We start from the raw sequence: 67,152 nt of genomic DNA, 5'->3' as shown, positions 1-67,152 counted from the left end.
GTCACGGCATGCAACCCATAACGGTTATTAAGTTATGCACTTCATTATGATATGTAAGTTTGGAGTAGCGTTTACATGGTGCTTAAGGTTTTATGGTGAAGTAATGTTCGGTTAGTTTAAACAAAATTTTGTTTATAGGTATTCTTTCGGACTGAGAACCTCTTTCTTTTTGGGGAAAGTGGTTAAAAATGTACACGCAAAACTGTATTTGGGTATGTGGATTAAATGTCAAAATAATATGCATACCGCATCAAAGGAAAGTAAAATAAGGTTTCCTTAGTTAGTTCACCAACTAGTAATTTAATAATAAAACAATAATGTTTCTCCAATAAGTGAAGACTCGACATTGGCTCCTTGTTAACTAATCTTGTGTTGTTCCCAGTTATTTTGGCTGTAAGTCTTTCATGTTACATAAATAAATAAATATAATTTCGAGGCCTTTATTCAGGCCATGTTACATGGGCATGTAAACTCTAAAGCTTCTAGATTTATGCCGACATTATCCTTCATTAGGCAGATTTTTTCAAACGTAATCAAGGCTTGATGAGTTTAGAAATCAGGGCGCGGGTAGGCGTAACATCAATGATGAAAATACCTAAGTTAATTAAAATAAAACTACCCGCAAAGATTAATGATCCCTGTCACGCGGACTTTAATACCATTGTGCATAAATATTATAATCTTAATTAAGAGTAAGATCATAAATAATTGTGATTATTTTCCTTTCTCGCTATTCTGCTGACGCTAAGTGCCATCTGAATTATGCACGGAAATTAAGGCTGGTTTTAAATCAATTGGTAATGAAGGAAAGAATGAATATTCAAGTGCATTTTCTGTTGTATTTCAATTTGTTATCAATGGATTCTGGTGAGGGGTTGTAGGAAAATATCGTAATTGAGTGAAGATACTTAAATGTATGCTTTGGGGCGGTAACAAGCTAGTATATATTGGGGTTGGTCAGCGGTAATTAAATAAATAACTTTTAAATCTAAGCTAACATTCCGCTTATTTATAGAGATGACCAATACGCAATTTTCACACAATTTCTAACAGTGCACCTAGAATATTTAAAAAATACATATTTTTTCAAAGACTTTGTTGTTCTTGAGTTCTAAGCGAAAATATTCAATGTCCTAAGAACCACGAAATCATGGACAACACACCGCAACGAGAGTGTAACGTCTTGTCCCGGATGGATATGTTTGTTCTTTGTGAAGAATAATGCTTTTGTACCGACTAGAGTCACTTTCTAGAAATGACTACACAACTGTTTTTATAAAACAGACTGCTTTGAACTAGATTGTGCAGCGTGCATGTCTGAGTTCTAACCCTTTGAATAGTACGCTAAGAAAAGAAAATGTCCACACCCATACTAAGCTAGCATGTATAAAAACTTGCTCTATTTAGGTACAATTTTGTAGAAAAATAACCTTCAATGCTATCACAACAATTTGAGTGTACTACAATCCTTTTAAGCAAATGGTGCATAAGTTTCTCAGTTATGTATAAACTTATACTTTCAGAAAAATAAACGTAGATTTCTCGAAGGGTCGATAATAAGTTTACTTATTAGAAGAAGGCGAAACTAAAACTTAGTCACATTTTCTAGGCATTGATACAATCTAAATTGCAATCAAACACCTTTCGGTAACTCGTTATAACAAAACCAACACCAACTTGTCAGAATCAATAAACAAGACTTTTGCAATGCAAATGTACAATGTTTACTTTTACATAAACCGTCCAACTTAACTGAGAAACCTATATTCATAATTCATATCGAGCTACTGAACTAAGACCAACGAATCTATTAAGTTTATTACAACTAGCCTTATTCGTGTATCTATTTATCGTATCGGAGTAATAGCAGTCAATTTTACAAGTCAATCGTATTTAATAGATAAGCTGTATATGGGGCTTGTATACAATTTTAGTGATACAGGCTTTGGTTAATTTGCATACAGATTTGCTTAGCTTAACTGTGCCTTACTACTGGCACTCCATTTCTGCAACATAGTGTAGGAAGAACGATCTTTGTGAAAACATCACACCTCTTTAACGTTCTCGAATACGATTATCTGCCGAGCTATTGTAAATTATTGACTTGGATTAAGTGGTGATGGAAAATATAAAGTTTCTAAGGCTTGGGGATTTTTATCTGCTCCTCCGGCGCCACAATCATTTTTACTCTCTTATGTGATGTGATTAAAATAAGTAATCCTTTGGAATAATCTAAACGAAGGCTTTTTATACGAACGTTTAGATAACCAGACTTATTAGTGCAGTTTATAAGGTTTTTCATATATGTACTTCTAAATGTGAAGAGGAGATTGAAGTATCCATACTAGACCTAAAAATGGAAGACCTACCCTAGGTTTTATTTAAATTTTCTAAGCGAGTTTACATATTGAAAATATACTTACCGCAAATTATATAGCAGCTGGGTATATTTAGACACAACGAGCATTAAAGATAACTCCTTAAAGTTTTGGAGTAACTCCTCGTAAACAAGATGCTTATAATAGTTACTCGCGAAGAGACGGTATGTTGTGTGGTCTAAATGGAATGTAATTAGCTGCTTACATCATTTGTTAAAATTATGTCAGTGTATGATACTTTATGTGCACATTAAAACATTTTTGCTGGCAGGTTTAAATAAGCTTTAGGAGCATTATGCCTATTTCATGTGTAATTTAAGTGGGCTTAATAGAATACATTCCCTGTTTTAGCTTTACAGTCTGAAATTACAATTTTACAGGTTTTGATACAGTCCAGGTTTTGATGTGTAGGTCCAGAAGACCTACACAGTAGCATGAATAACTGTGATAGTACTAAAACTTAAACTGTTTATCAAAGCCAAGCAAAAAAATCCTAAATAGAGTAAATATCGTCGTCTACAAACATCAATAACGTTACCACTACAAGTAAACCATTATCCTCCTATGATATCTTGTAACTTGAACCACAGCATAGCTGTGATCCTATTGTACCACTATCCGCAGAGGTCTGAGGCTGAGACGAGACGCTAAAAGCATGTTGTCGCCTCCAATTTGGTTCCACTGTCACATACCACTCTAGGCGCCTCGCCGTTGATACAATTTGCCCTTTTGCCGTCCTATGAAATATTAGAACGGCAACCGGTGACGTGACGGGAAACTCTATGTGTGCTCGATTGTGGAAAGTGGGTATGGTACTCGTACATGACTGTTTTTGGAATCAATGTTTTCTCTTCTTTTTTGCTTTCACCTTTGTTGAGAATGTATTGGGAAATGGTTGAGTATTTTATGTACTTACATTCATAAATACACGTGTGCCCACGCATTTTGATACAGATACAGAAATGTAGAATAGTTTTGAGAAATTATTTACTATCGACCGTTCATCACGTTTATTATTTTTAAGCCACTACATTTTTCTTTAGGCTTTAGCTAACTAGTGATACCTACCTATTTACTTTTGAAATATGTCACATATTCAGTAGTTCACACTTTACTCCAGCGACTATTATACAAAATACCGTAAAAAAACGATAACAACATAACAATAAATAACAGCTATGCAAGTAAAACGACTACAAACCGTTGCACACTTTGCGGTTTCTGTGTCATACCCATGTAAGTGGATAGCGGCAATGTTACTGCACATTAAATCATACCATAGTTCGCTTGTACGTTTTACCACTTGCATTATTTCCGTACTGTCTTGTAAACGGGCCATTTGTTACTACCCTTATGCTTTAAAATGACAGTATATCGCGAAGATTTACGTAGCTACGGAAATTTTTATTCGCGTATTTATGTTAGCTTTTAAATTCGTGTTTGTTGAAATTTATAAATGGGGGTCTATAATAGCCAAAGAAAAGACAAGTAATTCACGAATCTAGTTCTACAACAAAAACAATTGCTGATCGTTTAAAACGATGCCAAAATCGACTTCACTGCCAGAATCGCCATAGTACGTTATTTTCAACATAAAATTCGGGGTTCTTAAATATGTTATGAAAGACCTATATCAAAAGTTCTTGAGAGCTCTCTTCTTACTATCCGTATAATATTTCCCAAGTACCTACCATAACTCAGACCTTTCCTAACCTCACTTATCATCATCCTAATAAAGACGTAAATTCATCCTGATCCCTTCATCATTAGGTACGGTTCCACCATCCATGGTTATGGTTTAATCTTAGTTCAGCGCACTGTGGGAATTAATGCATGAGCGCTGTCCTTAAATTAACAATGCATGACATACATACGCTTGATGTGGATACTAATTACATTGTGAAATCATCCTTGGTTGACTTGGGGATACGTGAACTGTAACTATGTCATCTGTAATTGTAAGTGTAAGGTGGAAGATAGTATCTAATAGATACTATATCAGCTGTTTTATCCACGTTCCGTGGTAACTACCCTGCGCACCCGGGTAAGAAGAAGGCTAGAGCCTATAGTCATTGATAAATGAGCTATCTAACAGTGAAATATTTTTCTAATCGGACCCATGGTTAGAGCCTTCAAAGAAATGATTATAATTATTAATCATGATATTCATCATGACTTTCTAACATTGTTTAGTTACACCCCTTACCAAAGTAGCTACCTCATATTACACGATCCATACGTCAATCCAAGCCACCTAATCGATTTACCTTACCTGTCATAAATACATAGCCAGCCTCCCAGTGTTGATGTCCAGGGTTTAGAACATAATGAACTAGCTGCGTTGAGAAGGGATAACAACTTGGAGGATGATGGATGAGCGGGTCAATAGGGACAGCCGTTGTAACTGCCACTGAAGTAAAATATACGGGCTGAGAAACTACTGGCGATTTATTATAATTGAAGGTCCGAAAATGAATGGTGGTCATGATAATGATTTGTGATTCAATTTACTGAGCATATCAATTTTAGCTATATTTTTAGGTTTAGCGAAAAGGTTTCTTACGAGAAAAAGAAAATCGATCATAAATTACGTTTTTGTGGAAACAAGTTTGTAAGATTCTTTCATTGTCTGGAATAGTTTTTAACTGAGTTAAGTGAGTTATTTGTCAAATTTTTATGTGTTTCATACATGTGTGTAGCAAATTGTTACAGTTACAGCCTTTTTATCGTCCCACTGCTGGGCACAGGCCTCCTCTCACAAGGAGAAGGTTTGAGCATTAATCACCAAATTGATCGTCTAGATAAAAGGTTTTGGTATTTTATTTTTCCATCGATTTATAGACTAGCAAAAAATAGAAAAACAATACCAAACAATTTCGCAAACCAGTGACCGATTAATATTTTCTGTTCACGCTAACAAAATTCTATTGTTCTATCTAACGCAAACATTTTGGGCCCGGCTTTAGTTTGGTAAAACATTTTGAGCATAAATAAAGTCTCGTTCAGCGTTGCAGGCGACATTGCGGTCATAGGGATATACTCGCACGTACGTACCTATAGGTTTGGTATACATAAGAGAAATGTAACGCAAGGGCGTCTGCCGTACGCTCGTACGTTTTGTGACCGCACTCCCGCCGCACAGCCGATGTGTTCCAGACTTTATAAATAATTGGTTTATTTTGTCGTGAATTTTGAAGGTTATAAAGATGTTTTTTGTTGCAGTATAAGTTGTTGAAAACGGCTTTTCCCTTGGTAGTGCTTTATTGACACTACACAGCTTTATAGTTGGTCGTATGTTACGGCAAAACTGACTTACCAAATTAACGGGTCTCCCTAAAATAAAAAGCAGAAAAATAAGTTATTTATTATATTATGACAAACATTCTATTATGACAAAGCCCATGTTAATCTTTCGGACATCAAATGAGTAACAGTTTCAGGATCTACAATACTTTAAATTAAGTCAAGTTTTTCTCATCAAAATAAAAAATCTTCACACCTACTATACGTTAAGAGTCTATTAGTTATTATTATGTAGCTTAGATTAATAACACAGCACACGGGGCGCGGTTAGGCGAACGGAACGTCGAATCCCTCTCGACGTTGGATGTTAGAAGTCCCGGCTGTATAAGGCTTTAGGCGTAAATCCCTATGTCATAATCTAGTTCCTTTCCCCTCTCGCTCTTCAGTCTAAGATTGACGTACGTGTAGCCGATGCCACCAGCTGTTACCGCCGCTGTAGCATTCGTGTGTTTGTTGTCGTATGCCATGATACTCTGAAACAATTGATGGCGGATTACTTATCAAGAATTCATGAGATGTGTAGGGTGAATATGCGATGGAGGCGTCTTAAAATGTTGCACGTCTTGCGTAGTGATTCATGGGATAAGCTGGTAAAACACTACCGGTTATCGTGTGCTTTTCCAACACCATTTTCTTCCATGGTGTGCTGCCTTGTTAAAGTGTAAGGCAGTTCAGAATGAAAACTGCAAGGAGTATTAGAGTTTATGTACAAAACACTAACGGCATTGGTAATTGTTTTCTCATAATAAATCTCTCAATTTTAAAACGTGATGTTCTATCAACACACCAAACCATGTTTACACTCGAAGGAATTCAACCCAGACAATTGAATGAAGTAATGTTTTGATGCACAGAGGAGAAAGCTATATTATTTACAAAGACGGGATCAATAGTGAATGAATAAGTTATTTACAAACATCGCTGGTTAGGTAATTGGTAACACATACATCGGTGGCATGCCTGACTTCCTTGAAGCATCCTGAATTTTTGATGATCCTACAAATTGTGTTGACTGAATCGATAGAAAAAAGGGTATCGAAAGAAAATTGAAGGAAATCCTTCGAATCAACATGTATGTACGCATGATTTATTCAGCTTATTTAGCTAACATATATCATAAATTGAGACGTGATAGTTGGAGGCAGGAAATACTCATATCTGATGGTGTGGTTGACAATGCTTGGTTCGATTTGCTCTCTTCTAAACGGGATCTACATCACCAACGATTGGCACAACCTCCAACTTCACGGGGAACACAATTCGTTTGCAGACGTTGTGGTCAGCGTTTTCGCTCCCGTATAATCCCTGTTAGCCATAAGCGCAAGTGCCATAACCAAATATCTTAACAGAAATGTAGTTCTAATCAACTTTTATAGATGCTAACAGGTCATAGTAGTATATCATAAAATTTTCCAGTATTTACCGATTTTTATACATATATTTTTTACTACTTATTTATCAAAGCGCTTTTAGCATGCACGAATGAGAGATTTGACGCATCCAAACAAAATATTAAATCAAGCCTGTTACTATTTATTCCCTTACCGTATTGCATCAAACTTGTTCGTCCACAGGGAACAGAGACAAAGCTTGTATTCGCATTTACAGAAATATTAGTTCAAATATGTACATATGACTGCTTTAATACAATTTAGTTAGATTTAGAAAAAAAAAAATAGGAACTACGATAGCTAGTTCCTATCAAAATATTTTAATGCAATATTATTTGGTATATGCATGTAAAAGCTTGACCTGGTTACAGGAAAATCCCGAAAACAACGACCTCAAACTACTTCCCTCTGTTCCAAGGGAACAAAAGTTGTTTACCTTCATTCCTGTCACTTAAATTTCGTAAAGTTTTATTCGTTTTTCTCTAGGATTACGTGGCTTGGAAACAAACAGTCTTATTTTTCCTAATTATATTGACATAATGTAGTACTCACGTTTATAACAGAATGTCCACTGTAGAACACATTTTTAACTCTCTTTATAAATGGTATCGCTGTATAATGAGCTGTCGTATGATGAATCATGTTCTGATTGTTATTTGTATTCCCAAGAATTAAATGGTCGCAAGTTGCTGCCACGAATAAACAGACGACAAACACTAACACTTGGATCTTCATTATTTTTCACAATAAAAAAATAAAAAATCAGTTAAAGGACGCGACAATGATGCACTGTGACTCAGGGCGGAATGAGCGAATTGAATTGATTCAATAACTGAGATGTATCTTACGATAAAGTTCGAGCAGGCACTACAATATTCGCACTAATAGGTCAGTGTGACTGTCACTGGTAATTTCTCGAAAATATACAATTCTTACTGCGCAAAGTTTGATTTCATGTGTCAATCTTAGAGCGTAGCTAAGACAATACTGATGTCAAATATTTGTGTGGTAGGACGAAGAAAGGTACGTGCCTAAATTATGTTTAGGAACTAATCATTTGTTTATGTTTTGATTGAACATACAATAACATCAGCAGCCCAATCAATTGTGACTCATATTGTTAAAGTATGTGTAGGCAAAAGAATAGGTAAAGCAAACACAAAAGCGATAAAATGAATTCTTCGCGAATTCTATCGCAGTAAAGATTGTCTACAGAAATTGGAATTCGTGAAACCCAATGATTTGTGAAATAAAGACGTCATTTTTATTTCCTCTCGAGTTTTTCCGGATTGTCCCAAACAGATATGCGTATTTGGAAATTGCTTGTACATTTTAGACAATGTCAACCCAAAGAAAGGAAAGAATAAATGTGTTGGGGATTTTCGTTCACGTAATTTAACAATTTATTCAAAAAGGTTTTAAAAATGTTATGTGCACATTTAACCACGTTTTCACAAGCTGTATTAAATAATAGCTTCCCAAATAAACGCTAATGAAACTAAACAAATTAAATAGTGAATTTAACCCGACCAAACAAATTACGTAGGCAAATGTTTTAACTCGCCTTAAAATATTGTGTTACGAACAAAATTTAATCAAACAAACCCACACCTACGGAATAAAACTTTCGTTTAATAAGGAAGGGTTGCACGCACAGACAGACAATAGGAATCGGACGGTATCCCGTATTTTATGCGAGGGTTCGTCAGGAAGGGTACGTATTAGTCCGAATCATGGAGAACAAAATGACTAGCGGAGATGACATAAAGGAAAATCTCCTAAGAACGTAACGTGCCAAAATGCGGATGTTAGGGAGACGAGGAACGTTACTATCTCCGCCCTTATACTTACGCCTTTTTCATAACCCGCCTTTTTTTAAACCAAGTCACCAATCAAGACCAATCTTTGACAGATTGGTTTTGATTTAACAAGGAGCCCGAACTCCTCGTTAGTTTTACTAACTGATCACGTCTACCGTCTACCTGACCTACAAGAAGGCACCTGACCTACCTGCATCATAGCATCTCCGCTTAGCTTTCCTTCCTCCGTAGTCCGAATCCATTCCCCGTCTTCCGGCAATGTTGGAAACAATCTACTCACACTTTTATATGAAAGCCGTTGTCTGTTTCACGTGGCTACCAATCGATATTTCGGTGAACAATGGTTCCGTTTACGGAGTTGAACGTCTCTATTAGAAAGTTTTATTTGAACCCTATTGATTGTTGTGCTTTGAAAGCGTTCATTAGCTCTAACAAATTAGTTGGTTTTGTTAATTTGGTTAGATGGAACGGTCTAGGTTCAGAACTATTGAATAGGGTTAACTTTTATTAGATCCATTATAAATTTTCTACGACAAATTGTAATAATACTTGAGATATAAGAATTAAGTAATTCATTTAAAATATGTAAGTAAGTCTGACAAGTAGCACCATTTTGTTTTATATGAGCTCAATTGTATCAACTCAACTCAGATGATCTGATAAATCTTTGATTGTAACTAATGACGGTATCAGGCGCTCCAATTCGTCCCATTATTGTTTATTTCATATCCTGTTATTACATCTCAGTTGTCTGTTGACAATCAGTTATTTTCTTTTACTGATCTGTTTCTTCCTTTCTTTTTACGTGTGTAAGTATAAATACGCCATTAATTGTATACTATATTGTATATAATTAATTACCTTAAACAGTCATAACTTAAAACGTGTAAACTACATACGAGACTTTGGTGTAATACATGACTCAAAACTTACGTATGAGAAGCATATCGATTACATAGCCAATAAGGCCTATAAAGCCATGGGCTTTTTAAAAAGAACCTGTTCTCAGTTCTCTAGTGTCAAAATTATTAAAATTTTATACTGTTCGTTTGTCCGTAGCTCACTCGAATACTGTTCGCAGGTTTGGAATCCTCGGTACGATATTTATAACTCAAGAATTGAATCAATTCAGAAAAATTTTACCAGATATCTCCAATATAAATGTGGCACATATGATTGCAATTACATATCCAGATGCAAAAGATATCACCTTTTACCCCTTAAAGAGAGGAGGATGATAGCAGATGTTACATTTCTTGTTAAATTGGCTCAATCACATATTGACTCTCCTACCCTTCTCTCAAAAATTGGATTACGCGTTCCTAAAAGGTTGCCTAGAATACCGGCTCTCTACCTTAATGCCCCACATTGTAGTACTAATTACCGACAAAGTTCATACTTTGTCAGAGCAGCAAAGACCTTTAATACACTCGCAGACTTTTCGGAACTTGACCTATTTACCGCTAAGCCACGGGTATTCGCAGGAACACTTGCTAAGAGCTGGTTTGATGTGGTTCGATAATTGTATGTTTTTGTTTGTATTTTGTATTGTTGTCGTGTAACGTTTTTATTGTTTGGATTAAGCAGACAAGCTAGGTATTGATATGCGAAAACATGTAATTGGTTTCAAGTTATCATAAATTGTAGTTTAAGTGTTTTTTTTGTAAAACTGTTTGTTTTCCGAATAAAAAAAAAAAAAAAAAAAAAATTATGTTAAGTAGGCTGGATATGTAATATCTTCTTGTTCGGGAATAAAATGAAAGATATTTTGGACAACACAAAAAACTATATTTTAATCATAGGTACCTATAAATTTTTAGGTCAAATCGATAGGAAATCCCATGATGCCAACCATATGAACAACCGTATTAAGAAACTTCTAACGCTCCTCTGGAACTAACTTTATCAAAACGATTCCAACGTGCAGAAAGAACTAAGCCAATAAATACATACGTGTCCACACTGTTGCCGAGAATGCAGAAGTTCCAAAAGTATTATCGCACTGGCATTTGATAAAAGACTGTCGTTCCCGTAACGACTAGGGTGAAAGGGGTGGGTTACATTTGGTGACAAGAGTCTCTAATGCCCTCATCTATTCGGAGTAATCCCATAAAATTTTGTGGCATGTTTGCATGACGCTGCAGAAGCGAATGTGAAATGATCATGCAAATATTTGTTGGCATAAAATTTTAGCTCCAAACTTAAAATTTCTATATTTTTCGTCTGAATTTGAAAAGTTTTACTTGTTCGAGAATTGTTTGAAAGTTCATAGAAGAAGATGAAAAAAGCTTTCTGATTGCCTGTGCTCGCATGCTTACTTACTGCTGCTGAGTTAAGCGTATTGTTATTGAAATAATCTTGCTATGCTGACGTATTGCATTTTGTAAATCATAGTCGCATTAACACAAATAAAAAGAGCGCAATTTTTTTATAATATTTATGATGTGGTGCTTTGAGAAAGTAGCACCAAGTATCTTATGCTTGGCATTGATTTAGAAAATCAATAAAACATTCTTTGAAAGCAGATGTTTATATCCTATACTTACATGCTTACTAAATTCTCACGCTTAAAAGAAATAGTCTCGTTAAGAATCGAGTTACAAAGAATAACGGAGAAACTTCTGGATGAAATACGCGAAAATAAATTGGCATGCGAGTTTTTAGCTGTTTGTCACTGATAAGAGCAGGACAAATGTGCCAGGAGTGTGTGTTTAGGGGAGTGCGTTATCGTATAGCGCATCGACGGGGCTATTACCTCTGGCTATTGGGTTTTATGCTCTTTTTTATAGAACACGAGATGGCATGATTTGCGACAGCAGTATGATTCATAAGAGTGCTAATCTTTATTCAAGTACGCACACTCTTGAAATAAAATTGTGAGGTTCTAAAATTACTGCAATAAATTATTACATAAACTCTTCTCGACTAGCCAAGTCATAAGACTCTTATTGAAATGAAAACTGAATGCATTCAATCTGATACATAGATTATTGTCTTGATAGTTCACGCCGTACATACCAGGTGGCATTGTTCATGACTTTTACCTCCCAGAAACTCCATCTGTAACCTAACATGACTATCTGAAAATAAAATGTTAATTAACTTTTTAATGCATGGAAGTCCGACTCGAGTTGCGTCCATTGTTTTGTTTCGAAACCTGATACACAATATCCCCTGTAACAAGAGAACATCACGAACGCTACTGCAAAGATAAACGAAGCGCGGTGTATCTCTAGTGCAATTTGTTACTCATTGTGCCCACTGCTCGGTAACAAATCTTGCAATTTATCTTAAAAAAGTTGTTTCATTTAAGGGGAATTTATGCTCGCCAGAATCGCGTAACAAAACAAAGAATGCGAGTTACTTTTGATTTTTTAATGTTCGTCATTCGTATTACTTTCGTGAAAACAGCAATTCGGATCCAAATGAAACAAGTAACAGTTTTTCTCGGTACCGTAGCCAAAATTTGCATAGTGGATCTCATCACAACAGAAAGGGGGAACTTTGATCATATTTTTTATTAGACTGAACACAACCTGCATAAATTTTAACAACTTGTAAAACAAAAGTTGTTTATTTTGATGAGTGCAAAATATCTTGTTTTGGGTCTCAACATTATCGTGCTATAAAAAATATAGGTTGTATAAGTTTATGGGGCTGGTGACCTATTTGCACCTGTAAAGTATACAACATGATATGTAAAATATTATGTTGCGGCTCTTATAACAGTGGACTTGTTTAGAGAACATTCTTTTCTCTTCTTTCTCATTGTTGCTTGTTGTTTCATTTTACAAATCAATATTTATTAATGAAGATGCGTGCTGGTTGTAGCAGCTTCGATATCTTATCAGGCAGCCATATATTAAGCGAACGTCTAATACCGAAAACTCCCCAATTGAAGTGAGATAAGCAGAGCCTACAGCGTTGGGGAGACGGCAGAAGCGACGTTTGGCTCGAGATAGCGACGCCCTGCGGTAGACCTCGTCTAATTTGTTACTCATTGTACGTCGAGATAGCTGGTAACGTAAGTAACTACGAGTAAGTATTGATAACAAATCATGAAGCTGCATGTTAACTAGATACGGCTTTTATTTCGTCTTTGAGAAGTCTGTAAGATAAAATAGTTAGGTACGTGAAAGGTAGTTCTAAGCTAAGCAATGAAAGTCAGTGCTTGTATATCAATGACAATTAACAGAATTAATTCTAGTTTATAAACGCTAGACACTAACGCGCTCGCCATAAAACAAGAAGACTTAAATTATAACGCTCAGTTGAGAATAAAATTATTGTCATCCATTTTAGATCAAGGAACTGCCGTTGACTGAGCGTATCCTATCTATAGATGCTTCACAATAAATTATACCGAAAGTTTATAGCGTGTTTACTGATCTCCCTTTGGCTTTAGCCCAATAGTGTCAACTCTTAATAGACAGCGCACGTGGCACAATTTAGCGGCTGCTCCTTTTATCCCCAGCCTGCTGCCGCTTCAAGAGATTTTTCACGATTAATTTTCTAGTGTAGACACTGTCACTTCCATTTGTTGGCAGGGCACCCTTAACAAAAACAAGGATTATGCCATAAGCCCCTCCAGGCTTTGGTATCTAATTTCCTGTTTGTTTTTATTTGGATTTGTTTCGTTCTGTTTATATACAACCATTGCTACTTCGCTAAGTGTTACTGTTAATAGATTAAATGGTAAACGAGTATGGGCGGACAATTAATTGCTAGTGGCAATTCTCGAGAGGCAGATAATCGTGTTTCTAGCATTAGCGTTAACACAAAATCATGTATTTCACATTGTGCAGAATTAATGTCTGGAGTCTAGTTCGTCGTAATCTTTATCGTAAAATTTACATTACCGTATCCTGTAGACGTATCGGATGGGGTCTCATTTATTTCGAAATAAATTATTGATGCATCCTTTTTATCTGCTTGAGGCTTAATTGATTTGTCGCTTGAAGCCGTCTATATTCTTGCTTCTCAATTACGTGTGGAGCAGAGTATCGCGAACTGTCGGCCGCTTTATTTATGGTAGGCCAATTGATTGAATTAGTGGACCCTAAGGCGCTTGCCCGGTACTGACCTGTTTCATACTGGGAATTTATTTCACGAGCGCCGCCACTTTATTTTGTAAACTTCGCGTGGCCGCTTGAATTATATTTGCATTTTTAACTTTAGCTTGTTTAATTTATTCTACATAATTGAATGTGTATGTTATGCATTTACGGAATTTTTATTCAATCTAAGTTTTGTTTTTAACTTATGTTTTCATTTTACTCATGTTTCTTCTAATTGTCACACTCCTTTGTCAAGCCCTATATATTTACTGATGCATCTGGTCGGTATTTGAGTCGATACGTGCAAACCCACAGATAAGTCGCATCAATAGTTTAGGGGACAATAAGTTGGGGTGGTAGATGCTTTCTTAGCACTGGCATTGTGTTCTTAATCGTAAGCCATTTGTTGTTTCAAAGTTGTTGTACATTATTTCTTATCTTTGAGAGATCCTTTCTGTAGAATTCCTTTCTCTACAGTTTATCTAATCCATTTTCTTATACTTTTAAAATAAATATTACCATTTCAGTAGAATCATAGGTTAGTAATGAATGTTGACAGTGGGAAGTGGGAATATAGTAATCGCAAAAATAGACTTGTCACTAAGAGTTTTTGTCAATGTTAAATAGAATTATTGATGTGTTACACGTTTCTACTGTAACTATTGACAAATATTGCCTTCGAAACTCAACTCCCTAGGAATCACAAGTAACAAAATAACAGATTCAAGTCCACACGTAAAGTCAGAGATAAGCGGGTGTGCAATGCATTCGGGGGCGAACTAAAAGCTATAGAGTTTTTGCCTCGCCTCGCTTTGCCTCGCGAGCCAAACGATGGGTCGTGTGGCTCGTGGCACGTGTCTACGATCTGTATCGTGTGCCTCACCTGACTCACCCGGAGCTTGCACTACGTGACCCGCATCTGCAGTGCTCGGAAGTAAATATCACACTGAGGATTTATCTTTATGGTATCCGGATGGAATATTGGCCTTTTGTCTTTTGAGGCATAACTTTTTGATGGATTTTTGATGAGTGTGCTGTATTTGTCTTTTGTTTTGGAGATCTGTAGAGAGTATATGCTGGTATCATAATCATAAACATATTGTTTTGAATATTCCTTTTATTTTTGTCTTTGAAATTAACGGTTGCAATCGTAGTTGGCTTTAATAAATTACTCATTGTACCTAATTCATTTTAATAATCGCCAATATGTAAATTGCTGTACAAATGTATGTTTTACGAATAATGCTTTACTTGAAGATGTCAGAAGCCAGTAAGTCTGACACCAGTCTAACCAAGGGGTATCGGGTTGCCCGGGTAACTGGGTTGAGGAGGTCAGATAGGCAGTCGCTTCTTGTAATGCACTGGTACTCAGCTGAATCCGGTTAGACTGGAAGCCGACCCCAACATGATTGGGAAAAAGGCTCGGAGGATGATGCTATACTTGAAGATGTTTTGTAGTATTTAAGCTTTTCATGCCTCAGTTGAGCAAACAAAAGCTATTGTTTAACATAATTGGATAAACTCAAATCTAAAACCCATTAACTGACTACATCAATACACCAAAACATCTTACCAAAATCGACCTAATCCCTATACTTATTAACTAACTCCGGTTAATGAATATTTTAGTAGGACGAACTTAATGAAGGCTGCCTCCTTTGTCCCGGCCACGGCTTGATTACACCCAGACTGACGCAGAGAATTACACGGATATAAAACCAACAGAATGGGCAAATCGGGAAGCAATAATGTTTCGCCTGATGAAGTTAATTAAGACTGTAATCTGGGCATTGTGCGCAATCAAATTAATGAGCTGTGCTGCTGGTTAAAATGCTGGTGTCTTATTTCTTTTGGGTAATGTATTTTCTGTTTACGTCTTCTATTTCTTGGTTGATTTGGACGAACAATGATGTAAATTAGGTATCTAATATTCATTACTTCATGTCTTAAGTTACTCTATTTATTTCTTATGTTTAATTATAGCTACATACTTGTATCTACTTGTTTTTATTTCTAAGTCAAGCTTTTTTCAACTTAACGACATCATTCTCTTGTCTTATTTGCATAAAATTGATTTATGTTTTATTTATTGTAATTGTATTGTAATTTATTTATTTATTTACATATTTTGATTTTGTTATTATATTTCCTTTCTTGTTGGCAGCACTCTTCTTATATAATGTTGTTCACAGACTTGTTTGTATACATCTGTATCTATACGTGGAGACCTGTAATTGGCTGTCCGTTTACCATACTGTTCTTAGTTTATTTTCTTTAGCTGTAGGTTTCTCATGTAAATAAATAAAGCGACTGTCTATCTGACCTTCTCGACCTAGTGAATTTAATATGTTTACTTGACACTATACTAGGTAACCTATCAACCAGTCACTAACCAACATTCCTACACATTTTTTACAACAATATTTGCATACATTTCCAATCGATCAACCCATGTCAAGATAACATCAATTCGTTCGCCTTATCTAGTATACATTCTAAATCTATGACGTCACCGCCAAACAGTTAGGCTAGTGACGTGACTGGCATATGCTAGGAGTCCCAATTGACACGTTCAGTTTGCCACGTGTGCGGAATTGGCGGTAGCTAATCCCGGGATTTCCGTAGTGCTAATATTTTATTTGTTCCCGGTTTTGTCGGGAAATTATAATGGTGCAGGGTTGGTTGATGTAAATATTTTGGGTGTGCTTGTATTTGGAGCTTGGCTTAGTAAATAAAGTAAGTACATTAAGTCGTACCTTGGGTTAATAAACTAAATTTTACCTTAACCACAATGATAACTCTTAACCATAAAAGAGATCGAAAATATAATCTAATAATTGTTTTTTTTTTTTCATTTTTTTTTAAAGCTTTAATCAACAATATGTCAGCCCCATCGAGCCCTTTAATATCAATTTGCTTCTGTTTTAAAGTTTCTTAACAATCTATACTAATATTATAAAGCTGAAGAGTTTGTTTATTTGTTTGAACGCGCTAATCTCAGGAACTACTGGTTCGATTTGAACAATTCTTTCGGTGTTAGATAGCCCATTTATCGAGAAATCATACTTTTTATCCGGGTTCGTGCAGAAGTTCCCACGGGATGCGGGTGAAACCGCTGGCAGAAGCTAGTATAATATAAGTATTTATTAATTTTACTTAATAGTTACTTGTAGATTACCAAAATTATGATCGAATGGCACAAAGTAATTGTATGTAATACATTTTAATTCATTTGTCGGCGGCGTAATACAAGGGTTTATTTTTTCTACAAATCGTTTCTTGGTAATGTCTTCAGTCGGCAAGCGACGAAGACAGCTGCTTCAAGTGACCTATTTGCGTGCCATAGATAGAAATACGGCTTAGAATATTCTATGACTAATACTTTTTGAAAGATACTATTATTTCCTGAAGTAATCCTTGGTGGTCTCGAAATATTTCTGTGTATAATTACAATTCTCTGTATGTTAAGCTTTTGGGTAAGACTGTTAAACTTATCTACATAAATATTTGCAGTAGAGAAAGATTTACACTTTCTATCTTCTTATATATAAAAATGAATTGCTGTTCGTTAGTCTTACTAAAACTCGAAGTGGCTGGACCGATTTAGCTCATTTTAAAATGTTTGTAAAGGTCCAGGGAATTTTTAAACGATAAAAAGTTCACGGATCAGCTATTTTAAAATAAAACATTAAATGAGGTTTTATTATTGCATTTCAATATGCTACGAATACTAACCACAAGAGTATTTTTACCAATATAATAAAACGTAGTCTCTGGCGTAGCGCAGTAGCTCCGCCGTAGCGGAGCGTAGTAAAATATTATACTTCGGCCGTTCAGAGAATGCGTTCCTGACACCTATCAGTTAGTCACGACTAGTGATGGGCACAACATAACACTGAGTTCGTTACCGTTCCTTCAAAATGAACCGCCGCATTATTTTAAGATTATTTTCGTTTTAAATTGGCGGAATCATTTGTTTTATATTTTAGTTATTTAAGTGGAAACCAAAAAAAGGTAATATTCATATAATAAAATTGTTTTATTTATTCTTTGTTACAAGTACATTGAATTGAATGTGCGAACAGAATATTAATCAGACTCCGATTTGCTTGAGGAGGTGGTGTCTTCATCATCATCTTCGCCTACATGTATAATTATATTATTATCAATAACAGAATCAATCCTGATATCTCGGTCTAACAAAAGCCGGGTAATCAAATAAAAACAGATCGAAAACACTTGAAAAACGTGGTCTATGCGCACGAAACGACAACGGACGACTGTTTTAGCGTCACAAAATGGCGGCCCATAACGCCATTTGGGGTTACCATTTTTAATCTAAGTATAAAAATGCGGTTTGGTCATAGTTTTATTTTTATATTTCATAAACGTTATAATTAAGTCTTATAGTCCATTATTTTCCAATTCTTAAAAAGAAAATCAAAACGTATTATTTTATATTATAACTGTATAAGAACAGATTACGATACTTGCCTGTTATTTTTAGCACAGCACTACAAAATATAAACCGCTGACATAACCTTGTAATAGCGCAGTATAGATTTAGAAAAATATTGTTTACCAAGTTATTTGACACTCAGTTTGGCACAAAATTATAACATTCATTGATTATTGATATAATAATGTTGTTTTAATGCTCCTCAATTGTTAAAACGGTAAACAACCAGCAAAAATATTTTTATCGTAACTGCAACGCCATTGCAAAGTTACGTCGTCAGTTCAATCGCGACGTGTCAGGAACGCATTCTCTGAATGGCCGAACTATAGTTCCGATAGAAACATTTTGTAGATACATACTTAATACTGCTGCTTTACATAAATACTAAGCTAGTGTATTTTATTGCAAACACACGAATTGGTAAGTTAGGCACGTTTAGCTTAGAAGATTTAGTCTCGATTATAAATACATTTACAAAATAAAATGTTTCGACCAAAAATATCTTAAACCTCTTAAAAATAATTGCATGCCAAAAGATTGTAAACTCTTTCGTAAAGCTCATTGACCTCAATGTTAATATTGAATATGTAAAATAAACTTCTCATTTAAAGTTCCGAACTAATTAAGACCTATTGCTGCATTATACCACTTACGGTATTCCGTAATCAAGAATTCCATTAAAATAATAGCATAAGTTTAAAAGTTTATGGCAACACATGCAAAACGTTCCACATAAATGACTTAATAAGCAGAACTTTTTAATGTACAAATTATTGCAGGCGTGCACTCTGCAAAAATCATTATCATCAAGCTTTCCTTGGGCTTTCGGCAGTATGCAAAAGCCGCACGTTACTGAGTCGGCGCGAAATGACAAACTAGAGTGGGGGGCAGTAACCCTAAGCGCTTCGGACGGGGAGGTTGTGTCGCCACGCGCCGCAAACACATCGCGATCTCCGCAAACTATAAACATTCGCCGACAATGTTATGATTGAAAACCAAACAAAATGAACCATGGATTTTTGTATCGGTAAAAATTATAATAAGTGTATTTTTTCACGTGGAATAATAAACTATGCGGTGTGAAGTGCGAAGTGACGTTAATCAGTAGTGTCAAGCATGACCGCGGGTCCAATTAAAAGAGATAATCTCAGATGGAACCAGTTCAAGTGTGTAGTGCTTTTGCATCTTTTGTTCAGTTTCCCTTGCGCGACAAAAGGTAAGTGTATGAATATAAGATAAGAGTTCGTTTATACGAAGCTCCCCGGATTTGATCGCATGATAAATATGCCGATATTTTTTAATGAACGATAATATTTTTTGAGCTTTTGCAAGGAATTCATTATTTTTAATAAATTAATATGTTGTGGAATTTTGTGAATTAAAACGAAGTATTTAAACATCTTTTTAATGATTCAATAAACCATACTAAAAAGCCGGCCTATAAAAAAAAGGATTTATGTCATAACATCGATATTTTGCATAATCATATCAAATTGCCAATCACTAAAAGTTTATTGGCACAATCCATCTTTACTATCAATAAAAAAATAATTAACATGCGCATTAGTTCAAATAGGAACACGAAAAAAAAACATGTTTCGGTAATTAATTCAACATCTTCACTAAGGTTTCAATTAATTATTGATTTTTCTGATTGGATTGTTATTTATTTATTTTTTCTCAAGCTCAAAGTCGGGCTCCGCGTATAAAGGAGCACCCAGCTGACACTATAGTGGGTAGGAGTGAGCCTGCAACTCTTCGCTGCGTCTCTGAAGGGAAGCCGAAGCCCACGATCCAGTGGTACAAGGATGGGTCACCCCTTGCTCCTACTGACCACCCACATAGAGTACTGCTTGAAGATGGACTGCTGTTCCTTAGGTAAGTTCGTATTTATATTTATTTTGTCTATATTCATGGAAAGGAGACAGAGCTTTTTATACAACATGTAACTTAATTAACGCACATCCTGAAATTAGTTTGTTCAGAATCGTTTACTGAATCGATTTATATCATTTTTAATTAAAACTACGTAAATTATTGTCATAATAACCCTGTACAGTCAAAACAAATTCAAATAGACCGTAACTCAAAGTAATAAGACTTCGTGTATTGTCGGCTTTTTCCGTAGTTTCGTTATGTTGTGTCGAGTCGAGCGGCGCGCGGCGCGATATTTGCGTGCGTAGTAGTATGACCAAAAAGTTCTCCAAGAATTGGTATAACTAATTTAGTAAATAACAATGCATATACATGTTAAATTAAAAATTCAGTGTATGTATTATGATTATAACATAATATTCTAATTGGGGTGTTTGAGGGTGTGCGTTAATTACGTTACATGTTGTATAATTAGTAGCCCGCCACAGCTACGCTCTGGATATGTAGGTATCATAGAAATCCAAGCAGTAGTTTATGAGATATTCGCTAACAGGGACACACTCAGTGGAGGGCTTTGTTATAAAAACTTCAATAACATTTAGATAAAGCTTTTGCTAAACCGATTTTCTTGTTAACCCTTAACCAGGCTATGGATTGAGAATTTCCCACATAGATTTTTAAGAGCAACTACCTAAATAAGCAAAAGACAGAGCTTCCGAGAAATGCTTCAGTTGTTTTTCGACCTGCACCGCAATTAATTAAAAGAAAAGTTAAGGAATTTCATGGTTGAATTACCGTACCAAGAGTTTTACCACAACTTAAGGGTTGTTATGTTCATTTGTTTCCATACCATATAAACCTTTCATAAAATAAGATAATATACTATTGATAAGTAGGATATAATATACAAAGGATAGGAGGAGTTATTCAATAAATTCCCTATCCCATGAGTCATAATATGATACACACCAATTGCTTAACTATGTATTGTGTCAGCCGTGGACGGTCAAGTGGTAAGAAGTCTGGAATTTAATGATTTATATTGTTTCAATTTAAATTATTTATATTAATATAAATAATTAAATTCCACATTTTTCATGTTGACGTATTCTTGCCAAATAATCACCAAATTAAAAAAAAATGTTGCGCCTAATATATGCGCAAGCGCAGACGTTTGAATGTTAGCATGAACTTTTTAAGTGTTAAATCTTCGGGATTTAATTATTTATGTTACGTTAGTTGTTACATGATAACATAGGAGATGATGCCACTTATTATATAATTATTATATCTGATTTAATTTACAGTAGAAATCCTTATGTTTTTATTTAATACATATCAGTTTTTCTTTGCGGCAATTCTGCGAAGATCTACGATTTCTTCAGTCGATTTCTATTAGGCATTTTGAAGCTCTTTCAATTTTCAATTAGAAGTTAACGTTCGGTTTCACACACCAATCGTTAGAATCACAATAGGTAATAACAATCGTTGGTGGCAACAAGAAAACAAAATATAATAATAAAATTAGAACAAATTATATGAATAAACTTCAATTAATTTCAACAATGGTGGCTAATATTATATTACAAAGCTATGAAATAATATTACCATAATATACTTAATATAATGACGCTCGTATAAAAGCCGCCGGCCGTCGGGGTTACACAAACTATTCATAGTTATTAAACTATTCGTACTGAAAGCTTATTGAACTATGTTTATAGGCAATATTGTTATATTTGTCCATCGATTTTATATTAGAATATAAAGTTATATCGAACTAATAACCCAATAAATTGCAAGATTACGCCATTCATAATCACAGTTATGAAAACTATCAATGAAATTATAATAATGGGATACTAACTTTAACTAATATTTGAAAACCTGCTACCAACTGTCTACCCTACTACTAAAATGGAAAAGGTTAGTTAAAAACCATACAAATGAATTTATAATTAACTGTAACAAACGTGCTATAGCCCTTACAAAACCATTATTTTGCAAAAATAATGCATATTTTAAGCAAATGTCAGAAACACGTGCTTCATTAAGGCGAACTTACGAAACTAATTTTTAAAATATAATAAAAAGACATGTTATTATACAAAACACGCTGTTTTAAGCTGTTTTGCACTAATATATATACTCGTACCTATGTTCAATTGTACATGGTCCTTGGCACATTATTTTGTTTCTTTATTTCGCGTGTTCCCTCATAAAAACAGCCAGCCTAATTTAGCCGAAGTTTTTATTGTTGTGTTAATTAGAGGCAGAAAGACTAACTAACTAAAGTACATGGTGTTTTATTATACCTGGCTTGACACGGCACAAAAAAAGCGAAAAGAACTAAAGCGCGCATGGAAATATACCTGTATATTACTTACGTACCTATTTTATTTTTTGTCTGGTAATTTTTACAACCGATTAGTCACGGAATATCGCTATTCGTGCAATCATTAACATATGAACGTCGTACCGTATGTCTATGTCTGCCTTATCTATTCATATCATTGTTATGTTTCCGACTCACTTAGTGCAGTGTACTAAATTAGTCAAAATCGATTCAGTCTAGACACTATGGGGGATCATTCATGCATAACTTGTACATGCACAATGGTAGACAAGCAAATTAGCAAGCCAAGCAAGTCAAATTGAACCGAAACTGACATTAGCTTCAAAATCGATGGCGAAACATTCGAAAGAGAACTTTTTTTTTTAATTCCAAGGAGGAACGTTTCCAAACATTCAAAAAAGGAACGTTTTGAAATAGAAACTCTTTTGTCACGAAGTCTATAATTTAACGCTACGCCACTTGTGCTCTATCGAACCACCTGAACACTGACCGATATTGAGTTGATCGTTAAATTGTAGGGTTATGCGAGGAAAGAAAGAAAACGACGAGGGTGTGTACTGGTGCGTCGCACGCAATTCAGTCGGGGAAGCGGTCAGTAAGAACGCCACGCTCACCATTGCTGGTAAGTACTGATTCATTGCGTGTAAGTACTTGTAATTGCATGTAAGTACAGCTCTTGCACGTGAGGTTCGAACAATCCTTAGAAATGCATACGAAGCAGTAGGTACTATTGTTCGTAAACTTAATTTGAAAATTGATCCTGGAATTACACAATTGAGGTTTGTGTATGAATAATACGATAATAATGTGGGCTTAGACACAACTAAACTAAATAAAAGTCATAAAAAGAATATTGTTACAATTTTAATTAAAGCTACAAGTTTGACAGAAATATTCTAACGTGAGTTTAAAAGTCATTAGCATTTGTCAGGCTCGGTAACAATCCTCAGAAATTATGCGGAGTTCCAAACTGAATATTGAGCACAGATGCTCTTCTAACCTAAACCTCAAAATGTTTGCAAACTTAAACTTCATTATTAAAGCAATACCTTCCAAATTAAGTGAAACTTGAATCTTATCTAGATACCTCCTTCCATTCTCATTTGTTGATTTTAATTTGGGACTCAAACCTCACGAAACAATTCAATACTTAATAAAACATGCTGTAGGTACGTCTAAAAATAAATTCAAATTATAGCCTCTTCATTCATTGGAATCGATCTCAGCAAATATATTTACCTGATTCCAATGTTTGCAAATGTAACTAGACACGGTTATGCCGCTGTGCGGTAAACCACTAAAAGGTCGGGTGAAATCTTTATTTGCTTACCGATCTTCGCTGTGGTCTTTATGAAGTAATTCTATACTTTGTACGTATTTCTGGAAATAATAACGAGTAAATAAATACAAGTTAATGTTTCTGTATGAACTTAAAGAAAATAATAAATGAAACTTCACCCCAGATATTAAAAGCTTCTATAAGGTGGATAAAAGCCAGGCCATCTCTTAAAAGAAATACACCAGTTAATTCAGATAGTACTGTTGTTGCACAAAAAGTTTTTATTCTAGTTCTTCGAGACGACTTCAGAGTTGAGCCTCGTGATGTGAAAGTAGCCAGTGGTGAACCAGCCACACTAGAATGTTCCGCTCCGAAAGGCGTTCCCGATCCGGGCGTACACTGGACGAAGGATGGACAAACTTTAGATGTAGAAGTTAACGGGAGGTAATTAATTCAGAACTTCAAAACTTTGTCCACTATTTTGGATGCACACTGTACACTTCACATAAATACTGCCTTGTTCAAACAGTCAATATTTTAATGCTGAAAGTAACCAAACAATATAATTCATTTTGCATGTGAATGTTTATTGGCTTAACGATCCGCCTGAGGCATCTGTTTCATTTTGAATTAAGGGCACAATGACTCATTATTCTTGAAAATATATTGCTCTGGTTATTTTCATGTTTATTAAGTTTATAAACAAATAACAGCCTTATTTTATGTTAGATCTTCAAATTATTGTTTTGTTTCAGAATAATGATAGTAAATGGTGGTGATCTCAGAATATTAGAAAGTCTTCCAGGAGATAGTGGTGTTTATAGATGTTCAGCGTCTAATGTAGCCGGGGAAAGACAATCCCGTCCCGCGACATTGCTCGTATTACGCAGACCACATTTTCTCGTGAAACCTAATAACATAACAGCATTGATAGGCCAGAACGTTGAATTTCATTGTCAGGTAGTAAAGTGGAAAATTATTTTGCTTATTCATTGAACCTGAAAATAACCGCTGTGCCGTTAAAGGCTTTATTCGAATGACTTTATAAAGACTCGTTTAATTTCCATTTCAATGTTTTGTCAGAGTGCTTTTTTAATTAAACTTCGCTCTTAGCGCAGCTTTAGTTTTTTTCTTGTGTATGAATAAAGTTTTTGTGTTTAATTTATTAAGTTTAATTTTAGGCATCGCCAGAATCAGATGTGTCGGTGACGTGGTCTCGCGACAATGGTTCATTATCGCCATACGCGATCATTCGTCGAGGATCTCTGAGAATAGATCGAGTTGTTGCCACCGATGCCGGGACTTATACATGTAGGGCTGAGAGCCAAGCGGGAAGCAGTGCGGTAGCAGCTACACTTACTGTTCATTGTAAGTTCTAAACAACTATGGTTTCAGAACTTTCGCCTTATTCGCAAGGGTCGTTGAAATGATAATGTAATTTTGTTTTAGCACTACCTCATTTCACTCGAGTGCCTTCTGACCAGACTGCGTGGGAAGGTGAGGCAATATCCTTTCAATGCGAAGCTGAGGGTACACCGCCGCCCGTTGTTTTTTGGACTATGGAGGGATCACAGGTAAGAATATTATCATTAAACCAATACTGTATCATTAAATCAATATATTTTGGTGTTTTAAACTTGTGTTCTTCATAGGAACTGGTGTTCCCAAAATCGACACACGGTACTGGGTCGTTGTACCTAGATAGGGTAACAACACAACACGCTGGCAGACTGACATGCGTTGCTGTAAGTGCCGCTGGAAGTGCTATGCATACCGCCACATTACAGGTAAGAACATTGTCTTCTATTAGTTTAGTTTCTGTAATCAAGTATAGAGCAAGTTTAAGAATTTATTTCTCCTCCCAGGTACTAAGAAGAGAAGCCAATTCATTTAATGGAGACCTAGAATCTTCGTCTCCATACCCTGAATTGTCGAAGCACCAAAATCATCAGCCGATGACTCAGTATGAGTTGGTTCAAGCTCGTCGATACCTACAGCAAGATGTTCTAGCTCTGAGAAGAGTTGAAGGGATGTCTGCCACTACGGTCAAAATAGTTTGGGATGTTTTAACAGACTATAATGAGTACTTAGAAGGAGTAAAAATATGGTTCAACGGTACCTCCCTAAACCGACAATACGTTTTAGAAGAAGACTACCAGCATTCCAATTTATCTTTTAAGGAAACTTTAGCTGACTTTACAAAGTATGAAAACTTTTCTATGACCACAGTTCACAATAGCGGGTCATCTAGTCATATTTTAACTGGCCTATTGCCTCATGCTCAATATGATGTATTTTTAATGCCGTTCTATAAATTACTTTTGGGCAAACCTTCAAATATGAAGACGGGATTTACTGAAGAAGATGGTAAGCAAATTTACATTTCTAAAGCTCACTGTTGCATGTAATTAAGGCATCACGTGCATATAGCTACAGAGTTCTATGAATGTATTGTAGTTCCAACGGAGCCACCACAAAGCGTCACAGCGGGAGTGATAAATGCGACGTCAGCGTGGATTCGGTGGGATCCACCACCCCCGCATACATGGAACGGCGAACTTTCCGGTTATTTGGTCAGTACAAAATAGGAATATAATTTATTTTATATTGACATTTATTTAGTTGATTGTAATTTATATTTGCTTTTGTTTTAGATTGAGGTTCGTGTGGGCGGTAGTACTGGCGGTCGCGTGGTCGGTCAGATGTCGTTGGGAGCTCGTACACGGGCTGCTGCGGCAAGTTCCCTGCGGGCTGGCGGCCGGTACAGCGCACGCGCCGCCGCTGTCACACGCCGCGGACACGGCCCTTTCAGCGCGCCCGCGTACATACACATGCTGCCCACGCAGTCACAGAGACACTACGTACAGTAAGTTCCCTTTTATAACCTTCTTAGATTTCAATACTTCCAGAGAACTTGACATAATGAGTCATATTTTCTACTGAAATGGCTTTCAAACTACAGTCCAATATTATAGCTGACTATACGGAAACGTTCAACCGCCAGGAACTGTCTTACTCGGCGCGCTGTACTCAACGGTATGAAAATAAACATTTCGTTTCAGAACTGAACCATCGACGGACAAAGCGATAGTGTCAATGTTCCAAGAAACTTGGCTGCTAGCATTATGTCTAACTTTGTTAGTGTTAGTGCTAGTCGGCACTGGAGTCATTGTTTACATAAGGCGAAAGCAGACAAAGCAAAGAAAAAGCCAAAACACAACTGGTAAGATGACTCATAGTAGAAACTATTCTTGTATAGACACTTTATCTTGCAACTACTATAGAAAAATATCTTCCAGGTACAGCTATTGTTAATGCTCAACATTGTCTGTTGGGGAAAGAGGCTGTTTGGCTAAGAGAAAGGCCAGTGTTTGAAGGCTCTAATGAACCTAGGATAGAGATTTTAAATTGCCACCAAAGTCTTTTGCACGGTAAGTCAAATTGCATTGCTAAGTACGTAAAAATGCACGTAAGTTAATGTTGAATGAAATGTATTTTCTTTTAGGTGGGCATTCAATAGGTACGATGGCTATGGAAGCGGAGTACAGTCTTCCACAACATACGAATGTTATGAATCCAATACCAGAAGAATCTCAACTAAGGAGGCTCCAACCAGAGCCTTACGCATCCAGTGCTATTTACACTGAATTGAACTATCAGGTTTGTATTTTTTCTTGATGTCGTTTCTTCCTTCATTTTCTTTCTTCTTCTTTTATCTTTCTTGTTAATATAACTGGAAGACTTTTTTGCTTTGCTATAATATTTTTTTTGTTTTGACTCTCAGTCTAAGCTCTTTATTAGTGAATTCAAATTGTAGGACCACACGGACGCAGAAGATTCTTGCATGAAATGTGCTGTAAGCCCAGGCTCTTACGATAACAGCATGGTCAGATCGTATGGAGAAAGCAATCAATACTCAAACGAGGAATGTTCAACATGCTGCAGAAGCAGCAGCTCCACACTCACTAAAGACTACAGTGAAATGACAAAATGTGGGAACGATGACGAAATGCAAGACATCTCAATAGAAGACTGTCCGTCTTGCAAAACAAATCACTCGAGGTCTTCAAGCCATCACGATGGCCACAAAGATTGGGCTATGGCCGAAGTAGAATACGATTACCCACAATGGCATTGGTTGGGAAGAGAAAACACATTTAGGCAAACCAACCAAGAAATGAGGTACGCCAGTGAGGGGCGAAGCGATCAAGATTGTAGAATGAATTTATGTGATATTCTGCCTCCGCCGCCTTATGAGAGGTAAGGATACTTTTTATATTCACTGAAGAAGAAAAAATGTATGATCGCGTTTTGACAATATCTCATTATTTTCAGGGAATCGCCATATCGAGAAATGAACGCATTCACAAATCACTCAGGGACGTCAGGTTGTTCAGGTCATACTTATAGAAGTTAATTGAATTTATTGTAAATTAAATTAATATCACTAGGATGTAATACAAGCAATATTACTTGATAGTGAACTGTACAAATGTATAAAGGTCTTTGCATATTATGATCGTTAAGGTAAAGTGGGATACCTGTTATACCGTCGCGTAATCAGATAAAGATATCTAGGGAACTATAAAATATCTCTGGCTAATTGTTCCAGTGGTAATATCAAATCATAACATCAAAACCACAAAACAAATCAAGAATTGACTGGAAAACCTTTGAATAATATTGATCAATTTAACGACTGAGTCGTTTTGTTAAGCATTAAAGTTTATTCAAATGATTTGGTTCTGCATAATACATCGGCTCCTGTTTTATGATTTGATTGAAATTCATGTTTCGTTAGTCAACAATTACTTACTGCTTTGGTGAAGTGGGTGTTGTTACGCGACGGTGTGATAGACGGCTTAAGAAGATTGTATGTAGTTCTTGTGGACGTGTTTACAAATAGACTGCTATGTAACGTAATGTAGGCATTAGGTTTTCATCTTTCTCTAGTGACTGTGATATAGTATAATTTCGTATTCAAATTTACGTTTTTTGTAAATATTTTGAAATATTTGATATCCTTATACAATTTTATCATTGACGTATTTATTGAGTGTAGTGATTTAGGATTTCGAATGAGAACCAAATTTTTAAATAATGAAATATTTTAAACAATCACAGTTGTGTATCATTTTGTACTGAGGCAGAATTCCTACACTGCATCGGATAATTTGTACTACGTAATACCGGCTTAATTAAAACTGGAAGATTTTTTTACATGTTTGTTTTACTTATATCTCCCCAAGAAAATTTATTGGACATCGACTGGTGGTCAATTCTGGAGTATTTCTGATAGTATAATAGACAGAATGTCTAATATTATAATATCTAGTAATTGTTTCAAGATAACGGTCAGCCACAAAAATGATTCAATTAAATAGTAATGAATTTCTTATCTCTTTATAAATGAATTGCTTCTTGATTGAAAAACAATACCATCATCATTACGTAATTGTGATGATCATAATAATTTGGATTAAAATTACGACATCTTTTTTACTATTTCGCAACAGTTTTGAAAATACTGGTAACACCCAAGGACGTAGACACACAATTAAAAATGCTTTACAGTGCAATAAACTTGCGAATTGCTTGTAAATCGTGCAACTGAATTGTAAAGTCCACACTCAAAGAACCGGCGCCTACAAAGATTTAGTACAGCAATAAAAGTTTTAATTAATTGGTACCTTTTGAAGTTGCTCCCGTTTAAAGCTGTTTATTTCTTTAAGTAATCTGCTGGTCAAAAGTTAGAAGATTGCGTCGAAACACAAGGACTTCTCTAAGAACTCAACTCGTAAGATGTTAATTTTTCATAGTTACAAAAATAATCGAGAAATCACTTCTCTTAATATTTTTGAAGTTATTAAGGTTTGTTATATGTGTGACCGCTAAACATACTTAATACTATCTTTTTGGCTTTCTAGCTATTCATGGATGCAGATCCTAAGTTTAAAAAGATCCTATGAGTGAAAAATTGGTCCTAAAATATGTATCTTATACCTACAAGCTTAATTCATACAATTAGGTAAGTATATAGGTAATTGATTAATCTTATAACGCCACCATAAATCAAATAACAAGCAAAAATTTAATTAAAATACTCCGATAATCACAGCCATAAAACTATTTAAAACTTCATAGTTAATATACTCGGTGCCGCATTAATTAAGTCGAGGAACATAGTTACCCCAGTTAAAACGTTAAGGGTTGTGATTGCAGTGACTATGCAGCTTCGACCCCCGATAACAGTACTTTTCAAATTAAATAAATACTTATTTTTTATCGCTAATAAGGTACAAATTAATATTGTGGGGATATGCAATTAGGCAATTTTGAATAGGGTATTTGTTATATGAAAAAGTAAATTAATTATATTTTAGATTACCTACTGGTTACAGCAACCTAATTTGAATAAATGTCCAATAGGAAAAGTTCTGAAACTCTAAGTGCCATCTAAAAACGAAAACCGGGTGATTGAGTTTATGCTACTTAGCCAGTTTTATGGTTTGTTAATAATGCAGTCAAAGTTATAATGTTTACAATTATTATTTGTAAACATTGTGTTAAGGTGCAGCTGCATCACTACATGCAAAAGGTCGCCCTAAAACAAATATAGCAGTGACATGTTAAAAAAGACAACAGCACACGAGAAACTGCCAGCTGTCTTCTAACGGAATAAAGAAACGTAAGCATATCTTAACAATCTCATGAAGAAAGCCAAGACGCTTCGCAAACCTTCAAATATCATTACAGGCATATGAAAAGTGGCTACACAATTACACGAGTAATCAGCTTTAGTCGTAAATAACTAAGCGAATACCCCATCGCAGGCTGTGTCCAAACGGAGGGCGTTGCCATGACAACAGGTTTCATACTCACCCTGGAGTGCACCCTTGTTATTAATACCCGTAATAATTAAACTTGATTGCATTTCACACCAGGTGTTGGATGACTCGCAAACTAATAACTGTTTGAATAGCACAGAGGTATAATTTGCTTTCAAAGATTAAGGTATTTGAGAGGAACAATCAAATTATTTAGATTGCTCTTTTCACATAACCAGAATTCAATATGAATCAAATGTTTATTGATGAGAGCGATTGCGTTTATTAGGAAAAATTGGGTTTAAATGACTCTTTTACGTGAAGACATAAAAACCTATGAATAATTTAGCAGTCGTCATTTCAGGGAACCATATAACGCAAATGTGAGGTCGTTTAATGATTTCCATAACATTGTGAAATTCAATGAGGAAATGAATTTCACGTATTCACTTGACGTCGACACCAAAAATGATATTCAAAATTTTCGCATTCACTTTACGTCAAAATCTGAATTCAGTTCATACAAAACGGAACGTGACTTCTCTAAATCATATCTCGAATGCGTCTCCAAAAATTTTATTTTCTTTATTAATCAGCACTCCCCTATGGAGCAATTTCGTGAGTGAAGGGCTCGTATCCCGGAGTCAAGAGTCAGGGTGACAGAGAAAAATTGAGAGGGACCCGCGTGGTGGTGGAGTGACAAGGAAAAAAACAAATGAATGTCGGCGTTCGACGTAAATGACATGGAGGAAGACAAGCATGATTAGTATCGTTATTTATGCATGAATGACTGTAGAAGTGTGAAGGCGTGGTTTTCATAAGATTAAAGGAAATAATGGTGACCTTTGTTAAGTAAAAATGTTAAAGATGGCGTGCATTCAGGACACATTGACTTACATCTTCTATATTTTCCTTAATCATGCCCGTAGAAAAATAATTAAAATGCAAAAAAGTATTTATCACTAATTTAGTAAGAATTACCTTCGCCATCAAAGTTTAATCTATCTAAAAGACCCCGACCAGACATCCTCCTGCCACATATATTCCCACAAACCTTTTAAACCTGTATTTATCACATGCAAAACAGCAAAAAGCGCTGGAACTGCACATAAACTGGACACTGAACCCAGGCAACTAAAAGCCAGACATAGATATTTCAGTGCTATCAAGTATAATACAGCAAGAATTAATTGACTTAGATAAAAGGTTGTCTGACAACGTTAAATATTTTACCCAGGGATGTAATAATTCGGGACCAAGAGTATGATGTGAATGGAGTGCTAACATTTATTTTGTGCTGCGTTGGAATATACCGAGTCTGATTTATTCGCTGGAAAGGTGCACTAATTTGAAAAAATACCATTTTTATGTAGAGTACCTACATTCATGTTTTTCTTTTTCCTAGTGTCCTAACTAGTACACGCGATTTGTTAGGATAACTGGTGAATGATTAAAGCTTTGCTATAGTCTTGATGTATGAAGCAGTCGTTTACAATGGTTCTTGCCAGTACGTTGGTTATTTCTCCATGTATTCATGCTTCTGTGGACACAACACAGTTGTCTGTTGTAATTTATTTAACATTTTCTTTGTGAGAGATCTCGAAAATTATTGGAAATTTGATTTGATGGGACGTTGAATTTACATAATAATCATATTTCTGTTGACGAAGTATTACACTGGTCAACAAATTAAAATATATTTTTTTTGGTGCAAAGGTGAAATATACAATTCCTTGTAGAATATTTGACACGTAATCAAAGTCCAGAACATAAAGTTGCACTAGCACGTAGGGATTTAGAGATATACCCCTCCTAAAGTACCAAAAACGCGTTTTTTTTTTATGAAATTTGATGTAATTTTTTGGGGACAGAAGAATTTTATAGGAATTTCTAACTAAAGCATCATATAGTACTACTTTCCCCGCATTAACCCCATTTTAATTTATATTTTTGCGAGTTTTATTTCCTAATATATACCATTTTATAACTAAAGTGGAGTTTTTTCATACTAACAGGCCAAATAAAATGTAGGGAAGATCGAACTATCGTAGCTGTATACATATTTCATGAAAATTTAAACTCTTAGCGTTCGAAATAAAAATGAATTTCAATCGGGAAGAGTAGTACTATATAATGCTATAGATAGAAACTAAAAATCAATTTTGCTGTCCTTCAAAAAAATCGTCAAATATCGTTAAAAAACGCGTTTTTGGTACTTTAGGAGGGGTATATCTCTAAATCCCTACGTGCTAGTGCAACTTTATGTTCTGGACTTCGATTACGTATCAAATAATCTATAAGAAATAATATATTTCACCTTTGCACCAAAAATGCTGTTGACCAGTGTTATTTAATGGCGTAGTTAGATATCGTTTGAGAGCATTCAGATTTCGTTTAATTGCTTGAAATTGTTATGAAATCGTTGAAGACTCATTCATTTAACGAATTTATGCTTCTGCGAAGATTTAAATACTTTGGTATTCCGTGAAGATAAATGCGTACCTATGCATTCGATTTTATAAAGATCATAGCTTGATGACATGGAGCTTTACAATAAAACGGTCTGAGCTGCTCATGTTCGATAATATTGAGTTGTACATATTTGTAAACACAATGTTCTATACTTGACGTGTGAATAAATAGATCTACAACTAACGGGCGATAATACATAGGAACCAGGCATTACACCATTACAATTACGCGTGGGTTCGCTCAGTTTTCATCCTGTTGCTAAAGATAATGTTAAACAGGTTCCTTGAACAGCCATTCGTTAAACAGGACATTATCCGTATTCAATCGTGCTCGAATTAGCTTTCATTGGTTTTCTATGCTAAAGTCTTTACAACACTTAAGGCCCTGAATGCCCACATTGGCTTGTCTCGAACAATTTTTTGGCCAAATCTATGCAATTTTCGACGGCGAAAAAAATATATAATAATATTGAACATATTTCTAAGAAAAAGTTTAAAAGTTTTCTCGATATGAAAAAATTGGAAACTTACCTCTTAAAATGATCTTCGGACAAAAATAACTGTACCTATTACTTATCAACGTACTACATTGATAAAATTTGTAACATTAACGAGTCTATATGTAAATACAGTTACTTGGTTAATTTTTAGTTCTGACTATTCGACTCATTTTAGAGCTATTTATTTTTGTATGTATTTTATGAACGTCCCGACATCAGGCTTCTCTTTAGTACGTACATATTTTGTTTTGGGTGCTGTCAGCCTCTTAATATTCTGAACGTCAATCCAAACGCCTGCAATGGTTAGTAGGTCATAATTGAATCCTGGTTATTACTTCACACCCTGAAGCTAGTTAATCCATCAACATGATTGAAGATAGCCTATATCCTACTAACGTCAGCTTCTGTAAGCAACATTAATTATAGTTACGTGTAACTCGATGGTGTATAGCTCAAAATAATAAGCTGGTTAACCAAGATATAATGTTCGGTGTAAGCAGAATAGGTAGGTATATTTGAGTTTATTCCGTGAAATTTTGTAACAAAGAATCTTGTTAAAACTTAGACGGTTTATTGCCGGCGGCATCTGCACTCGGTAAAACTCACGAACATCGGATAATAATTACAAAAAATGTCTGGAAAATTATGAAACAGTGAGCGGCGGCGAAGGGTGCATGAATTATCCATTACAACGAGGACTAAAGGTACCTTAGGCGCCATAATTCGTACTCGTTTCGTACGGGGTTCCGTACGATATTTATAGCGGTAGATAAGGCCTACAGATGGCGGGTCTACGGAGTTTTCCACCCCCTAATACTTGTTGAGTTACAGTCCCAATTTCCAGTTCTGCACTTCAGGTGTAGCTCCCCAAACCGTTGGTTATCGGCTCTGTAAGATATCTCACGAAGTTATGGTCCTGCCTGCTAAATGGAATTTCGAAAGGAGTTTTGTCACGGAAGCAATCTTTATGCGTTTAATCTTATCCAGCTACAAATTATTGAGTAATTAGAGACTTAGTTCGCCCATAAACTTGTCGCGTAAGGGGGTAAACTCCTTAAGTTATGGCTGAAATAATGTTTGAGTTATTAAACGATTCACGTGACAATCGTCCGTAACTTTGATATCTACAATGTTTCTAGACAACTAGGGCGTAATATGAATGATACTGCTGACTTGAATTATTTACAACACTTTCCATCTCTATTTCAAACAGAATTTGAAGTAAATAAACAATATTGATCCTAGCTAATGCACCCTTAAAACAAATGATCAAACACAATTTACTATTGTCTATAAAATTTAATTTCAAACCAATTAAGGCGTTCTATTAGTCACAGCGAAAGAAATGAACAGAGAATTATGACATCGCGTATTCGTGAGGTCACGCGACGGAGTAGGTGCCTGTTTTTCGGTGATTTATGACACAATGAGACCCATGACTAATACCGTGCTTAATAGGCGCTTTGTCTATGTAGAAGCATTGTTATTATTTATTATAACGTGGATTTGGTGAGGGAATTGAAACATATGAGACAGAGATAGGGAAATTGTTGTTTGTTGATGGTTATTGCACCCTGTTGGACATTTTGTCTTTTCGCAAGTGGCAGAGGTTTAGACTATTGTACATAATCGCTTTTATACTCTTTCCTTCTTGCTGTAATTTTGAAATAGATAAATATGAAAGATGAATTTTGATTCTTAGGTGTAATTTTCATTTTTATTTTTTATTTATTTATTTGCATCAGGCATCTGCAAAGAAGAACGGATGTATGTGGCTGACTTTATTCTTCAATAAGTTGCTGCATGAAGAAGTCATCCCGCAAGAATGGTGCAGTAGTTCGCTAGTGCCCATCTTCAAGAATAAAGGGGATGTGCAAGATTGCGGCAACTATAGGGGGATAAAGCTCATGTCGCATACTATGAAGGTATGGGAGAAAATGATAGAGAAAAGAGTGCGAGAAGAGAGTGAAATTACCCAAAACCAATTTGGGTTTATGCCAGGTCGAGGAACAATGGACGCCATCTTCGCACTTCGCCAATTGTGCGAGAAGTACAGACGTGTGCACAGGAATCTGCACATGGTGTTCATTGACCTTGAGAAAGCGTATGATAGGGTGCCTCGGGAAGTGTTATGGTGGGCCATGAAAGAGAAAGGTGTGCCTGGGAAGTATGTGGAGTTAGTTCGTGCGATGTACAGGCAGTCCTGTACGTATGTCCGATCGTCGGCCGGCAATACTGACCAGTTCAGTGTGGCTGTGGGCCTGCACCAAGGGTCTGCTTTAAGTCCTTACCTCTTCCTGCTTATTATGGACGCCTTGACGGCGGACATACAGGAGGAGGCACCCTGGTGCATGCTGTTTGCCGACGACATCGTCCTGGTTAGTGAAGACGGACCTGAGATCCAGAGCAGATTGGGGAGTTGGCAACAGAGACTGGAGAATGTTGGCTTAAAAATCAGCAGAACCAAGACCGAATATATGTTCTGCGATTTCGGCGGTCTCTCCAGTCCTGAAGCCATAGCGCTGGATAACGCACTTCTTCCAGTCTGCTCCGATTTCCGGTATCTCGGTTCGCTTATTCAGGGCGATGGCGAAATAGATCGGACAGTTACGCACAGAATTAACGCAGGATGGATGAAATGGCGGCAGGTAACGGGAACAACTTGTGACCCTCGTATTCCCCTTAAAGTTAAGGGGAAAATTTACAAGAGTATGGTCAGGCCTGCTGTCTTGTATGGATCAGAGTGCTGGCCCACAAAAGCGACGAATGAAAGACAATTGCATGCGGCAGAGATGAGAATGTTAAGAGGTATGTGTGGAGTTACGCGAATGGATAGAGTGAGGAATGAGTATATAAGAGGAAGTTTGAAAGTAGCGCCGGTATCAGAAAAACTGCGTGGAAACCGGCTGTCGTGGTATGGGCATGTGATGCGGAGGGATGAGAGTCATGTTGTGAGGAAGGTGATGAGTATGAACGTGGACGGATATAGTGGAAGAGGAAGACCAAAGAAACGATGGATGGATTGTGTGAAAGTAGATATGGTAAGAAAGAATGTTGTGAGATGACGGCAGATAGAAGAGTATGGAAGAAGAAAACATGCTGCGCCGACCCCAAATAAAATTGGGATAAGGGCAGGAGGATGATCAGGCATCTGAGGCCCATAGAAAATACAATACTTAAATATAATAACATTAAATTATAAAACACTAATACATAATATATAAATAACTTAAAAACTAATGTACACGAAGCGTCGGCGTCGTAATACTTTTTCATAGCGTATTTCGCACATTTATTTTATTTATTTAATAGTTCATGTACACAGATACACACACAGAATATAGAAGAGAAGAAAGATAGAACACATAGTACATAGGCACAGCTTATTTCAAGCACATCGTCATTCTGTTTCATTAAAAGTTTATACCTGGTACAGATAGTGAACTGGTTTACGATTATTAGTTAAGGAGCAAAATATCGATCCCCCTGTACAAGTCTTCCTCTCTTAAATTGCAAAAGAAGGGATGACCTAATTTCCCTCATAAATGTGGCAATTATAATTTGCATGTTTAAATAACCCTTTACGGGCAAGTTATCTTAAGCCGTCCTGGCTTAAGCCATGGCTCCTAAATCTTATGTTTCAACCATAACACGGTGAAATACTGTAATTAAACTAACAGAGCCATTAAAATTAATCCCGGATACAATACGGATGAAACCCAAAAGTTTTACATATTCCCGGAACTAATTTCAAGTTGGACCCATTTTATATCACAAGGGGGCTGTGAAGGACATCTGATTATAACTGTTATTAATTTAATTAATGTTTGGTTATAAGGCTTTATAATACACACGATATGTCTGTCTGAATTCTGACTTCTCTATGCAATAAATACTGCTACTTCTGAATAAGTACTGAGAGAATGAAAGAAAATTGAATAGTATGTTTGTGATGATCAATTTCCAATGACCAATGATATAAGCCAATGATGTTCAAACATGAAGAAAAAATCTTATGTACATTACACAAACAGTAGTTGCATTAAATGCATATTTCCTATAGGTAAATAACGTATCTATATTTTTGACAAAGATCGACGTACCTATGTGTGGTATAATTTTGAACTCAACATGAAACGGTGAAATTAAATCAATGAGTAAATGCTAAAATTTACCGAAATAATTAATTAGGGATGTGCTCCGGCTGTTTCAGCGTGTAAGTCGAGATGTTTAATTTGCGTTTCCGCTCCTGGTTGAACGCGATGACATCTTAAAATTAAGGCAGAACTTAATTAAGCGTATGAGTAATTCAAATCATTTGTACCCTTGTCCTTTTTATTGTATTCGTGATTGCTGAAAGGAAATTAGTAATCTTTGCTATTAAGGTAATTAAATGTTATAATTAGAGATCATAGTATCCTTAGATAAGAATAGTAATTGACTGTAATTTAGTGTTCCCCCTTTTATTCTAGGAGGTAAGTTTCCAACATTTGAAAAGTTCTGTTTAAGCTAATCGTGCACTCATTACAAAGCGTAGAACCATTTTCTTTATCTGTACTACAACGAGTTTTCTGTTTTACGCGAAGCAGCTATCTAAGTCCTCCTTAGGGAAAACTTACGCGGAAACTCTGAATACCTCTAAAGGAAAATTAGGAGCCGTTTCGAAACAAAAAACGACGATTGCTAATCGGTGTGAACTCGCATTGTTCAAGTCGATAGCATCAGTTCGAAGCCTTGTAACAAATTCTCGACGCTTTAAAAAGACACGTAACAAAACAGCGGAATTAGCCGCCAAGAACCCCCTGACTTTATCTACCGCCATATTTTTAAGTAAATTACAAATAGGTATAGGGCGCACCGTGCCATCAGTTGCCGTGCGTGTTATCGCGGCGGGGGGATCGCGAGCTGGGCACCTTACATATAAATGCTACTGCAAAGCGCCACAGAGCAGCAATTTTGGCTGGTCTATTGAAATCAAATTTTAAATTGTATGGATAGAATCGTGAAAGTTCTACTGAGGGAGGTATAGCCGACTCCACATAATTTCGGGAATTTTCTAGTAATTTTTTAAGTTTTGGTTTACCTAGGTACAATTTGGATGATTGAGTCACGCTTCAAATCTATCTAAACAATGGGCACGATTGAAAATAACGATTTAAACTTAAATGTAGCGAACAAGTCTAAAATAATTGCAGTATTAAATGCTAAAAATATCCTAATATCCCTATCAGACACAGTCCTTAGAATTATCGATTCGTCATTGTACGATGGATAATTTACGATAATCATAGCAAAAAATTTTGAACAAGTTATTCTTGTTCCCCAATTAATTCTCAAGGTTTGGACCCTAGGGTCGGCATAATTCTTTGGCAAAATAAACACAACGACTTTAATCGTTTAAAAACCTGATCTGTAATTATTCAGCTGTATTTTGTTAGACTGTGGTATGGTATGGTTAGTAGTTCAACTCTGTACGATGAATGGTCGGAAACGAATTTTTTCGTCTAGTCTCCCCGAAGCATTTTCAGGCTTTCCAAGCTGACGGTTTTTCCTTTCGACAATGATAACGTCGTTAGTGGGGGAATTTGAGCTCCAAAAGACGTGATAGTTTGTTGATGGCGTCAAACTTTGCCGTTTAGTTTTTTGGGTTTGAAAGTGTTTTATAATTGTGTTCGAAGGATCAATAAAAAGGTTGAGGCATTTTTATATGTTTGTTTTGGGCGATGAACGAATATAATTTTAAAGTTTATGTCACTAAGTTATTTTTGAGACTTGAACGCTTTAAACATCTTTCGATCCACTAGCATGTTTTTTATAATAATAAATTGTAAAAAAAACATCCAATAAATAAAATACTTTTTGCAAACAACAAAAGAATGGGCCATTCCAGCGAAGATAATGTGAAGCACTCACACGACATTAAAGGTGAAGAATAAAAAAACATTGTAAAAAGGCTTCGGAGACTCACTGTGTTAAATCGTTAACTGCTTTTTCCCTATTGAGAGTAAAAGAAATAAAAAATCAAATGCGACCGCTTTCCCCGATCGAGTGTTTGTTTGTCTTATTCTGTTTGCTCTGAGGCAAACCAACTGCCGTTGGCATAAAACGGATCCACCGAATGTATGCCCTCATACAGCCGGGTGGTCTTTATCATTTTCAATGTAAACACAACGCTCAAACACTATATAATATTATACTAAATTTAAAATCAACAGCGGCTACGGAGATGTTGAAGGAAGATTTCTTTTACCACTTTACAGTTAATAGCTTGATAATTTTATTCTCGACTGAACAAATATTTTTTTTATTTCGTGAAGGAGAATGGTGTTTTATCAAACAGTCGTTCAAGTTTCCTAGCTTTCTTTGTTAATCGGTTTTCTCTAACACATTTTGCATGTTTTTTTTTCTTCCATAAGTACTTGCTCGATCTGTCGGTTAGGTACTTCAACTGTATGTAAGCCATGTCTTTGAAGTGGTATACAAAGCTGAGCTATCAAACGATTGCGCACACATCAGATCAAATAAATCACAAACTTAACGAGTTTCTGGCAAACATTTGTGGACGGAGCCAACATTCTGATTATTTTACAAATACTCGACGTGTAATGGTCCATGGGAGTTCTGTTTACTGTTTTACGGTACGTCAGAATAGATAGTCGATTGTTGGGCAACTACACAAGTATTTGTTTAGCGGTACGTATGCGATGCCGTGACGGTATGGTAATAGTCATCTAAAATATGCATATAAATATTTTAGTCTATAAATGTCGCGTTCGAATGTACCGTAAACTGTAGGTGGCAGTTCCCTTTTATTGTACAATACTTTATTGGACGATGACATGCAAAATGAATTGCTTTCACGGTTTAAACACTACGCAATGAATCGGAGATTATGTTCTTTAGAGGCATAATTCAAAAGCTCGTAGCTGTTTTACTTCGGCGCGATTACGGCTGTGTTTCGTGTCAGGCACAATGAAGGGGGCAGGTTGTTCCACCAGGGGTCTGTCGGGACCTCAGAGACGACGGCGCCCCGTGGCGGCCGAGAAGCGAAAACCTGCGCGTCGATATTAACCGTCGCTATTACTCGATGATGTATTGATGTATTAACTCATTAAAATACAAACCAGTTCTAGAGTTAAAGGTTAAAGACTTCATAAAAAACGTACTTACTTTCGTTCCCTGCTGTGTCAGGGAATTCAAATAAAGCGTGAACGTCTAACAACAAAGGACTTAGGCAGACTATTGTATGAAGATTTCGAGTTAGTTTGTTTTGTACTAACACGGCACACGCTAAACGATTACGCGATTATACCTGGTATTATACTCGACAAGCAAGCGGTGCTAATAAGACTGTATCTGGTAGCACGGTTATCTTAGAAATAGTTAATTTGGATAGCAGTACTGGCTTCTGTGCTTAGTTTATCTTAAGCTTTTAAAGCGATACACACTGATTATGCATATGGAATGCAGATAAGTAAATTAAGACGATTCTTGTCTTACCGTATTGGTTAATCAGATTTTTAGTAGCAGTTACTTCAATCCTTGCATTATTAATCCATTATTCGAAGAGGAATATGTATGTCTATACAAAGTGTAAATTCATTGGCAAACTCGCAGCAATTTGCGGCTGAATAAAAAATCATTACAAACTTTTTGGCCGAGAATTCACAACAGTTCGACAGTTGGATTCAAAAAAATATGGCGCCGGTCCACCAAACTTTTATTTGCTGCCAGCCATTGTTCGGATGGCCTGGACAAAATGGAATTTAGTCTAGAATTTGACCTTTTGTCTACGAATATTTTTGCTTGTAAAGCAAAATATTTATTTATATATTATAACGTACCTACTATTACATATCTAAGAAATAGTTACCTACTCTTTCTTGTTACACTATTTATATACCATGAAGGATCCACAGAAGTAAGCCACGAGTTTTACGCACTTGTTTACACGTGTTTGCACGTGAGTAAACAACGTAATGAGATTGTGAGCTGTCACAATCTCATTACGTTGTTTACTCCCTCATAAGAAAGCACATTAAAACTATTTTTCTCGTTGCCTTTTTTACACAGATTTTGTTACTAAAAAACTTAGGCGGCAAAAATAATAAAAGAGAGGAAAGCAGCAACTTATCACTGTTTTGTTAACAAAATAGTGGCACAAACAAGACTGTTAGGCGTAACTGCGTCGCCTTTGGCGTTAAGTAGTCTTTACGAGACTCGAGCCTCTGCCGGTGATAAACCCGGAGTAAAACGAGATGAGTGCATAAATAGCATCTTAGTACCAGATTGTGATCAGAGAATAGACTCCTTTTGTACTTACGAAGGTTTACGACATCACACGCCTATAAAATCTGATATTTACTTCCCGCCCCTGTCAAGTGTCCTTTGGTAGATTTTTATGTTAATACGTGCTTAGTATGGATAATTCTTTTGAAGATCGTGTTAATTGTTTGGTTAAGGTTGAGTGATTTGAGTGGATTGTAAATAAATTGGATGAATAATACGATATGTAAATGTGGTTGCTGAATCCGTGTTACTCCATGCGTGTATGAGTAGATGATCACTTGAATTAAATATCTAACGAATGGTAAGCGTCGAAGAACCTACGAACCTATTCATATTATTATGAAATAAAAAATGAAAAATACTACTTTATTGAGATCGGCTACTGACATCTGTATGCTAAAATATAATATTTGATGTGGGAGAAGCTTGTTACTCTTTCACACTACAACTACTGAAAGAATTTTGATGACACTTGGCAGTAATAGGTCCCTATAGGTTACATATCCGAATAACACATAGGCTACGTTTTACACAAGTGCAGAAAATAGGTCTCTAGAGACGCAGATAGAATAGAATACAAATTGAACTTGCAATTATGTTTTAACTGAATACTGCATCAAAGATGCCATATCCATCATTTATAGCGGAACTAAAAAGCACTCGGAGTCGTGATTAATTAAAATGTCCCAGAGCGGACGGCCATTACCAGGGATGAAAAAGCGATTTCCCCAACTGTGGGTTTTAAAGGAATCGACGGGTCCTCAAGTCCATTCTAGTGAATAAGAGGGTGCCCCGACAGTGGCTTATAGACTTTTGAAAGGTTCTTTGAGAAATGCTTCAAAGATTTTATTGACGTATTCCGTCTGGTAATGCCTTTGTTTCCATTGTTGAGAAAACTTTGCGAAGTCCTTTTCGAAAACTGTTTCAAAAGCGTCTTCATTTTCTTTGAAATCTGTTATTCTATGTTGATTAAATTTTGATGGTGGACTTGGAAGTAGTAAAAATGTATAATGAATACAGTATTTTGGGTAAAAACAACATCACGTTTACGACTCCTGGCGGGTTAACCCTTGCTTTTTGCTGACTTTACGATTTTGCGGGATTATAAGTAGGACAAGATTATGTTTTGTTTGGTAATTTGAACAAACATTGCAACAAAGACCTTAAGCACTTATTTTATATGTTGAAAATGTAATGTTATTGTCTTGGTACTTATCAAAATTTAAACAGAACATTTATTTTTATAGATAGGGTACCCATTGTATTTTGAACACAGGAAAGTATTAGACGATCTAGTATTTAAGCGAATGGCAACATAAGAAAAAAAACATGCTAGTTTTGGCAGGTTATAAAACAAATTAAAACCCTACTTGTTATTTAATGCGTCAGTTAAGTAAACTCTTTAGAAAATACTTAGTTTACTTTCCTATATAGTGTACACGTAGGCTTATACCATCCGACCCAGTTTAACAAAATCTTTCCATCAAAATAATATCAAAAAAGGTATAAACGAAAATCGAAATAGATATCGCCTTTTTCTTAATTAGCGCCCTTAATGAAATTTCCTTCATCAACCGGTATTAACAGGGAAAGTTTGGGGCATTAATGCAAAATAACGAGCGGATCGGCCCGAAGTCTCGGCCCAAGGGATCCCGGGATCCCAATAAGTCCGGAATAGATCCCTGCGCTAATAGCACTTGTAGCCAGTTGCGAGATCGCCAGATTAACGTCACTATAGTTATCGTTGGATGAGTTTTCGCGAGCGATCGACCGTAGTTACCTACACCCAAAACTGAATATATGGACCTACCTATCATGAACTGCTACCTATTTCTATGTAAAGGTGGAATTGACGTACCAACTTCTAATTTCTATACTATACACCGTACAGAACTCGCATAACGCAAACTTTTAGTCGGCCGACAAATGGCCCGATGGTTGTTGCTACCATTCACCTTCTATTCATACTGATTATGTGATTTATGTCAACAAACTATCGGCCGCCTAAAAGATTGCAGTCTGTGGGTTTCTCAATTTTACTAGCCGACATATGCAGTCTTACTTATAAACGTGAATTAAATAATAAGTTATACTTAAGGGGTGTTTAAGAAAAAATCTTACTTATAAACGTGGCTGAAATAAATCATTTTCTTAGCAATGTCTTAAATGAGCTGTCAAATTAAGTAGCCTCACACCCTTGTTTAACCCGCTAATTAGCAAAATGGCTGGATTCTTACCAGCTGATTTTTCATTTTCGGTTTATTGACAGCTCAACTTTTTAATTTTATATTTTACGGATGCCATTGTTGCCATAACACAACGTTTTCATGACAATTTTTTTTTAAGCTACCAACATTCCGGTAGTGTTGAGAAATTAGTATGTTTTTATGTCATTATCTGTTCATTACTTAAGACATGCTTAAGCAACGTTTATAGGTCAAAATAAAAATACTTTAATCACTACTTAAGGCTTTAAGTAGTAATTAGTTAAAACAATGATTAGTTGATTTTTATAAGTAAGGCTGATGATGTTTATAATGTGTGTGTATCTAAGTAAGCATAAAGTTTTATATCACACACTTATTCACACCAAAGTTTACGATCATTACAAAATAGGTTTATAGGGAAAAACGGTTATTAGCCAAGACTTCATTACAATGTAAGGGCGGTACAGCCTCCTTATTGTTACTTAGTAGGCCTACCCACCATTCTTTATTTTGTACCGGCGTTAACTGCCTTAATCTATAGCCGTTTAGGGATACTTAAAGGTGTTTATGGAGTCATGATTCTAAATAACCTTCATGATGGTAGTTTTCCAATTTTATAAGGTGGGTTAACGTGTTCACAAATTATTTTCTATTTAAAGTTGGGCGTATTCTGGCTTAGATGGTCTTAAGAAATACCCGCCATTATTATGGGTAAATATGACAAAAAATTATAATATTAGGTTTCTTCTCTCTTGAAAAAATACTACAGTCCATTTAACAGCATAGGCACCTAATTATCTCGAAACACAACCGTAACATATAAGGATATCACACTAATCCCTCAAAGTAAAGGCTGTTCCACTAATGACAACATTAGGCCCCAATGTGACGAGGGACAAGCTGGTTGCCTTTTATCAGATCCATCCGAAGTCGGGCAAAAAATGTCCCCGACCCGGGTCATGTTTGCCCGACTTATGGACTTAACATAAGGCCTTAAGCCTAGGAAGAAGTCTTGACAAATTGCGGCCTAGATAGATCACAGCTAGCATTATTAGTAAGTAACAAAAACTATCTGTTTAGGCTGTTATCAGAAAGGCTGTTTTTATGTCTCCCAAAGTCGCAAAATTGGTCATTTCGTTCATTGATGCTTACTTTCGTTAATAGTGGGTCCACACGATACCAACTTCACACAGACTTTCATACAATTTTATCTGCGCAACAAATAGTGCATACAAAAGTCTGAGCCAATGATAAGTCTGCACAAACATCTTTTCGTCATCGCGTCATATTATTATTTCTACTCAAACTTTAGATTTTTACTCAAACTAAGTTCATACAGATATTTGTACAAACCGAAAGTCTGTAATATCGTGTGAACTCACCATAAAAATAACATTTAGGTACTCTTATTTACTACTACTACTAGAAATAAGAGTTATTATAGAAGCTTCTCGTAACATTTCTCTATTTTAATAACAGAAAGGCAATTGACAGCTTAATTTTATGATTATTATTAATTACAAAGACGGCATCTTCTTATTGTATTGCGCCATACAAAGGTGGCAGAATGTCAATATTTCACGCTGAGTGACTGCCATCTGACCTCCGCGTTGTGTGGTCTTGACTTCTAATAAACCATTCCTTTGTTTCTATGAATATCGGGAAATTAGAGCAGTTATAAATACATAATATACATATATTAGCCGTACATCTACTTCCCGGTAAGATACAAATAATAGTGTTGTCCATTAGATTCATAAACTTTAAGAAAAAAATATTTGTTCCTCAGGGCAATATGAAAATTAACTACATAAGTACGTTAAGAATAATATGTGTTTCGGATGGCACGTTAAACTGTAGGTCCCGGCTGTCAGTGAACATCCTTGGCAGTCGTTACGGGTAGTCAGAAGCCAGTTAGTCTGACACCAGTCTAACCAAGGGGTATCGGGTTGCCCGGGTTACTGGGTTGAGGAGGTCAGATAGGCAGTCGCTTCTTGTAAAGCGCGGGTACTCAGCTGAATCCGGTTAGACTGGAAGCCGGCCCCAACGTGATTGGGAAAAGGCTCGGAGGATGAAGTACGTTAAGAATACGAAATCAAACAACTAACAAAAATATTGATCAATCTGTAGACATTTACATACCTTGGTCGATATATCGCAACTTTATTCACCTGTACTTCTTTATTGTACAGAATACGAAATTTAGCAACAAATAATCTGATACATGTCGTACCAATAATATTGGGTCCACGTTACAATCTTCGGGTTGATCTTCCACCTCATCTTTGCCAATACTAGCATACGTGACAGCATTACCGGAATGACCCAAAACAGTTATCGGTCCACAAACCATTCTATTGTACCCTAGGATCATTCAACCATCTGGAACCGCCATGACCACAGATCTCTTTGCGTTTAACTCAGCCCGTTTACGCGCAATTAGCAAGACAATGCAAAAAATTTTATGCTTATGCATTTTCGATAACTTTAGGCAGCAAAATAAATAAAAATAAATTTGACGCACGCATATATAATAATATTACCACGATCAGCGTTCTCGTGCCTTTGTTGGAAGGTGAGAAAGCATGGTACGTCGTCTCCAGTTGATCAAATTCTCTAAGATATATACTTGATACCCAACCGGGTGACAGAGCCGTAATCAATTACATTCATTATGTCATCCCGAAGACACTGACGCTATCTATTGCGTACTAATTGTGTAATAATTATTCTATTTTAGTGGTTTCCTCGTAAATGCAAATTTATGATATGAATTGACAGTGTCTGTGACCGGGCTTTGAAGTGAATTGTTTGTCGTGGTTCTTGATTATTATTATCACTTAGTTTCTTCCTCAATAGAGGGCTCAATAATTTATGCAATTTGTGTGAGTTTTGCTAATTATCACCTTTGGATCTGTCTATTACTTATTGCATTTAATTAACTCTTGCATTTCCTGTGTACCTAGACTAAAATAGTATTAATACCTTGATAGTCTAACCTCTTTACTGTCAAAGTGAAACAAAGTTGGATGGACATTAAAAAACACATTTCTTTACTTTTTTCTTACCTATATTCTTTAATCAACGTAAATACTGTAACAGTAATACCTAACTTAAGACCATATAGCAAGTCATATAATGGCGTCCACGGTCGATTTCGGCCACGGCGGCTATTCTCATTTAAGGAGATCAGCCAGCTGCGCAGGACATATTATAGTGCAGCATTTGCGCAGACACAGGTGCACTCCCTATTCCTTCACTCTCATAACCCGGTGGGACGGCAATCCGACACGACCGGAAAGAGATCAGGCGCAGGACCGACATTTACGTGCTCTCCGATGCACGGGTGAATCAATCACCAACTTCCAGACTACGGCTGCTTTGTGAAAGTTCAAGAAAACCCACAAAGCGATTTCGGCCCGACCCGGGAATCGAACCCGAGACTTCGAGAACAGCAGCCGCGCTTGCGACCACTAGACCAACGAGGCAGTCATATAATTCAGCATCAAACGCATGTGCATTCAATAATCGTCAAACATTATCGTACGTAATTATATCGCCGTGGTTAATTGGATTAGTACAAATCAATCGGCATTGCAAACACTAGTCTAATGGAGCGTTAATTGTTTAATGGCCCTAAATCTAAGCGTTTGCAAATTATAGTACCATCTTAATGATGGTATCAGATGTCTTTGTTTTAGTAGGGGTTACATATCAGTTCCTGAAATAATTTAACTAATAAAGCTAGATTTTTGCTTTTAGCATAACACGGATACATATAGAGGTTTCTTTTTTAGGGTTCCGTACCCAAAGGGTAAAACGGGACCCTATTGTTTTCGCTCCTCTGTCCGTCCGTCCATCCGTCCGTCTGTCACCAGGCTGTATCTCATTAACCGTGATAGTTAGAGAGCTGAAATGTTCACAGATGATGTATTTCTGTTGCCGCTATAACAACAAATACTGAAAACTAGAATAAAATAAATATTTTGTTTTTTTTTTGCTAATTTTTGTTCTGGTACGGAACCCTTCGTGAGCGAGTCCGACTCGCACTTGGCCGGTTTATTAAATCTTACGCTGTAATAACAAACAATATTTTCATAAAATAGTATTATGTAACAAAACATAAAAGCTTATGAATTCTATTTACTGATGCGCTACGAATGAATAAATAAATAAAGAACCAAATTAAAACTATCATCACAAAAAAACGACCACCGAAAAACTACACACTCAGAATAAGAATACAAAACGACCGGAACCACATGTTTATATAACAACAACCAACATAAATCGTATGTTGAAAGATAAAACATTCGAACTCCAATCCTAATACATTGGAAGGAAAAAATCTGACGCTTTTCATCGAGTTTCCTTGTAGTGAAAAATCGGGCTATTAGGAGAAGGGAAGCTGAACTACCGCTCGTATTTCAAAACACCACCATTAATGTTCTTCTTTTGTTTTCGGTAACCCGTTATAAATTTAGAAGGAAATTGCTCTATTTTTTGTTCCCTTTTTAGGATTCCGTACCCAAATGGTAAAACGGGACCCTATTGTTTTCGCTCCTCTGTCCGTCCGTCCGTCCGTCTGTCACCAGGCTGTATCTCATGAACCGTGATAGTTAGAGAGTTGAAATTTTCTAATGATGTATATCTGTTGCCGCTATAACAACAAATACTGAAAACTAGAAGAAAATAAATATTTTGGAGGACTCCCATACAACTAACGTTATTTTTTTGCTAATTTTATACATATATATATAGAATATTAGTTTGGATGGTACGGAACCCTTTGTGCGCGATTTCGACTCGCACTTGGCCGGTTTTTTCTGTTAGTTATTACACGCTATCTTTTGGTGAACTTTAATATCAATAATGTGGACATGACTATCGCATTAGGTTTTGTGCTTAATTAATTTGTTTTTGCTGTAACTTGTTATATATGTTACAGTTTGGTTTTTGTAAATTACTTCATGGAACTAATTTGGTAGTTAGTTATACCTTTTTGTCAGGCTATCTTTGTTATAATGTATTTATTAACAGTAGGTTTATTTTAGGTAAAGGCAAATAGAATGGTGGTATCCATCCAGCAGTACCTAATATGAATTTCAGATTGAAATCATCATCATCATCATCATCATCATCTAAGCCATAGGACGTCCACTGCTGAACATAGGCCTCCCCCTCAGATCTCCACAGATACCTGTTGGAGGCAACCTGCATGCACCGTCTTCCGGCGACCTTTATAAGGTCGTCTGTCCACCCTGTTGGTGGACGTCCTACGCTGCGCTTGCTAGATTGGAATGTTATGAGTAAATCCTAATTGACGTCCGCGGAATTTAGGTAACTTAAAAATAACTTCAATGAACGAATAAAAATATTAAACACACAATAAATGAAACCCAAAGAAAAAAAAAGTGGCCTAGTGGGTAAAAGGACCAACCCCTCAAGTACGAGGGCGCGGGTTCGATCCCAGGTCAGGCAAGTACCAATGCAACTTTTCTAAGTTTGTATGTACTTTCTAAGTATATCTCAGACACCACTGACTGTGTTTCGGATGGCACGTTAAACTGTAGGTCCCGGCTGTCATTGAACATCCTTGGCAGTCATTACGGGTAGTCAGAAGCCAGTAAGTCTGACACCAGTCTAACCAAGGGGTATCGGGTTGCCCGGGTAACTGGGTTGAGGAGGTCAGATAGGCAGTCGCTTCTTGTAAAGCACTGGTACTCAGCTGAATCCGGTTAGACTGGAAGCCGACCCCAACATGATTGGGAAAAAGGCTCGGAGGATGATGAATAATTGAAACCCAACATCCACAAGCGAACGTATAAAATTTAATTAGGTAGGTAAACTCACCAAAAAAATCTGATTGTATATTATTGTTTATTAAAGTTTTATACTTATCCTCTCGCTGTACTTTCAAAAGAGTCCTCATGTACCAGTTATTCGCCGGTTTAATTTCGCCTCAACGTTGTCCGTCGTCCGTAGCAAGTTTAACAAAGTTTTGTATCCAACGTCCGACTCTGGTAATACTGAAAATGAAGCTCTCGTGGGAAATTTACCATTAGCGGTCACATTAAATTCTGTTTCGTTCTTTATTTACGTCAAAACGTTTGTCCAAAGAATTCCTTTGTTAAATCATTTTCTGTTATATTTGTAGGAAAACAAGCGTTTGTTTTTACGTTGGACCAAAGACGTGTCTTTGTTTGTTAATGGCGAAAATTTCTTGAAATAAAATACACATCAAAGTGTACAGATTGTATCAATCCTGTTTCGTCTTTTTTTCACTAACGTTACCTAGATACACATTACCCTATTATAAAATCATTGTCTTAAAATCCAAAATGCGAACATCACATTCCAACTAAATGATAACTTTTCAACATTCGAACTTACATTGAAATGAAATGAAATGAAATGAAATGAAATTGTTTATTTTGCAAGTTGGACATTACATCACTTTTACACGTCATTTTAAGAACGCTGAGGCCGGCATTTCCTAACTGACTGATCCCTGAGAAGAAACGCCGAAACAAACTCAAGGGTCATAGTCTCTTTTAAAGTCCAAACATGTTATAAATGAAATAATTATGTGTGAGTGTCACCATGTACGCGGTCTGGAATGGCCTTTTGAGGAAAGAGCCACATCAGGCTGGAGCTGACCAGTCCCAACAGACGGCACGCATGCATCAGTCGTCGTGTAGCCCAACCATATCTTAGGGAGCTCAACGACCTGTCACACGACGATACCAGATCTGCAAAACATTTGCGTAGGCCATTCAAAAATACTCAAACCCGCCAGACAGTATTTATGTTATAAGGATATATAATGTTGCTCGCATACACGATACTCACATTCACAATAATAATAATAAATTAAAAAAAAATACAATTATAACATATAAATGTCAATAAAAAGAATGTCATTAATAAAATGTTATCTGATGATAATAATATTTAAATGTCAAAAGTAACAATACACAGGCATTTAAAAAGATATCACTCACTAAGCGAGCAGCTCATTCCCAAGCTTCTTTATCATTTAAATAATCAGATATTTTGTAATATCCTTTTTTCAAAAGTTTGGATTTTATATGATTTTTAAATTTCCTGATAGGTAAATCACGAACCGCTTTGGGAAGTTTATTGTAAAAGCGTATACATTGACCCATGAACGAGTTGCTTACTCTGTGGAGGCGAGTAGCATGTACAGCAAGATTATGTTTATTCCTAGTAATTATGCAATGAAACCTTGCCCTAATAAACGTGCCCACATCCATACTTAAACCTCATTAACACTAAACTGCTGTCGTAAATGAAAAATATCCTTTTAACCGTTATGCCGATGCATTCGACGTTTGAAATAATGCATCCGTATGGGCGAGCATGATTCGATTTCAAAACCCTGTGGACTGTCTATGGCCGCTGTGGCAGGCATAGTAATTATATCAATTAAGTCAGCTTGTTACGTCAACCGACGCTTTCGCTTGATAAGGCTGCATGTTAATACTCGATTAGAACGATATTTTATTAATTGACTCGAATACCAGATTGAAAATAGTTGTACTGCGAGATTATGTTAAACGTCGTTAGGGAAATATTGTGATTCAAGTTTGAGTTTTATTGGTTCATAAAGGTAGCTGCTAGTTAGTATGTTAACGCTGCTCGGGTTAACCTAATAAATTGTAGTTGAAATGTTAGCACTGTAATGATGTAAACAATAAATATTAAACAGTTATGAATTTTACTAGCATCTGCTATAAAAATGTTGAGAATGAACCCATAACAATACAACAGCGTGAAACCAATAAATAATAAAAGAGGCCTCAACCGATATGAGTAGCGTTGAACTTTAAACTCAATCTCTTTAAATCAAAATTGATTTTATTACTTTTGGCCTACCAGCTTTCTTGGATAAAGTAATACTTAATGACCAGAACTAAACTTATCATCTCCGCTATTGCGCCAAAACATCCATAAAAAAACTTTAATCCCATTCCCGCCAAAGAGATTCAAACTAAGTTCGAATCGTAAATTAAATTCTACGCATACGTGGGCAGTTCAATCAGCCTACCAGCACCAAAAGAAAATAAAATTAAAAGTAAAGCCGAGTACAAATGAGGCGGGTAAAATTATTTTTACGATTCTCTCTCTCAATTAGGAGGAGCACCGACAGTAAAGTGTCAGTGTTATTTAAATTTACTGCACCAATTAGACTCGCTATCATCACAGGAGTGATGAAACCATACCGTGTCGTGAGTAGCTTCCCTTATTAAGAGTTCTATAATTAAAATTTACAGCGCCAAGCGGACGATTCGAATAACTAAAAGAATAGTTACAAATGATTCCATTAACTACTTTAAACATGTCGGGTATGAAGTTTACTATATTGGGAGCAGCAAAGAAAAATGCGGGTCAGTTTAGATTTCGTTATTTCCGAACTTTATGAGCGACTGAATTTGTAAACTAAAGTCTGCGTGATGAATAACATGAGCTTGAAACTCGTCAGCGGTCGCAAAGAATTTTGAAACAAGTTTAAAAATAACATCAGACATAAAAGCTCTTATAATGTTGTAAACGAAAGATATAAATGCTTCATACACACTGAATATAAGAATATTTTTCATAGCCTTACGGTAGAAATGGACTTTATAGCGTTAACAAATTACGATTTTAATAAAAATAACAATCACTCCATAAGAATTATTTGCCCGCAAAAAAGTTAAGCTCAACGAACCAGCAACGATGTGCCATAACGACGCCAAAGAGACATGATGAAGGAAAATAAACAATAACTCAAGCCACCAGATACCGCTGTATAAAAGGATTGCACCAAAACACATATCTCATAAAGTTAGTTGGCGAGCAAAACATCCTGGCATGTACCAAGTAGCACATTTTGGCATCGAAGGCGAGAACAATCTGGATAATAGAATCAACTTGTTTCTTCGCTTACATAGTTCGGGAGTCGGCGACACTGCGGCGGACAACAGATACCCTGCTGAATATAGATAGGTCCTTACCTTTGTCCTAGTTGATAATTAAAGGACAAACGCTACTAGTTTATTGACTGTGGTTTGGTTAGTTAGCTGCTTAGCTTGTTCCTGGTTAACGGTATTCCGCTATTCGCGTGAGTAAGTTACACTTTGGTTTTTTGTTGCATAAATTATGGAAGCTCTTCTTAAGGAGTCGCTCTTTATTTTGTTTATTTTATTAGTTTTAAAATGTTATACTAGTTTGTTTCTCTTTTTTATTTTTCCGTTTTTGCTTGACATAACCGCAAACAAATCATCCACATAAAAAGTGCTATTAATTTCGTCATCAGTTTTTGTCGTCAATTCGATATTAAGACATAAAAATCAAGGCTAAACACATTTGCACTATTTCATATAGTTCCTAATGTAAATCAAACATTTAATTAAATACTCTTGATTTATTACATCTATTAACATAAAAAGATACATAAAAGCTATTGCCTAATCGAAATCACTAAGCCATTACTCAAGCAAATGCCAAGTTGATGAGTAAATATGTATAGACACTGACTGACTACTGACTGTGTGACTGTGTGTATGTGAGCGTGTGTGGATAATTTGTACTAATACGAATGATCACAATAAACCAATATCATAAATAGTCGTCATTTGTTTCATTGTAAAAGTGTACGCTCATGCACGACATCTTTTCTTAGACGTTTTGTTATACAAGACTTATTTTGTTTGTTTAGGAGAGTTTTTTTTGGTTCTTCATAGATATCAAAGTCATGATTATTAGCAAAGCATGTAATTTTTAGACATCTTTGGGCCGACATAAAATTTTCTATACATTTCGTCGGCAATTGAAAATGGTATCAATTTCTGTGCTAATAATGTGATTCAATTAATTATTTGTGTACACATTCACCCACACACCGTCTTCAGTTAAGCTCCTAATAAATATCACCGTGATAATGTTCCTTATGTCAAACTATTCACATTTGTGGTCAACTGTACGTTAGTGCAACCCACTGAGCGCTGGTTATGGGGAAAGTTTGGAAAGCAACTTGATGCCGTCATTGTTGAACTTGGATTTATGCCAAACGTACAAAGACGCATTGCAGAGTAACACAGGATTTTTGTACCAAGGTTGTTTGCCGCGACAATCTGGGATATGTCGTCCGTTTATCATCCAGAAGAGTGAATTTATTGTTAGAAGCACCGTAGTAGGTTGATACTAGCTGTAAGTTATGAGACGTTTGTGAAATATTATCGGTTATGATTTCAAGTGTTTATGAGGAAATTATGAATTCTAGTGGAACTAGTTGGTGTTAAGCACATAAACTGTTACTCCAAAATGTTCTATAACCTCGTTGGGAACAAACCATGCTCTACAAGTCCCTTTTACCTTTATACATACTTACCTTGAGTCATCAGAAGAATTAGGTTCAATTTCTGTCATTAGAATTCCCGTCACGTCACATTTACCTTGAGCCCCACCTACCCCTTAAGGCGAAGCTTTCGGCGCGTGCACACACACACTTAAGATCACAAGGCAGTGATTTGCATAGTACGCGTTGACATACTTTATTCCTCTCAGCTACATAACTTCGCTTATCTGCGGTAATAGATCGGTGTGAGCCGTTAAACTAGAATTGCAATAGTGTTTGCCTAGCACGTCATTAAATCTTATCATGTCCGTGTCTGTTTCATCAGAGTGACACGCGACTTTATTATCTTGGTAGGACATGTCTGGCGGGTTTGTTTCTTTTGCAGAAGTTTTAACATTTCCTTGATTTTAGTATTCTTGCTAAAGTATGCAGTTTAATTTTTCTACGGACTTCTACACTTAATTTCTTTGAAGATTTTAGCAATATCCTCGAGTATATAGGCCAAACATTCAACTAGTTGTTATCTATTACATACCTGCAGTGTTTATAGTATTCTACAAATGCGACGTTCATTTAAAGAGGCCAATTAAGAGACTTTCCAACTGTAAAACTCATAATAACAAACAAGGTATTTAGTCGTAAGAATTTTGCGGTCCCATGAAAGGAAAGAATGAGGCAAGAATTCATTATGTATTTAACAAATCGCTGTCCCCACCGAATAATATCGTAATCGATTATTACGATAGAAGTGCTTTTATGGGGAATTATTGTTCTAGAGGTGCGATTACACCCTGTGAATTTTTTTCACGTGATTCGTGCTATTGCTTTTTGAGTTAGACATTTTGTAATGAATTTACCCATAGTATTCTACTCTAAATATTTCAGTAAACCATTATTACAAACTTATTCAAGTAGAAAAAATAAAACTGATTTCGGTAAAGTATGTTACCATATTATTCGCGTTTACTGTTACCACAATAGATTGTTTTGAGCAGTGAATACTATGGCTATAATAAGTTACCATTATAATGAACATCGCTTCTTTACAGTCAAGACAATCGCAATGGACTATTGCTGTGTGTAGGTCATTGTCAACAATTTACATGAATAAAATCGTATTGTGCATTATGGTTCAAAATTTTGTTCCATTTCTGGTAATATACATTTTTAGTTATAACTTAATGAGAATAAATCCAATATTTATTTATATGACAAATAAATATTTAAGAAAAAAAAAAGCCATTTTTTGATATACCAATGATGTTGCTATGTAAATATGTTAAGAAGCAAAAAACGGTTTTTTATTTTTCCTGTAAAATTTTAAGTTTTTGATTACGATATTATTCATTGGGGACAGCGAAATGTCGACAATACGTTGATTAGGGTTTTGATCAAGCTTATATCCACAATGAACGATAAATCACCCAGCAACAATACCATTTCTTTGTCTTTTCGGCTACGAAACAAGAATCTTTTGTTTAGTTTTTGGTATGAAATCCGTGTTATAACAGTACCGTTCATTTGCGCCTCGGGTAATATCATTTTCCACGTTTTCCTTTCCTTTGTATGATGATTTCGATGTAGACACAATAAAAGCAAGCCGGCTCGTTAATCGCACAGAGTAGTCCTGGCGCGTAATTAACTTTGCAGCCAGAGAGAGTAGAGATTTACGTGGACCCCGGGTACAATTAAATTTGCATAGGAAATTGCACAGAATGAGCTAAGAATAAGTTACCCGAGTATGAAACTAAATTTTATGCTTGTCGTCGGCTAGAGGACTCTTATTTATCTACCTGTCCCGTAATTGTTAACTAAGGACATTAAAGAAGATTTTTGTTCAGCATTGAAGCAACAAAGTTGCAGTTGCCAATAAAATGTCTTCAGATATTTCGTTAACAACGAAGGAATTTTATGCTCGTCCAAATTGAATTCCGGAATGTACCGCATCCAATATCCGAGATTTATTTGACAGCGTTCAGCTTTAATATCTCCTGAACATATTAGTTGTAGCTCATAATTCTCAAAAAAATGTTCTGTTGTTGAACTTTTTTCTCGTTTTAGTAAACCCATTCAACAGGAAAGTAATGATTCGTAAAACTGTGGCTATTTGTAGCGCTGCGGTGTAATTGGCTATCGGGGCCGGTTGAAAAATGGACAGATGTTTATTTTAATGCAGTCCATCCATCAAGTCTAACTGGCGCTACCTTGAAGACAGACCACGGCGTTGTAATTAGGGGCATTGAAAAACAAATAATTATTTTCGAATCATGTATCGTGTTCTAGTTAAGCACCCTATAATTTTCTTGATGAATAACTCTTAAGTGCTGGTAAATACGTAAAACCTTCAACATATTAATAGGTTTCTTGACTATCCATTTCTTTTTAGTAGCAGGCCATATTTTAAGTGAGTAATTGACAGATATAGTTAACGAACTTAGGAAATTATAGGTGCAATGTACACTTACGTACTTGATCCATCTGATAACATAAATTAAACGACTGATTTAACACCTTTTATTTGAGTTAGGAACAGGCCCGCCGCTAGCTGTTTGTTCGCCCGCGTGCAAAACTGATTATGCCGCCCTACGACTACATACGTTTTGTCAAAAAATATATAAGGGAGGGGGGGCGGATCCAGGGGGTCCGGACCCCCCCGCCCATTCATATCCATCTTACTTGACCAACAGAAAAAAATTTGTACATGCACCGCTCTGATTGCAGAAAACCCACCTACTTTTGGATAAATAACTATTGCAATACATAACATACATAACACATAACTTTTTATTTACTTGAAATGTTCAGAGTAACCTAAGCCCTAAGCAGTCCTGGGTTAGCCCATAAGCAAACTAAGCAATTGCTTAGGGCATCAATGCAGTGCAATCATTACCCAAGTGGCCCCTATGTATTGAAAGATTGTGATTAACTTAAACTAACGCACTTAAATATCTATAACAATGTTTAAAGGAGACCCCCCACACTAGCGTCTTTCGAGCGTCGTCGTCGTGCCAGCGTCCGCGCAACGTCCACCCGACGTCGACGTCGCGTAGCCGCGGCTCCTGTCGCGTACAAGCAGTGTGAAAATGGATTCCGACGAAGAAGCACTGCTGCTGATATTACTGATCCAAAAATTACGGAAACGAAAAAGGAAACGAAGAGGGCGAGGTACTGGTGGGGAGCGGGGCAAATAGATTGCGTTGAGCATTGTACTTGTTCGCAAAAAAAACATTGAATATACGCGACGCCAGCGCCGCGGCTACGCGACGCCAGCGCCGCGCACGCTCGGCGTTCGGCAGCCGGCCAGCGCTGGCGTTGCGTCGCCGCGACGTCGACGTAGGGTGGACGTTGCGCGGACGCTGGCACGACGACGACGCTCGAAAGACGCTAGTGTGGGGGGTCCCTAAAATACGTTATTTGGTGGGTTTCCCGTTGAAAAATTATAAGACACATTCCATATGTAAGGAAGCGCGAGCGGAGCGAGCGCGAAATTTTTATTTTTAAAGGACACAAAACAAATAAAAATCACTGTAAATTAACAAAGCAAAGTCAAAAAGTAAGATATGCACAGAAGTGAAGTGCAAAAGCCGCGAGCGAAGCGAGCGCGATTTTTTCCTTATAGTTTTCATGAAGTAAACATATCATAAAAAGCCATAACGGACGTGCGCGAAAAATGTTTATTCGGAATTGAATGAAATGCGATATCTGACATGGAGCCGCGAGCGCAGCGAGCGCGAATTTTTTTGGTGATGCAAAGGGTGAAACAGAATTGATAGGAGACGACCAAAGCTAGGGCGGCTTTTTCCGAAATGTTATTGATTTAATTTTGCCGCCCCCTAAATAGCATTTGCCCCACGCTACGCCACTGGTTGATCTTAAATCGTTTTTAAGAATCTTTAATTTTGAAAATGTCCTTTCAACAGATGTACCTAACTGAAACCGGCAGTATAAGTAATATTCTTAGCGCTATTGCTGAGTTCGGAAATATTGAAATCAAATCATTAGTAAAAAGATAATGTATTTTTTAAATATTACGTGATAACTCGCTAGATTTGCCGCCCCCTAGGACGTGTCGCCCGCGTGCTGTGCACGCGCTGCACGCCCGCTTACGGCGGGCCTGGTTAGGAAGCAAGCAAAGGAAGCTTAATTTTGCAGTTACAAATTCAATACCTTCCTCAACAATACTGGTGGTTCTCCTCAAATTGTGTGCAGCGTTACTTTTTATTGCTGCAACCATCTGAAAATTTCCGAGATATTTTTCATATTTTACGACGTTTTGAATTTACGCCTCTTGTGAGTGAAGGCAGACAACTCGTCGCTTCCTGGCTATTCTTGTGCACACCATTCGGGTTTCATACGTCTGCCTCCGAGGTGTTGTAAAAAGTACGAATTTTATATTTTAGGTCCGAGTTACACATGCGGAAAAAATGTTTACTTCATTTTGTACTCTAAAATCTGTTTCCCTCAATAGATTTACAATTGGATTGGTTTTAATTAAAGAAATATAAAACATGCAGCTCAGTACCTGCATTTTGGTATACTTTACATTTTGGTAAAGGTACTAGGCATCAACCATTAAAAAAAAAACAACTTTAAAAAAAATCTACGTGCGAAAATCACAACAATGGTGGTGGCACCGGTATTATCTTTTTCCGCAAAGCCTCATTCACACAATGACACACAGGTGTTGAATTTTACTTCATAAACTTCACAACTTTAATACACTATTGTTTTACACCTTTTAGCTTGACTATTTAATGGTCTTTTCACTAACAATCAAATTCACCTAGAATTGAGACCTGCAGCTCATTCAAAGCACAGTGCATAAAGCGTCATCATAAAATTATTATGGATTTTTCAAAACTTTCATACTTCTTCTTCTTAACGTTTATAACGTCTTGTGGCGGGGTCCGCTTTCCGTATCTTCCACTTCGCTCTATCTAGGACATCTACGATTTATATCTATCTAGACATTGTACTATACTTTCATACATACTTTTATTATTATCTATTTACTTCTGATCTTCTGTACGATCCTTTATAATTCATATTTCATCTCGATACTTTTGCTTGTCAAATATTTCATAAGCGGCGCTGGACGTGTCGAGTTGAAGCCTTAAAAATGTCAGTGACCGGTCTGTATCGTAAATAATAATAGCCTGACTGGCGGAAAATTGGCAGATTTAATATATATAAAATATTAATATGAATGTGTATTTTATTTATTAGTTACGGGCAATAAAATAGGCTTGATTAGAAACTTGTTATACATATGTACAGACATAAATGGCATGTTTTTATAAAGTTGTTAACTTTGATAAATACTTTAGCAAGCGTGAAAGGACAACTGACCTCCTTTGTAGTTTTTTTTTTAGTGAACTTACATTTTTTTTTAATATACAAAAACCAACTTTCTTTCGTATTTGTTTTCCCCGTTCTACAGTTTATTAGCCCTACACTTTACCTCATAATTCTCAAGCACATACACTTCAAGTGAATCATCAACCTATATGACCAACATAGCCTGACCACACTCAATCACCGCCACTCGAAGCCAGTAATCAGTGCAAAATTTAAAACTTTATTCCCGCACTAAAAAAAACACAAAGTCCTTTCTTCAAAGAAAGTGGTCTTTTATAACGGCTTATCAGCGGTTAAGGCAAACACTGCCTTTGTTATACAATTAACTTTTAATTTACTACACCGGCTTATCGTGGTAAGAACATTTTCTTCGTTATTTTCAGGAAATGTGTCGTTAAATGGAAATTGTGGCGCTGTTAGTTATCTTGTGGGGTTACATTAGATTTTTTATAGTGAAATAGGTTAAAATTAACCAAATTACGTGTAGGTCAGAATAAGCAATAAGTAAAGTTATAAAATACAAAAAACAAAACACTATATGCGGCATTATAAACTCAATTCCTCTTTTTCCTAAAATTTCTCACATAATATATACCACTCTTAAATGCAATTCCAGCACCAAATTGTATTTATAATATTTTTAATAAAACCAAAAGCTGCAATAAATTGTCTAAACATAGGAAGTCAAAACGCAAAATATGCCAATAACGCACAAAGGGCCGCAATTACGGGCTTAACGTCCAATGTGAAGATGTCATTCCATCCGTTCTACCAAATTGGAGGTCATTCAATTTGCATATAAAGCGTGTAGAAGCGTCAATAGGACACTACGAGAGGGCTCGATATGAGTCCCATTTGGTTGAATCCGGCCCTGGACCGACCATTGTGAAGTACGGCCCTGGTCTGTTTACATTTATGAAAGGTATTGTTACGTTGATCGGGACGTGTTTCATGTAATAAGCCCGGTTGATAATGTGATTGGGAACTGAAAATTCAATTATTCTGAGATCAATTTCAACGAGCTTTAGCGATATTGTAGAAGCTTGCATCATGCAACAGCAAAACATCACGTGGCTAAATCTTTATATATTTATAGCGCTTTGCCTAGGTTTAAACGTACCTGTCTAATCTGAAACTGTAAAACAGAAAACTGTCTAGGTTTAAGTGAAATTCGTAAAACTAGACAAAAGCGTCGTTTGGAACAAATGGCGGTTTATCTAAGACCCGTGACAAAATTATAGCGACGGAACGCTTTGATACCACTGAAACATGGAAAGATCATCTAACCTTTTCTGTCGCCAAGTTCTCTTGTGGTAGAAAATTGCTACGAGAATATTCTAGATTTTACTGTTGTATTTAGACTGGTATCTAGAGAGTAAATACCTCTTGGGGTATTGGTAACATCTTGGTGGCAATATCCACTTTCTGCTCTGTGAAAAATCGGCCTTGTAACCACCACATTTCTATACTAATATTATAAAGAGGAAAACTTTGTTTGTTTGTTTAGTTTTAATGAATAGGCTCAAAAACTACTGGACAGTTTTTAAAAATTCTTTCACCATTCGAAACTTACATTATCCACGAGTAACATAGGTTATATTTTATCCCGGTACGGGCAGTAGTTACCACGGGACGCGGGTGAAACCGCGGGAAAATGGCTAGTCTCTAGATAAAATGTATACAAATAAATATCGGCTTCATAGTATTATACAGGTACAAACCGATACTCAAAGATCGTTCATAGATAGAGTAATACGTGAGGTGCTTCGAGTGCAGGCCATAAATCCGTATGCAATAAAACAGTAACAAAGTATGGCACGTGACTCCGAGATGTAAATATTTACTGCTACATTTTATACCCAGGTTTAGCCGGGGCTATAAATCTTTGGCATGATTTCGGTAGGTTTTGGGCGAAACGGTTTTATTCTTTTGATCATAAAACCGATCTAGTGTAAGCAATTGTAGAGGCAGACGTAATAGGCGATGCACTGCGCTACGTTTTATGTCCCTCAATAAATCTATAAGTATTACGATTTCAAATGATATTGGTTTTGGAGGTATGTTCCGTCTGAATATTAAAGATTACAATGTATGGCCATAAGGGACGAAAAAAGGTAAGGTAGCTATATTTCTTCTCTTTCATTGATTTTTTTCACAATGTGGTAGCAGTCCAAATTATTCAGCTCAGCATTTGACGCTCTTGCAAGGTACTACCACATAAGAATTCAAAACCGGCCAAGTGCGAGTCGGACACGCGCACGAAGGGTTCCGTACCGATTTATAAAACGGACAAAATAAATTTTAATGAATTTAAATTAAGAAAATAGTGTTCAAAATTTCAATGAATATAAATTAATAATAGTGTGAATACAAAAAAAATATTTAAAAAAGCGTGGGGTGCTTTTTAAGGTCATATCGAAATGAAAATCACTCTACTCATATCTGTCAATAAAATATTTATAACTATTGACACCATGCACCCCACGCTTTTTAAAATATTTTTTTTTGTATTCACACTATTATTAATTTATATTCATTGAAATTTTGAACACTATTTTCTTAATTTAAATTCATTAAAATTTATTTGCTATTTTTTAGTTCGGTTTTCTATAAAAAGCGTGTTTTTTAGTTTTTTTTTTTAAACTATTATTTATTTTCTACTTTTTAGTTTGAATTATTTATAATAGCTTTTTAATTTTAAACTATTGCACGACTCGTGATGCGAAGCATCAGAGAGTGCTTTACGATCTAAAAAAATCTATCGCCTTATTTTGGCAACTATTTTTAGTATTATAGCCTTGTTAGTTAAAGGAATCAAGATATTTTGCATTTTCTGTTTTTTAGTTTGTTTTGTTTTTTTAAAGTAGATTTAGTTTTTTTTTAAACTATTATTTGTTTTGTAGAATTAAAATTCTCTTTAGTATACAAAAATTTGACAATATTAGAGAAAACGGCTAAAGATAATTATTGGAAATAAAAATTAACAACGAGTCCTGCCTTATCGACTGTTGTTTCCTAGCTAAGCTACTATAGTTCGGCCATTCAGAGAATGCGTTCCTGACACGTCGCGATTGAACTGACGACGTAACTTTGCAATGGCGTTGCAGTTACGATAAAAATATTTTTGCTGGTTGTTTACCGTTTTAACAATTGAGGAGCATTAAAACAACATTATTATATCAATAATCAATGAATGTAGTTACGTCGTCAGTTCAATCGCGACGTGTCAGGAACGCATTCTCTGAATGGCCGAACTATAGGTGATCTGCTGACCTACTAGTACACAAGATGGGGTGATGATAAATAAAACCTCCTCTGTGCACTGTTCTAAGCTGGTATATTAAAGTCTTACAAAAAAAACATTTTGTCTTAGAGTATCTTGTAACGAAACCATAGCGCGCATTTAAACGCGACAACGCCATCTATCGAGCGAGTAGGAAGCATTCAAATGTTAGTCGCAAACATACCGAAAATGAACTAAGGATGAACTATACTTAAAAACATTTGAACTACATAATTTGCACTTGTACTGTATACATTAAATTCGAACAAAATTTACACATTATGACTCATATACAATGAATATATACATAATAAATATAACAATTTGACCTTATACTAACAAAGTTTAAATATGAATAACAATATTATCTTAAAATAATTAACATAGATATGGAAAGACAATTTAACAATATTGTGATTTTGTACATTTGATCTAAAAGTAAAGTAGTAAATATTTGTTGTATACTTGATTTTAAACATATGTAAAGTGTAAATTTCTTCTAAAATAACATACGTAAAACATAAAACTTATTCAACTACGGGTAAAATACATATTTTGGATGTTGGTCTCTTGATGGTTGAGGATTTGGTGCGTAACGTGACGACACGGGTGATATTACGAATAGTTGTCACTATCCATACAAGTGGGAAGTTCTCATCAATACAAAGAATATAAGTCCAAACGAGGTATTTAACATATTCAGTTTATTTGTTTATTTACTCAGTTGTCGAGTTCCCTCGACTTTCTCTGGTCTCCATCATCAGGTCAGCTCCCAACCTTCACTGTTGCATAGGTTTTGTCAATACAAATAATTTAAGCCCAAACACGAGGTTTACATATTCAGTTGTCGAGTTCCCTCGACTTTCTCTGGTCTCCATCATCAGGTCAGCTCCAAACCTTCACTGTTGCAAAGGTCTTGTCAATACAAATAATTTAAGCCCAAACACGAGGTAGTTTACATATTCAGTTGTCGAGTTCCCTGGACCCTCTCTGGTCTCCATCATCAGGTCAGCTCCAAATCTTCACAGTTGAATAGTGCTTTTAGGCGTACACCTGAGTGTCAAGTTTTTACCCTATGTATGCCTACAACTTTCGAAGGTTGCCCTCGATTTCTCAGGGTTTCCATCATCAGATCCTATGGGACCAACTGGCAGCTATTCCGAGTCGAACAAAAAAGAATCACGTAGATCGGTCTATAAACCTCGGAGTAATCAATGTGTATGTGTAACCTCCTCCTTTTTGGGAAGTCGGTTAAAAATGGAATAATTTTATCAAATTAGTGTATTGTCATCGGTCCTCAATAAATCTACAAAGTTTGAACGAAATCTGACCGTTTAAAGTGGGTCAAAATCGCGCCCAAAGAAGTCGGTTACAAACATACAAACATACAGGTGAAGCTAATAAAAAGCGTGTAAAAATCACGTTTGTTGTATGGGAACCCCCGAAATATTTATTTAATTCTAGTTTTCAGTATTTGTTATTATAGCGGCAACAATAATACATCATCTGTGAAAATTTCAGCTCTCTAACTATCACGGTTCATGAGATATAGCCTGGTGACAGACGGACGGACGGACGGACGGAGAAGCGAAAACAATAGGGTCCCGTTTTACCCTTTGGGTACGGAACCCTAAAAACAAAAATATTTTTGTGCAAGATGATCTTCCTCTGATTAAAGAGTGATTTTAGACAAATTAATGCGAGCGAATAAAAGCTACAATATAATAATTAAATATTTTAACAATTCAACTTTTTTCCAATTTACCTAATTAATTACTGTAACAGAACCGAGCCAGGCTTCCATACAAAATTAAAACAAACAATCCGGTACTGCAGGCATTAAGTAGCAACAACAAATAAATCAAGGCTACATGAACATGGATTAGTGCAAATTACCCACCGAAGTCCATTCGAGCGATTCAGCGAGTTGCAATCCGATTTCTAGGAACTGTGAACCAGCTACCAGTTTAATCTCAGTTGAGTTTATTAGGTACCTCACTGGCTGTCTAGTCTCTTTAATAGTTTTATAAGTGGGCACGACAACGGTTTAATGTAATCCGAAGTAAGTTCGGAGCGCTACTTAGTGGACGGAATTTTGAAGTTGACTTGTATTAATGTCGCCATTTATAAGTCCTAAAACTGCGCAAGAACAAGAGATAGGAATAAAAACCGGCCAAGTGCGTGCCGGACTCGCGCACGAAGGGTTCCGTACCATTATTTATAAAACAAAAAAAACACGTTTGTTGTATTGGAGCCCCCCCAAAATATTTATTTAATTCTTGTTTTCAGTTTGTGGTTATAGCGGCAATAAAAATACATCATCTGTGTAAATTTCAGCTCTCTAACTATCATGGTTCAAGAGACACAGCCTGGTGACAGACGGACGGACGGACGGACAGAGGAGCGAAAACAATAGGGTCCCGTTTTACCCTTTGGGTACGGAACCCTAAAAATGAAGTAAGAAGATCGTAATTCACTGAGATCGTGTAAGATATTGTACACTGTACAGGCTCCTATAAAGCTAATAAAAGGCCCGATATTTTGCTACATTTTCCACAAGACTGTGCAACCACCATAACGAAAGTTACTTACGACCTTTTCGCGCCATATGCCTCTATGGTGCCATTGCCTATAATCCACTCACTATCAGCAGGACGCTTCGAAAATATTACGTCTAGACTGAACCATGCCTTCGTGTAAGCAAAAAAGCATAAGTAGTTCTTACCCACGGAGGAAAAAAAGACGAATGGAGATGCTATAAGGCAGGTAGGTCAGGCGCCTTATTGTAGGTCACGTACCATACGGTAGGCGCGATCAGATACTAACAGGTCGTTCTGGTTCCTTGTTAAATCAAGACGAATCAGCCAAGGATTGGTCTTTATTGATTGGCGATTCGATTTCAAAAACATTGGGCGAGTTCTAAACAAGGCATATGAGGGAGCTAGTAACGTTCCTCGTCTCCCGATCACCCGCATTTTAGCGCGTTATTTTCTTAGGAGATTATCCCTTATGACATCTCCGCTAGTCATTTCGTTCTCCTTGATCTTACCGAAGAAGCACATACGTCCATTTTACTTCCGACGTCAAGGCATGCCTTTCACGTTAGCCAAAGATGGGATGCATACACGAAGGAAAGTGAACGACACGGTTAGGTTTTCATATTAACATGGCAAGCAGGGAATTGCTTCTGGGGATATATTGCTTCACTAATAAATTGCTTGGTAATATGAATAAATTTTGTCGAAAAAATTATATGAACGATGCTGATCTTCTCAGTTCAGCCTAATTATAATATTCTTATTGCGTGGGTATGTACCACAATAAACAAAATAAATAAGCCAATTAAGGTAGAAAATTATGTGATTGAGAAAAATATGTATAAACTTCAGCTTTATGTGAAACGTACAAAAACAAAGAAATAGCAATTGTTTAGGGACTTAAACGATCATTTACCAGTACCTCATTATTAATTCACCATTATTGTTTCTACAGAGGTCGAATTACATGAAACCACTTAAAACCGACTAAAGACCAGTTAATCTTGCAGAACAAGAGGCAAAGCAACAATACGTTAAACTAAGTACATTCTAGAAATTTCTACGCCACAAACTAACAAGGATTCCGCAGTTAGAACAAAAAGTAAAGCAAGAAAACACATAATTGAATGGGACCGTATTTACTTTGAACTAACTAAGATTGTATAAATTTTCGTTGTACAACAAGCAGCTATAATTTTTTACGAAGCTTTGCAAAGCGGCCTTATATTAACGAGACCTCGTTGTATCAAGGAGTAAAGTAGGAATGGAGTGTTATATGTATGAATGTTTATCTCTACCACAATCAACCGTTTTATCAAGGGTGGTTAATATGATAAACATGAATCAGTATTCAGTTAGTGAATTAAATTAGCCTTAAATGAACTTAACTATAGATTAA

The 67,152-nt window shown here is 36.2% G+C and overlaps 2 protein-coding genes across 2 annotated transcripts; one reads left to right on the top strand and one right to left on the bottom strand.

The window, feature by feature from the left end:
• Positions 1-5,730: 5,730 nt before the first annotated feature.
• Positions 5,731-7,862, bottom strand: LOC124634512. The gene is made up of 2 exons (XM_047170112.1): positions 7,625-7,862; positions 5,731-6,154 (listed from the first exon to the last, which is right to left on the bottom strand). The coding sequence occupies exons 1-2, from the start codon at positions 7,805-7,807 to the stop codon at positions 6,014-6,016; spliced, it is 324 nt and encodes a 107-aa protein (XP_047026068.1). The 5' UTR covers positions 7,808-7,862; the 3' UTR covers positions 5,731-6,013.
• An 11,435-nt stretch (positions 7,863-19,297) lies between these two features.
• LOC124634618 (receptor-type tyrosine-protein phosphatase S-like) lies at positions 19,298-29,138 on the top strand. Its single transcript, XM_047170269.1, has 16 exons — positions 19,298-19,624; positions 20,094-20,286; positions 23,158-23,261; positions 24,209-24,362; positions 24,674-24,878; positions 25,100-25,286; positions 25,368-25,492; positions 25,571-25,705; positions 25,784-26,285; positions 26,376-26,491; positions 26,573-26,784; positions 26,981-27,141; positions 27,218-27,349; positions 27,424-27,578; positions 27,736-28,178; positions 28,254-29,138. Exons 1-16 carry the CDS (start codon positions 19,525-19,527, stop codon positions 28,333-28,335), a joined length of 3,006 nt encoding a protein of 1,001 aa, XP_047026225.1. The 5' UTR covers positions 19,298-19,524; the 3' UTR covers positions 28,336-29,138.
• The last annotated feature ends 38,014 nt before the right edge of the window (positions 29,139-67,152 follow it).

The sequence above is a fragment of the Helicoverpa zea genome, chromosome 11 (assembly GCF_022581195.2).
Source record: "Helicoverpa zea isolate HzStark_Cry1AcR chromosome 11, ilHelZeax1.1, whole genome shotgun sequence".
Taxonomy (NCBI): Eukaryota; Metazoa; Arthropoda; class Insecta; order Lepidoptera; family Noctuidae; genus Helicoverpa; species Helicoverpa zea.
This window is presented reverse-complemented; position numbering and strand designations above follow the sequence as displayed.

Excerpts from the sequence above, each read along its gene's own strand:
- LOC124634512 (XM_047170112.1), bottom strand. The coding sequence starts at position 7,807 with ATGAAGATCCAAGTGTTAGTGTTTGTCGTCTGTTTATTCGTGGCAGCA. Across the intron at positions 6,155-7,624 it reads GTGGACATTCTGTTATAAAC|AGTATCATGGCATACGACAA; the intron begins GTGAGTACTACA and ends CAATTGTTTCAG.
- LOC124634618 (XM_047170269.1), top strand. The coding sequence starts at position 19,525 with ATGACCGCGGGTCCAATTAAAAGAGATAATCTCAGATGGAACCAGTTC. Across the intron at positions 25,493-25,570 it reads GGACTATGGAGGGATCACAG|GAACTGGTGTTCCCAAAATC; the intron begins GTAAGAATATTA and ends TGTTCTTCATAG. Across the intron at positions 26,785-26,980 it reads TCACAGAGACACTACGTACA|AACTGAACCATCGACGGACA; the intron begins GTAAGTTCCCTT and ends ATTTCGTTTCAG.